At 35.0% G+C, this 72089-nt stretch overlaps 4 protein-coding genes across 7 annotated transcripts in view; 3 read left to right on the top strand and 1 right to left on the bottom strand.

The window, feature by feature from the left end:
* Positions 1-316, bottom strand: part of LOC110788775 (sterol 3-beta-glucosyltransferase UGT80A2) — a 20777-nt gene extending 20461 nt beyond the window's left edge. Inside the window, exon 1 of the mRNA XM_021993414.2 lies at positions 1-316. This exon is cut by the window's left edge and continues 250 nt beyond it. The gene's annotated coding sequence lies outside the window, so the exon portion shown is untranslated.
* Positions 317-38958: 38642 nt separating this feature from the next.
* Positions 38959-42839, top strand: LOC110788777 (probable pectate lyase 4). The gene is made up of 5 exons (XM_021993415.2): positions 38959-39366; positions 39901-40252; positions 40636-40846; positions 40936-41004; positions 42414-42839. The coding sequence occupies exons 1-5, from the start codon at positions 39066-39068 to the stop codon at positions 42648-42650; spliced, it is 1170 nt and encodes a 389-aa protein (XP_021849107.1). The 5' UTR covers positions 38959-39065; the 3' UTR covers positions 42651-42839.
* A 10497-nt stretch (positions 42840-53336) lies between these two features.
* On the top strand, positions 53337-61634 carry LOC110788778 (uncharacterized). 4 transcript variants are annotated; one of them, XR_008922663.1, is made up of 10 exons: positions 53337-53496; positions 53620-56807; positions 56889-56975; positions 57345-57497; positions 57655-57818; positions 57934-58081; positions 59144-59266; positions 59356-59443; positions 60667-60860; positions 61101-61240. XR_008922663.1 is itself a non-coding variant. In XM_021993416.2 (10 exons), the coding sequence occupies exons 2-10, from the start codon at positions 54105-54107 to the stop codon at positions 61391-61393; spliced, it is 3663 nt and encodes a 1220-aa protein (XP_021849108.2). In that variant the 5' UTR covers positions 53337-53496; positions 53620-54104; the 3' UTR covers positions 61394-61634. The 4 variants fall into 4 exon arrangements, 2 of the variants coding, with proteins under 2 accessions (XP_021849108.2, XP_021849109.2); XR_002533446.2 differs by having other exon boundaries at positions 60633-60860; XM_021993416.2 differs by lacking the exon at positions 60667-60860 and adding an exon at positions 61372-61634 and having other exon boundaries at positions 61101-61275.
* Positions 61635-64517: 2883 nt separating this feature from the next.
* On the top strand, positions 64518-69590 carry LOC110788779 (3-ketoacyl CoA thiolase 1, peroxisomal). Its single transcript, XM_021993419.2, has 14 exons — positions 64518-65021; positions 65659-65735; positions 65992-66076; positions 66167-66293; positions 66454-66552; positions 66651-66718; positions 66816-66923; positions 67004-67081; positions 67162-67294; positions 67386-67482; positions 68527-68650; positions 68730-68838; positions 69089-69172; positions 69343-69590. The coding sequence occupies exons 1-14, from the start codon at positions 64938-64940 to the stop codon at positions 69405-69407; spliced, it is 1338 nt and encodes a 445-aa protein (XP_021849111.2). The 5' UTR covers positions 64518-64937; the 3' UTR covers positions 69408-69590.
* Positions 69591-72089: the final 2499 nt, after the last annotated feature.

Below are 72089 nucleotides of genomic sequence, written 5' to 3'. Positions count from 1 at the left end.
CAATAAACTCCATTGTTGCTACCTTGCTATTGAGGAGAGAGAAGTGGACCCGCATTCCGAAAGTGGAGAGATGTAAGTGTGCAGGGTCGTGACTCGTGAGACTCGTGACTCGTGAGGCAGGAGAATCTGGGAGGGGTAAAATGGGAAAATGAAGAGTATGAGGAGAGAGGATCAAGTGCGGGACTGTTCGGTGCACCCCGGAGATGACGAAGGTGGGTTGGTACTTGAATGGTTGTAAACAGCGGTTTCCGCTTGTCCAAATCATATGATAGGGGTTAGCGAGTGAGTTATTGAATATTCAACTAATCCGAGTGTGACTTGAGTAGTTGTGTGTATGGTCTTTCTCTTTATTGCATGATAATAATCGGTTCTTGTGCCCGTTCAAAATTAACTGACAGTTATATAGTGGTTGTTTAGCCGTTTTTTAAAGTTATAATTTTCGGTAAATTTGCTTAAAATAACTTTTTATAACCCAAAATTTACGAGAAACAACCTTTTAAAAAAAATTGCAAAGAAAGACCTTAACCTAAAAATAATTTGCAAAAAACAACCAAAACCTATTTTCAGGCGTTGACTATAAAAATCCGGCCATTGACTTACATGTGCAGGGCACATGTTGTTCATTTTGCCTATTTGCACCCAATTTCCCTTCAAATTCCCATATATAAGCCAATTATAACCTAATTTCGAATTATATTTCTTCCTTTTCTCTTTCCTCCACCGCAATCCCCGCCTCCTCCACCGCCGAAAATCAGAGTAAACAGGCGGTGCCGCCATGAAAAGAAACCCCACCCACCACTCAATTTCAAAGTTTCAATGGATTTCACAACCTTAGCAGTTCAATCAACAACTACGGGTAATTTCATTATTCACTCTCTCTTTCCCCCTTTTCAATTTGATGTTGTGTTTTTTAATTATAACTACTCAATTTACTAAGTTAGTGCTTTGTTTCTATAATTGCACCTATTTTATGTCGTATTTGTTTTGGAAACTTTCTAATTAGGTACACGAACATCTGTGAGAGCTTGGGAATTTCAAAGTGAAAACGGCAAAGTGGGAGATATTATTTATGGAATTAGAATATTTCTAGGAAATAAAGTAATTTGATAAAAAAATTGTATAATTGATTTCTGGGACGAAAGATAAGGAGATGAGTTCGCGTTGAGGTGGCTTGAGATTAGAGAGAAAGATGTCAATAAGCAATGTCAGTCGGTGGAAAAGAAGGAGAAGCAATTGAGTGAGCAGAGTAAGGTGTTAGAATTAAAAGAAAAAGAAGTTAATGAACGTTTTCAAGCAGTGACATACTGACATTGAAGGAGAAACAAGTGAATGAGGGTCGCGAAGCTCTGGATTTGCAACAGAAGCAAACAGAAGAAGAACAGGACAGAGCAAATCGATTTTGTATGAGCAGGCCGCAGGGAGGTAGCTAGAGATTATTACTTGGTATTTTTATTTTTTTTGGTGGTTATTTTTGTTAAGGATTGACTCTTAAGAGGGAAAAGTGGAGGGAAAATGGGGGTGTTTAGTAAAATCGAAGAGTCAATGGTCGGATTTTCGTAGTCAATGCCTGGAAATAGGTTCTGGTTGTTTCTTGCAAAAAAAATTTAGTTTAAGGTCTTTCTTTGCAAAAAAAAATTGAAAGGTTGTTTCTCGCAAATTTTGGGTTATAAAAGGTTGTTTTTAGCAAATTTGTCATTTTATTGACAACTTGTGATTTTAGTGAGAATATATGTGATTTAAATAGATGTGAAATTTGAAGGCTAAAAGAATATATTGGACTATTGGTGAACTGATGTTGAATGAAGTAGAAGAGTCATTGGAGCTGTAAAATATACGGAGTAGCCAACAACAAAAAGAAAAATTGAAAATTATACCAATATATTAAACATCTATGGTTTCTCTTTTTAGACTAGCTATAGATATCTAGGTTTACACGTGCCAATATATTAAACGGTAGAAGGTTGAATTGAGTACAGACTAGTTTGTATCCGTGCTAATGCACGTGTTTCTATAAAATTAGAAATGTGATACGGAATTAAGGGTTATTTGGTTGACAACTAAAAATGGGGGACATGGAAATACATGAGAATTTATAAATAAGGTACTTTCTTGGTTGACATAAAAAAGTAAAAACATAGGAAATTATAAATCATGGGAAGTCGAAATTCCTACAAACACATGAGAAGGAAATTACCTAGCCCCCTTTCTCAACCAAACAACTCAATAAGGAAATTCCCATGACTTTAATAAGGGAATTAATTTCCCTTGAATTACAACTTCCTATGGAAATTAAATTCCATGTCAACCAAACAAGCCGTTAGATCGTGTAAAAACTATTGGAGTACACAACAAAAACAAGTGTTATCGCCTTACGATTCATATGTTTTCTGCTGACTTCACTTGTCCTTGTTGCTCATCCAAAATCATTGATCGCTTCGAGGATCATGATGTGCATTGTGGCAATGATATGGACCTTAAGTTCCGCCATAACTTAATTAAGGATGTGTTGGGTTATATTTGTACTCAGGTTGAGGTTGTTGTGCAAAAGGAGGTGTCTTTAGGATTTTCGTCCGATGAAGGGAAGGATCTCCGACCCGTGGACCTTCTTGTCTATTCTTGGAAAAAATGTACAATTGGTCTTGCGCGCAACAGGTGTATGTTAATATTAACGTACACTAAAGTTCACACGTGCATCAACAATTTCGTTCATGTTAAACCCAAAATCATTTTGTCTCCTCTCTGCTATCTCGCTTCTCTCATAGCCTCCTCAACCTGGGCAAACCTCTCTGCTATCTCCTTTCTCTCCTCTCGCTTGTCTCCTTGACATGGGCAAAGAAAATGGCGATATCCAATTCCACCATAAATCACAAGAAATTTGTTATAATCTTTATTAATGTGCAATTGATTATCTGCTGATCAAAGTTAGAACCCTAATTTTCTTAATTTTCTCAAATGACAATTTTTGTGGTGGTTATTTTGGTGTTTTCTTTCTTGAGTTCGTTGAGGTTATGAGCAGCAAACTTGTGTATGCAATTGGTTAAGGTACTCTTTGTTTTCATTGCAATTGTTCATATTTCTTCTCTTAAAAGTTTTGGTGCATATATCAGTGCGAATTATGCAAACTTTGGTTCGTATTGTTGCGATTTGGTTGCGCATCATATGATTTAGTTAATAATCCTATTTAATTATAAGCTTCTATGACTCTGGGACTTCATCACTGCAATATATTATAAAAGAGGTTGCAACAACTTGTTGCTGTAAATTTGTTTTCTTTCGTGATTTATTAAGAAAGCATTGTCCTGTGACAATATACTGTAATATGAATCTGCCCCATTAGTTTAGAGCATCATTTCCTTGACAAGAAGTATATTATTTGAGACTTGTTGCTTGTCAGCTACAGAGCTTGTGTCTTTAGTCGTTTTTGTGCATTTATTATAAGTTGTTGAAGCACCAAGAACTGACGCATAGTTACCAGATATTTTATGTCTGAAGAACTGGAAATGTCCTTCACCTTGTCCGAGTTGTACAAATGATCAACAGGAACTCCATTCAACAATTCTGATAAAGTTGAAGCACAATGACACATCTTCAACACGTCCAAGTTAACAGAAAAAAATGTATTTGGTATCATGATTTGGAGTTTGTTGATTTTAAATGCCATGCTTTTTTTCTCAACTCACCAGGGCTTTGGACTCGTTGGAACTTAATATAGTCTGAAATGTGTGGCAATACATTTTTTTTTTTTGTAAACCTATTAGCTCAATTGGTCGAGCACCGTGCAACTTGAGCGGAGATGTAGGTTCAAATCCTATATAGGCTATTGGTTTAATTATGAAACTTCAGAAGTTAAAGTTAGCATTTTTGAGTTTAAAAAAAAAAAATTTAGCTTTGCATTAAAAGTTAGCCTTCATGTAGTAAAAGTTAGGTAAACTGATATGAGATTTTTCTTAACTTTTACTACACCAGAGCTAACTTTTACATTGATATTCTTAACTTTTATAGAGTATATTGATATTCCTAATTGAAGTTAGCCTTTTTGACTAAAAAAAGTAAAAGTTAGCTTTTTGCATTAAAAGTTAGCGTTCATGTAGTAAAAGTTAGCCTGTTTTTTTTTACTTCAATTTCTTTGGTGAATTGTCACTTATGCCGTCATGTTACCCTTTTCTTTTACTTAAATTTCTTTGGTGAATTTTCATTTATACAGGGATTGGTAGGTCTGGTTGTTGTGAGGTGAGTGTAGAGGGTTTTGATTGAAAGCAGGGGTTGTTGGCACTTTGTCTAGCAGTGTTGTGTGCTTGAAGGTCTGTGCTACTAAGGTATTTTATCTATCGAATCTCATTGGTTGCTCTACATTGCATTTTTTGAGATGCAATTGCAAGTTTTCCTACTAAATATTATGATGTCAATCTGACAACACTGACACCTATATCTTCCCTTTTGTTACTTCTATGAAGCCCTGAGGAAGATGTTGTGAATTCATTTAAAGGGATATTGTTGTGTTGATCCCATTAGTGGATCATACTCTTTAGGTTTGTAGTAAGGCATTGAGCATCAACTGTTCGACATCACTAGTTATCGTGAAGACGAGACAGAAGATAAAGAAGATTATGGCCAATATTGCGTGTTCTTCTCCAAGCTTGACATTGAGAGAAATAGGGTTATACATAATCCTCGCTGCACTTGTCATGGCACAACATCCTTTTCGTCATCTTATTCAATATCTTCATCGCAGTAAGCTTTCAAAAAACTTTCCAATTTTGTACATAAAAAAAAAAAAAAGATACAACATTAATATTTCTATGGTATTGTGATGAGGGTTCAAGACTTTTGTTTCAGTTACTTTCAGAAGCATGATTCTATGTGTAACACCCCGACCTCTAAATCACTTATTAAAGCATAATTAGCAGCGGAATTAACCTAATTTGGTCGGGACATTACCTGCCGTAATTCCCTCTTGGAAGTTACAAGGCAACTATCATAACATAAGCTATCAAAACCCAAATTAATATAACAATCCTTTATATTCCCAAAATAAAAGTACATAACTTACTAAGAGTCTTTAATTAAACTATTAAAACATTAACCATAAGCTAGGTGATTAATACTAAGGTGAAATTCCTCGCCACTACTCGTTTCCATCGTTCCCCGCAGTACCTAAAACAGAAAACAAAACGGTGAGCCGAAGACTCAGTAACGAATACCCTAGCAACGTAAATTCATTTCAATTCATTTTATTTAATAACACAGGGAGAAAAGAATAAGTAAAACATTTAATAAAACATCCTATTAAATTCATTCATAAACTTTTAATGAAAAACGTCATTATATGCATAAACTTTTAATTAACATGCTAGTTGTCGGCAAGTACGAACCGTGAAGGAATTCTCCACTGGGCCTGGGCCCATAAGAGCTTGGGCTCATCATCGTAACATGGGCCTGGGCCCTAAGCATGGGCTCATAAACCATGGGAGCCTGGGCTCGTGATCCATGGGTGGACAGGTGTCCGTGGTGCATGCATGACCGGTAGATAGGAAGATGGTAGTTTATATACCGCCAGACAAACCAGGTCTTTCACTTTCATTTATCATGTTTTATGTATTTTTACTAAGCCTTGGCTTGTATTTCAGTTGAAACAACATAACTCTTTTTAGATCATAAAACATCATTTAGATCCTGGGATCCATAAAACACCAATTCTTTCATAGCATTGCATAAACGTCATTTTATGAGAAAACTCAATCAAATCATATTATAGGAAACAATTCAATCAAATCATATTTCATCCCACAATCCATAAAACGCATCAAAACATTTAATTCATAAATTCAATCATAACGTCATAATTTCATAAATCATATTTATAAGGGGATTGCGGGTACTAGCAATAGCCGTTACCTCAACGTAGTTTTATATTTCCCGTCTGATGGATCGTTCTTCCTGAGCTCCAAGTCCGGTTTCTTTCAGAATATTAATTTATTGAGCTAGCACTAAAACGATAAATAATCTAAAATCGATATTTTGTAAATAATAAATTTTATAAGTAGTGAGTTTATAAATAACGAATTTTAATAAAAGTAAAATTTCGAAATTTAATGAAAACATTATTATTAAACGAAATTTTAATCGAAATACATTTATATATTTCATAAAATCGATTTACATGAAAATATGATATAAATTCGATTTTAATAAATACTACTAGTAACATTATATTAGTAAAATTGATAATTTAAACCTGAAAAATAATAAACAATTTTATTAGTAAATAATTATATAAATATATATTAAAATACTTTATCAAATTTATTTAGAAAAACATGGAAGGTAAATTCATAAATCTGAAAATAACAATAGGAAATGAGCTTACCAAAACCCAAATATTAAAATTGGGCCCAACCCTTTTTGTTTTGGATTTGCTAAAACAAAAACGTATTTTTGGTTTCTGGTTCCTGGAAGTCGACCAAATAGGGGAGGGAGTGCGAAACAGGGGAGCACGAAGGAGAGGAGGAGGAGGAGAGGAGAGGACGGCGGCTGAGATGGGCGGCTTTATGCCGTCGGGCTACGCCGGTAAAGGCGAAGGTGGTAGTGGGGGGGCTTCGCGGCGGCGCGTCGCGAAGGAGAGGGAGGCGAAAAGGGTCGGAAAAGCAGGGGAGTTTGGGGTGTCTGCGGTCAGTTTTGGGCGGCGCAATAACAGCTCGCCGGGAATTATGGGCGGCGGAGGTCAATGAATAAGGTGGTGAGGGTGGACAGTGGTGGTGGTGTGTGTGGCGTTGGTGTGCAGCGGGGTAAAGAGAGGGAGAGGCAGGGGAGTTCGAAGGAGGGGAGGCAGGGGCTACGGTGGGTGTGCGGTGGTTCTGGGTGGTCGGGTGATTGAGTGGTGGTTGTAGCGAGGTGAGGAGATGGTGGTAGTGGTGGCTGCAGGTGGTGGTGTTGCGTTGGTGGGTGCGGGTGTAGTGTAGTGAAGCAGGGGAAGGAAGAGGGAGGAGGGAGGCAGGGGATGCGCGAAGAGCAAGGGAGGCAAGGGTGGTGCGTGCGGTTGTGGAAGGTGGTCAGGGTGGTTGCAGGCGGCGCTTGATGGGTGGTGAACGGCGGTGATACAGTGGTCGTTGGTGGTGGTTGCTCGAACAGAGAAGATGAAAATGAGAGAAATTGGTTTTTGGTTTTGGTTTTTGATCTTGAGTTTCCTGAAATGGAAATGAAATTTGTATATAGGAAGATTGAAGAACCATGGGAGGTGCTTGGGGTCCAAGTATCTGAATTTGGACTGAATTGAGGGAAGGAAGGAAATTCTTGATTTCCTGCTTTGTACGTGGAGAGCAAGGGAAGAGAGCAAAATGGAATTTTGGTTCATGGAGGGCATTTTCGTAATTTCACTAAGTTAGGCATAATTTCTGAAATTGTTGCTATTTTAGGAAACTACTAAAAATAGAAATGTTTAGCTAAATTAATTCTTTATATAAAAAAAATATCGTTAACGAAAAATAAATTTAGTTTCCGAATAAAAAATAAGAACGTTAAATAATTAATTTAGTTTCCGAATAAAATAAATTTAGAAATCCGAAAATAATTAAAATTTAAAAAGGTCGTTAAGCTCGTAAATATGAAATTAAATTATAAACTGAAAAATAAATCGTGTAGCAATATTAAAAATTCAAGCGAAATAAAACTTCGTTAATTAAAATAAAGTTCAAATTTAGGGTTTAAAACGATTTTAAGCTAAATAAAAATAATTAAGCATAATTAATCGAGTTTTAAAAATTCGGGGTATTACACTATGTGACTGAAATACAACTGCTCATCTCCATGTTGGGTGCATTTTGATGGTAGGTTGATAAGGGAATAAATTCAGAAGTAGTCCGATCTGTTCTCTTAGAGCGTGCAAATTGGCCAGGTCGATCTGGCAGCAAATTCGTTAGTAAAGGTGTGTTTTCTCTGAGATATCATTGTGATGTTTGAATAGTATTGTTTCAAAAATTTGCTATCCTTGTGCTCAATGTTATTGGAACCAAATTATTTCAATTTTTTCGACAATAATTTGAGTTTAGCTTTGGCCTTCTTTTTACTACTAAGATATTTTCAAGTAAGACCTTCATATTTTGCTATTATTGAAGTGCAATTAAGTTGATTTATGCTGGGTTCAAAATCTGTGATATGAATGAGGAGTCTGAAATTATTATGATATACGGGTCTTGGAGGTTGTAGAGTGCTTTGGCCCGCATACAATGCCCCCAACACCTTACCCTGCCTTTTCTTTTTCTTCATTTCGTATGACTTAAAGATCACTTTCTTTAAAAGAAAGCCAACTACTCATTTTGGAAATTTCCAATGATCAACAACAGGTCTTTTGATTGTAATAAAAATCTTTTTTTATGGAACTGCATAATAGGGTTAGACGTTTGTATATTTGATGATCTAAATGAAAACTTTCCAGTCTCAAGACACCATCTGTGCTAAGAAGTCTCAAACAGATCTTTGTAAAAAAAAATAGCCTAAGGGGGAGACGTGGTGTAGGCAATATAATCAGTTGTTAGAATTAGCTTGAATAAGAAGTAAGTTAGATGCATGTAGAAATACTATATAAAGAGATCAGTGAGAGAGAAATCAAGCAGAAATTGGCTTTTATTGTTTTAGCTTTTATTGGGAGTGTCCAGCCACTCGAAGGTCTGGGATTCTAACACCTTTGTTGATAATCTAATTGAATCTACATACAATCATTCAAACAACTATCATTTTCTAGTTTATAGTCACAACACTTCATCTTCTTCCATCGTGTACGTATTCCTTCTTTAATTTCTGTCAGTCTATAACAACCTTCTTGTAGAATATTCACTAAATGTTTCCATGATCTTTACCTTCCTGATCACATGTAGCTTGAACGTCTGATATAGTAGGATAAAGTCTAGGTGGTGGCTGTTATTTTGCTGTAATTTCTTCAATTGTAAATGGTTTCGGTATTGAAAGATGAAAGCCTTGTATTTCAGATGGAAGCCTTGTTCAAAGATGATCTCCTTCCAAAGGTTGTTGAATCGTATCGTGTGGTGCTATGGTCTGGTAGAAGCGATGGGCTGATGATACTGTGGAAATACAGAAGGTTACTTCAGATCACGTCTAGTTAATAATTTAGGATAATTGAGTTTATCGTATCTAAATTTTGTTGGAACCATATGATAATTTTTCTAAATTTGTGAGATGTACCTCCTTAGCTTTGATATAGTTCATTGAACCTGTGTTTTGGAAAAAATGTTGTTAGACTTTAAAAACGTGAATCCCTTGACAAATAAAAACAACACTTTTTGTTATCTCTTCGTCTCTTATTAAAAAAAATGTAGCTTGGTGTTCATCTGTATTTGCGTAATAAGTTTCTTTCTCACTTAGAAAGTACTTTTTTGTGCTTAAAATAGTACCAGGTAAATGAAATTATTTTTGAGACAAAGGAAGAGAGAGCATTGTAGACTGCTTTCTTGACAGTGAACAAACAAGTTCATCAAGGTACTTGCCATTTCTGTTTACACTTGATAGTTTCTTAAGATCGACTTGTTGTTTAGTGAAAATATATGCTTACGAGTTTCTATTTGTTTTTGTCCCTTGAACAGGTATTGAAATACCCTTGTATCAATGCTGCAAAGAGGAAGGACCAAGCCGTATGAGCCTGTAGATAATGGAGTTTTCTTGAGTGTTCCGAAGGGAACTCAAGGTTCAACTACTCTTTGTTCTCAAGCAAATTTCAGATTTTTTATGTTTTATGTTAATTTAATTAGGAAATTTTTCTAGAAGCATCTATACTAATATATTAAAAGGCGTTTAAAAGAACGTATATGTGCCACTTAGATCCCTCCTTATTACGCCACATCACCAAGCATGTAGTAAGGATTGAACACTAGACCTCTTGAATTAAGAGTTACCATTCTTACCATCTTAGCTAGCCACAATGATGTTATATTTTTCTATTTAAATAATAAATACAACCTTTTAAAAATGAATAATAATAAATTAAAGGGAAAAAAAACAAAAGGGAATTAATTACTTAACTTATAAATGTACAATTCTTCTCTTATCAACTTAAACTTGAAAAATAAAAAAAAAACTTAGGGTAATCGAGTGTAATTATGACTGCGGAAGAGGGAAACATTGACAAGAGTATAATAATCAACTAATCATGAAGAAGAGAACTCGACTTTGTTTTGATTTTCGGATATGGGAAAGAAGTTTGTTGAACGGCCACTGATCTTGCATGGAAATCAGATAATAGCACCATTTACGCACATATTTAAAATAAGTAAATCCCACTAAAAGTAAAACCCGGAGCAACGCCCGGGCCACAAACTAGTTATACTTCAAATACAGTAATTGTAAGGTCACGAAGTTGGTGTTGGGAGGCTTCCTTGAGTGTATTGTTATTCAGACAACATATTTTTGTTCGTTTTACATTATTATTAATATACTCTGATTTTAATTTTTGTAAACATTTTTTAATTTATTATGGACTAACATATTAGGGAGAGCCAGATGCAATAAAATTTAGAGTTTCACATTTTGTTTATTTAATTTGCACTATACGTATGTAGTGTAGATTGAATAAATAAAACGTGGAGCTCATTTTTTTATATAAAAAATCAAAGTCATTTACGTCGCACTTTAACAAAAGTGCGACGTAAATGATACTTTCAGTTTTTTTTAGAAAAAGTCATTTGCGTCGCACATTATAAAAATAAATGACTTTTTTTGCACCATGATGAAAAGTCATTTGCGTCCCACATTAGCTTAAACTACGACGCAAATGACTTTTTAGAATGGTGTGAAAAAAGTCATTTGCGTCGCAGTTTTACCTAATGTGCGACGCAAATGACTGTTATTTGCGTCGCATGTACGACGCAAATGGGCTTAAAAGACCAGATGCAAATGAACATTTTCCACTAGTGAACATTGAATTAAACACATAGTTCATAATCTTTGCCTATCACATTTGTGGGTTTCCCGAGTGCACAAAACCTTAGAGAATATTCTAGTTGATCTAAGGCGGATCCGGACGTACTGTGGACTTTCTACGGAGGGGAGACACTTGGAATCCTTTACTTGTTTTTGTTCGGTTCGGGAGCAGGCAGGGAAGGCACGCATCACATAGTATGCATACTAAATTATGCTAATTTATGCTAATTGACTATGTGACAATTAATTTGGATTCCTGGCTTTATGGTTTTATCGTATATTAATGTTTTCCGAACTAAATTTCCGATTAGACATTAAATGAATTTCCGGTTCATTTAATCTGGTGATCTATTATATGTCATTGGTGTGACCTTGCAGGTTCAGTCAAGAGTAAGTTGTGAGCCTAAGAAGGATTAGAACTCATTGATTGGAAGCATTGCCCCAACTAGCTGTTCTGATCATTTGATCTTACTGAATTAATTATTCATGCATGTAATTAATCTGAATATTGGTATTAGACCAATGCACCTTGGGTGAAGGGTTCATTTGATCAGGTCAAAGTACGGACACAATTCTTTCAAAATGGACATGGTCCATAGTAAATTTAGTGTACACCATGCCTAAAAAAGTCATCAACTTCATTCAAATTTATTATGGAAGTGTTTATTAGAATTATTATGAAAAAAAATATCAAATTGGTGTCATTAGTACATGTTGTGCTTTAATAATGTGATTTTACGTCTTGTTTCTCTTTTAAAAATATAGGGTTAATTTAATTAAAAAATGGTTACTATATCTAAGAAAACTAGTCGTCTGACCCATGCGAGGCACGAGTTAGTCTTAGGATATAGGATATCTTTATATGTGTGTTATTTTTTTAATATTTGGGTGGTTGGTGAGTGTTCATATTTAGTTTTTATATTTTAACGTTATACGTAGTAAGAGTAGTTATTATGTAATTTAGCCAAAATAGGTGACAACTACATTAAAACAGTTAACCTATGAATCAAACCTAAAACATCTGTATTTTATGGATAAATTAGTGATGTTAAAGGTATTACATGCCTTGTTATTTATACAAGACTTACACGAAAAATATTTTATTGGAGTCATTGTATAGCATTCGTAAGGATAATTCAGATAATTCTCCTAGTTTTTATTTCCTCATAAAAAAATTAAATAAAAAATACAAGAGTTGTGTGTATTTCTACTATCCATCTCCGATGTATACATGATGTGATTTGGTGTAATACTATCTAGTAATACTACTACGACCATTAAACTCAAGTAATTTCACTTATAATTTACCTGCGAAACATTATTGAGTATGGTTCATGATATGTTCATGTTTTATAGTGTTTTTACTCCCGTCCCTTAGTACTTTTCGATCTCAAATGAGCTCTTCGAAGCCATTTTTAGTACTAATGTTCTCTTTGTAGTGTGTTTGTAGTTTCAGGTTTATCATTGTAGGAATTAGCATATTTGAATGCATTTCCTACTCATTGGAACCACTGCAAGAGGTGATGTACTTTAGAGAGCACTGTAGGGTTATGAATAATATAAACAATATAATTCATGCGGAAAAACCATAAAGTCATGAATCCAAATTAATTGCCACATAGTCAATTAGCATAATTAGTATACATACAATATGATGCGTGCCTTCCCTAGCTGCTCCCGAACCGAACAAGAACAAGTATAGGACTCCAAATGTCGCCCCTCCGTAGATAGTCCACAGCACGTTCGGATCCGCCTTAGATTCAACCAACTAGAATATTCTCTAAGGTTTTATGTGCACTTGGGAAACTCACAATAGTGATAGGTGATAAAGGATAAAACTAGGTCGTTACTAGTCTCTCCTAATCAAACAAATTACATATACTAACCACTAAACACAAGTAAAGCGGTAAGCAAGGGTCGGAATCCACAAGGACTAAGGTGCGCTAATCTATGCTAATCAAATGATAAGCTAGGTCGGAACGGGATTTTGGAAAATCACTAATCAAATAAAACTAAATAAACTAAACTAACTACCACCAAAGATAAACGAGTTAGGGAATGAGGATCAAACGCCAACCAATCATGATACAAGCATAAGAGGATCAAAACTAGGGACGATAATGCATAAACACTACATGAGAGAGATATTGGTTCAATTATGGATTCCAATCATCTCCCGATGTGAATCCTTTCTTAAAATGACAAAATACGGACTCCCATCCTACACTCTATCACTCTTAGGTAAATTAAACATCAACCAACAAATAGTCAACACAAAGTCACAATCCCTTGATTTTCCAAGGTCAACTACCTCAAGTTACAATGCTACACATAAGTGATCAATTCACATGCAACAAAGCTTAAGTATACTCAATCATGGAATAATTTAATCATGCAAAATCTCTAATTTCGAACTCAAATCCCCAAATCAATCATGGTTGAGTTTTCACCCAAACCCTAACCAATAAGCTACTCTATCAACATAAAAATATAAATTTATAGAAATTAACAACTAGAAACATGAAACTAAACATTAATCTAAAGAAAAAAGTAACTAATTAAATCATGAACATGAAATTAAGAAAAAACAACTAAACTAATCAAAATAATAAATGAAGCAATAAATAAGGAGAGAGAGTAAGAAATTGCTCATTGATTAATTGGTTGATCATCAAAAACAAGTTGTAATCCCTTGAATTTGAAAAGCCCCAAATTTGCATTGATTTTTCCTCACTTTCTCTCTCTTAGAAAACTAAGCATAAAGCCTAAACCCTAAGAAAAAGACTAATTATGTACATTCCCCTACCAAATTAGAACAAGGAGTATTTATACTACTCTAATTAAAAGAAAGAAATAAAGAAAAAGAAATTCTAAAACTAAAAAGGGAATTAAAAGAAAAGAGAAAATAAAAAAAGGGCAATGAAGATGAAAAGGAAATAAAAGAAAAGAGAAAAAGAATTAAAGAGAAAAGAACTAAAGGAGAAAAGCAAAAGAAAAGGTAAAACTAATTTTTCCTTTTTTGAAGAAAAGAGAAACTGAAATAAGGGGATCAAACCCCCGTGATTTCCATCTCCCCAAAACCCCTCCTTTTTCAAAATATCAAAACCACCTCCTTCGTCCTTTTTAGCTGCTACTCTCAATGGGTTTTTGCCCCTCTTTCGCAGCCCACCATACATCACCTTCAATCATCATTCATCATCACCAAGCATCACCGTCGATCATCATCATTTATCATCACCGATCAACGTATCGCATCCCTCAATCGAAAGACCAAATCGCAGCCGCTAGATCTTCATTAATCCGTACTGAAATTTCGCGCTCAAATGTTCGACCAAACTCAATGGAGGTTCGGTCGGACTTCGTTCTGGTTTGGGCGAACTCATGGTGGGTTCGGCCGAACCCGGCTGTCAGGAACTCTAAATTTTCGGTTCGGTCGCCGTTGCCGGGGACTACGGTTTGCATTAGTTTGTGTTAGTTAGATGAGTCTAGGTCTTTGTGCATAGTTATTTGTTTTGTTCGTTTTATTTTGAAAATTCCTAAAAAAATGGCAACTATCCCTATCCCTCAAAATGATGAATTCTGTACACTTGATGATTTCACGTCTCTCCACCATGAACTTCTCCATAATGAGTTCCTTAATGATTTGCAATCCGAGTCGGTCATTTTATTGTCCGAGTTTCGTATTTTTATAACTCATTTGGATTGTCTAAGAAAATCTTAAAAGGGATTCGTTTATTAAGGAATTTGAGATTGCTTCCCAAACTTTTACAAAAGGCATGAGGGAAGTTTCTAACCTTCTAAATGAATCTATTAGGGATGCCTCATGTAGAAGTGATGAATTTGAGGCTAATTTGTGATATGTGTGTTTTATATAGAGTTTTTACCCCCGTCCCTTAGTACTTTTTGATCTCAAATGAGCTCTTCGGAGCAATTTTTAGTACTAATGTGCTCCTTGTAGTGTGTTTGTAGTTTCAGGTTCATCGTTGTAGGAATTAGAATATTTTTGTGCATTTCCTACTCATTTGAATCAATACAAGAGATTATGTACTTTCGAGAGCACAAACATTAAGTTTGAAGAGTTTTGAAGCAAAGCGAATAACGAAGGAAGTACAAAAATGACTATAGTCCACTATTTTAAGAATAACTCAAGTTCTACAACTCCAAATGATGTAATTCTAATTGAGTTGGATTCTAGACTTCAATAGCTTTCCAAAAAGTGGTCACTCGCCTAATTCCGACGAATAACGAAAGAGATATGACGTTTTGAAGATAGAGGATCGTGCAGTTTCAACACGCGCCCGATCGGGCGGGCTTCGCCCGATCCGGATCGGGCGGTCATTCTGGGCGCTAGTCTGGGCATTTTGCAACCGCCCGATCGGGCGGAATTTCGCCCGATCGGGCCGACTATCGAGCACATCGTCCGATCGGGCGACGCCAACCTCCAGTGTATTTTGCGAGTTTTTATTTCCGATTTTGGGCTCTATTTTGGGCAAACTACAAATACTAGCCCCTTATATTTTTAGTGACATCCATTATTCTAGTTTCCAATATTTAGTTTTATTTTGAGTTCTCTTTATTTCTCCAAGTACTTAGTTTTTAATTTTAATCAAAGATTCAAGCTTTATTATTTCATTGTTCTTCAATTCGGTATTGCTTCTTACTTTAATTCGTTTTATTGCTTTAATCATGTTTTCCATTATGTTAATTGAGTTGTTATTTATCATCATGAGTGAGTAGTTTAATTTCTAGGGTTTAGGGGATCCATGAATGCATGATTGGGATTATATGTGGACATGATATTTGGTTGATTGATTATACTTTCTATAGCTTATTATTATTGCTCGTCAATCTGTTCGGCCGGACTATTTTGATTTGAGTTTGATTAATCTTAGATTATGCGCCGAGAGGTATAAATCTGATGTTTTTGGTCTGTGGCTATTAGATAGGAATTATTTCTAGTACGTAGCGAGAGCCCGCTAGTTGTTCTATCCTAAGGAATTCATAAGATTCGAGAGATGCATGTTATCCTAGTTATGATTGTTAATTGATTGTTATTGTCCGTTGTCCAATCCCGGTCTGCATTTATGGTGAACCGCTGCCCTAGATTCCTTTAATATTGTTATTTTCCGATTTGCTTATTTGCTTTAGTTTAATATACAAACCAAACCAACTCTCGTTACCAGTAGTCTAGTTAGTCCATTAATAGTAGAAGAACGCTGTTTCCCTGTGGATACGATCCCTGCTTCCCTTGCTTTATTTTTAGTTGGTGAACGTTAGGTTTATCTTTGATAGGAGTACGATTTAGCCTGTCAATTTGCCACCTATGACGCATGACATTGAGGAATTGAGTATTGGGGATTATATTCCTACTCATTCCTCCTTGAATGAGTGCCTCGATGATGCTGATGAAGAGCTATTTGCTCCATTTTGTTCTCAAGTGCTCAATTCGATTCTAATTGAGGGTGAAAGTAATATTGCCAACCAAAAAGTGTTTCTTGAAGAGAGTTTGCCTATTTCTTTTTCACTTCCTTATTTTGATTCTTCTTTTTCTTATTTTCTTGTTTTTTCTTTTGATCCCTCTTCTTTTAGGCATCCTTCTCCTCATTGGCATAGAGTTGTAATGTACTTTATGCACATGTTGCATCTTATCATTGCATACTTAATAACTTGTGAAATGTGTTCTAGTGTGTTTGACAAGTTAATGCGATCTTTGAATTGTTATTTATTAGAAAGGTCATGCTTGGGACCTTAAACATGCCTTTCTCGGGAAGTAACCCGTGTTTTATTGCTTTTATTTTCTTTCTTTTCATTTTTACTTATGTTCCCTTTTATTTTTGTTCTTGTTTTAGGTACTTTTTTTGAATAATCATACACTCTCGGTAGCATATGGGAAGTAAAACACAATTTTGGAGAAAGTTGATTTCAAATGGAGATATCGGATCATTTGCGGGTATTTACACCCAACCTACTATCCGGTAGTGTCCTTCCTCTTCCTCTTTTCGTTACTCCATGGGTTTATTGGGCGTATGACTTGTTGGGGGCATGGGTTTGGATGGTTGAAATTGTTGATTTGGTTGCTTCCATTTCTCTTTTTCTAATGTTTTGTGATTGTGGAACTATGCATATTGGTTGGATGTATGATTCCCCCCCCCCCTTCCTTCCCTTGAGTTTTTGTTTTAAGCATTGAGGACAATGCTTAATTCTAGCTTGGAGGGCAGCTTGGGGGAGGTTTTACTTCATTTCTTTATTTTTCCTTTTCAAAAATTCAAAATCCAAAAATATTTTCTTTATTTATTTATTTTTCTTTATTTTATTTCAAATTTTGAATAAAAAGTAAAAAAATCCAAAAATTGAAAAAAGTTTAGAAAATCCAAAAAAAGTCCCAAGTGATTGAATAAAAGCACTAAAAAGGATTTGCTTGTCCAAAGAAAGAATCTCGGTGATTTGTAATGTGGATTCCCTTGCTTGTCATTTGGATAATTGAGTAGATGTATTTCCGTTGGATATTTGCATGTGTGAGTTAGGGCGATTAGGGATAGCTTAATCTTTGTTGCTTGAGTCTCTACTTGAAAAAGTTTTCGATGATTATAAATGATAAGCTTTGGTTTGAAAAGAGTTAATTTTGTTCTCTTTTGGATGTTCTTTGCTACCTTAAATTAATTCCCTTTGGTGCACTTCATTCCCCCGAGTAAGCTATGCTAAGAGTTAATGGATTGTAGAAAAAAATATTGTGATTAATGTTTCGAGTCCAATAAGTGGAGCCAATGAGCTCACAAGGCGAAAGCCAAAGTGTCAAGTCCGAGTCAATAAGTGGCGCCAATGAGCCCACAAGGCATAATAAGCCTATTAAAGTTTACAAAAAGAAAAAAAAAGAGTCAATAAGTGGTAAATACCACAAGTCCTTGAGAAAATGGGTTAGTTTAGATGATTGAGTGGGAGCTTGAAGATTTATTAAGTAAAGTTTTCCCTAGTGATGATGAATGTCATCGCGGCTCAAGAATCGAGACTCTAGACGCATTACTCAAATTTCTTAATCTTACAATCCAAGAATCTTCGCAAAAGTCAAGTTTGGGGAGTAAATGTGCATTTTAGGTGATCGAGATCATATTTATCCATTTGAGAACAATTTTTGACTTTTCGATGCCTTAGTGAACCTAATTGATGATTCGATGCTTTGATTGTGATTCTCTTGCACCTTAGATTAGTCTATCCCCTATATTCCTAATTCATGGATGCATCTTGATGATGGTTATGCTTTGAAAGCTTGTTTGAATCGACCATGTTTGGCGAACCATGCTTGATGAGATGACTTTGTGTAATACCCCGAAATTCCAAAGCTCGATTAAATAAGTTTAATTTTTTATTATTATTATTATTCGCTTAAAATTCGTTTTAAATCATACTTTCATATTTTATTAACGAAATTTTTATTCATAACTTTTATTACTACTTTACGATTTATTTTTAGATTATAAAATTTAATCTCGTATTTTCGAGCATAGTTATATTTTAAAAATTTCATAACTTATAAAAGATTTTAAAATAACGTTTTCGTTAACGGAAAATTTAATTGGGAAACTAAATTTAATAAATATTGTTTTCAGAAATTAATTTAGTCAATTCATTATTTTAATTTTTGTTAATAGTAATTAAATTCTGAAAATTAGTCGAAATTACTAAAATACCCTTATTTCACAAAGTCAGTTTTCCCCCCTTTCTCTTCTCCTTCTTCACAGCATTTTGGCTATGGAGTCAAATTGCTTTCTTACTTGTCATCAATACAATTCACCTCAAGATGATTCAGCACCTATATGACACTAATCCAATTGCAAGCCCTTAATCATCAAAGCTACTTGCAAATCTGTAAACCTAAAACTAGAATAGCCAATATGAATCACCAAATTCCTTGCTCAACCTCTCACACTTGGCACTTCAAACAAACTGATTTCTGGAATCAATGGAGCATCCAAGCTTCTATAAATAGCTGATCGTTCATCCCCAAATACAACCCAAATCAGATTAACCACCAATTCTTAGTTCACCATTAAAATTCCTTTCAAAATAAATTCAAAGAATTACCACCACCACCACCGTCTACTGCCGCCACCACCACCTTCTTATCTCTCCGAAAACTGAAAAAAACCACCACACCACTCTTCGCCGTCCCTTTTCCCGCGCCCAGCCACCCCCTCACCGTCCCTCCTCCGCACCCATCCTCCGATCCCCTGCCTCCCTTCCCTTCGCGCAAGCCGCGCGCAGCCACCCACGTAACGCCGGCGTAACCCCCCCTGCCTGCGTGCCGTCGCGCTGCCCAGGTCAAGCCGCCATCTCCTCCTCCTCCTCCCTTCGTTCCTTTCGCACTGCAACTGCTTGGTTGCTCTCCCCTTCTCTCCTCTCTGTTTTTCTACGTGATATTGGAAACCAAATTCCAACTTTGGAACTTTTGTTTTCTTATAACCCCAAAGTAAGCCCAACTTCTCTTGGCCCAAATTTCTGTTTTAAAATGGATGTTTACTTATTTAATGTTGTTGTTTTATGCAAATAAAATTGATATTTATGCTAGATTGAAATTATAAAAATGTATTCACTTGAAACTTAAATTTAATTATACGTTTTAATTATTTCATATTTAATTATAAATTATAAACTAAAAATATTATATAGAGAATAATAATTTTAAAGTATTTTCAAATACTAATTCAAAAATTTTAAAAATAAAATAAAATAGTGATTTAAAAATATTTATTGCTTTAATACTAATTCCATAACTTAATTTTTGAAAGAATTCGGACTCGGAGCTCAGAAAAAGACGAACCAAGGACAAAGCTTAGCATAACGCGGAATTGAGGTAACGGCTATTGCTAGTACCCGCAATCCCCTTATAAATATGATTTATAAAAATATGACGTTATGATTTAATTTATGAATTAAATGTTTTGACATGTTTTATGGATTGTGGGAATGAATTGTGATTTGTTTTAATTATTCTTTATAATATGATTTGATTGAGTTTTCTCATGAAATGATATTTTATTGATCTCAGGATCAAAATGATGTTTTATGAGTTAAATGAGTTATGTTATTTCAACTGAAATACAAGCCAAGGCTTAGTAAAAATACATAAAACATGATAAATGAAAGTGAAAGACATAGTTTGCCTGGCGGTATATAAACTACCATCTTCCTATCTATCGGTCATGCATGCACCACGGACACCTGTCCACCCATGGATCACGAGCCCAGACTCCCATGGTTTATGAGCCCAGGCTCAGGGCCTAGGCCCATGTTACGATGATGAGCCCAGGCTCTTATGGGCCCAGGCCCAGTGAAGAATTCCTTCACGGTTCGTACTTGCCGACAACTAGCATGTTAAATTGCAAAGTTTACGAATGAATTAAATATGATGTTTTATTAAATGTTTTACCCATTCTATTCTCCCTGTGTTATTAAATAAAATGAATTGAAATGAATTTATGCTGCTAGAATAGTTCGTTACTGAGTCTTCGGCTCACCGTTTTGTTTTCTGTTTTAGGTACTGATGGGGACGATGGACACGTGTAGTGGCGAGGAAATTTTCACTTTAATAATATTCACCTAGTTTATGCTTAAAGTTTTAATAGTTTAATTACAGACTTTTAGTAAGTTATGTACTTTTATTTTGGTAATATAAATGATTATTATATATATTTTGGAGTATTTAATAGCTTATGATCGATGTTTGCCTTGTAATTTCCAAAAGGAAGTTACGGCAGGTAATGTCCCAACCAATTAGGTTAATTCCGCTGCTAAGTATGCTTTAATACTCGATTTAGAGGTCGGGGCGTTACACTTTGGGTGAAATGTCTTGATTGTGCTTAATAAGAGTTATGGGTTAATATTGTTGGAAACCCTTGCGAGATCTCACTCGCCCTCTAGAGCGATTTAGGGGTTTAAAGAGTTTATTGCATGTGCTTAAATGCAATCGTGATTCCTACGACAATGAGTTAGTGTATATTCTCATCCTTGATTTTCTTTATTTTTCGTTTTGTTTAAATAAATATCATTCTCTCCCCGTTTTTCATCTTGTTTTTCTTGAGGACAAGCAAAATCTTAGCTTGGGGGAGTTTGATGAGTGACATTTTTGTCACTCCTAGGGGTAGTTTTAACCTATTTTCTACTTTATTTTCCTATATTTTTTTATCTAATTTTGTCATTTTTAACCTTAATTTATTTAATTTTATATTTTGTAGTTAAATTTATCTAATTAGTTATTTTTCTTTGTTTTAAAGTCTTAATTTCGTAGTATTTGCTTTCTTTTATTTTAATATTTTTATGGTCGAATTAGTTTATTTTTCATTATTAATTTCTATTCATAGTTACTATTATTATTATTTAACTTTTTATTATTATTATTTTTGTTTTATTATTATTTGGTGATTCTTCCCTCGTGTTTTATTGTAATTGTGTAGGTGAGTGTGTTTTATGTCTTGGGATATAAGGTCGAGCCAGTCACATTATACACGGTCAACGTCAACTTCGGCCTTGTAAACAACCAAACATCTACAACACCAAAGCACCCTATCCTACACTACACTTCTACTTAACCCACACCACCATCTGCCCAACAAGATCAGCAACCAGCAACAGCAAAGCAGCTCCGCGGCACCAACATTGAGCAACACCAAATACATCATCATCCTCTCCACTACCACCATACTCCCTCTGCTCTCCACACCGCCTTTCTCCACCATGGTTACCAACAGTAGCATCCCGTCTCCGTGGTTAATCGAGCAAGTTAATTGCAATAAACACTAAATAGCAACAACAACATCAGGCACAACAACATGACCCAAATCAGCCCAAAATTTTCAAGCACAAAACAGAGCAAAAACAGAGTAAACGGGTTCGACCGAACCCGTAACGGAGTTCGACTCGCAAGCTCGTTCGTCGAGCGTTCGCACGCTTTCGATTTGTTTTCCGATTCCGGAATTCATTTGCGATTCGAACAAATATTTAATATTTTCGATTCCGGGATTTATTTCCGATTCGAACAAATATTTAATATTTCCGTTTCCGGAATTTATTTCCGATTCCGACAATATTTCCGATTCCGCCAATATTTATGTTTCCGGCAATATTTCCGATTCCGGCAATATTTCTATTTCCGATAATATTTTCTGATATGATCCATGTTTCCGTTTCCGGCAATATCATCATTTCCGGAGCATTCTATGTTTTGCCTTTTGACGATTTCAGCTCCCACTGGAACCGAGATCCGTCGTTTCCGAATGTTCATAAATAGAGTACTTAATGAATAATATATTCATTTAAATACTTGATCCGTTCACGTATTATTTGTGTGACTCTACGGGTTCAGTCAAGAGTAAGTTGTGGATTAATATTATTAATTCCACTTGAACTGAAGCGGCCTCTAGCTAGGCATTCAGCTCACTTGATCTCACCGAATTATTAACTTGTTTAATTAATACTGAACCGCATTTATTAGACTTAGAATTGAATGCATACTTGGACCAAGGGCATTATTTCCTTCAAGCACGAACATTGAGTTGGAAGAGTTTTGAAGCAAAGCGAATAACGAAAGAAGTAGAAAAATTACTATAGTCCACTATTTTAATCATAACTAAAGTTCTACCAATTCAAATGCAGTGATTCTAATTGGGTTGGATTCTATACTTCAAGATCTTTCTAATGAGTGGTAACTCGTCTGATTCCGACTTATAACAAAGGAGATATGGCATTTTTAAGATAGGAGATTATTCAGTTTGTACGCGCCTGATCGGGCGAATGGCAGCCCGTTGGGCGATGGGAGCCCGATCGGGCGGTTGGATGCCCGTTGGGCGGGTTACGAGTTGTTCTCCCGATCGGGCGACGACAACCTTGGGCGCAGATTCTTAAGTTTATTTCCGGTTTTTTATTTTGTATTTGGGAAAGACTATAAATATAAGCCCTGAGTTTTTGTAATCTTATTATCTAATTTTCAGCACTTAGTTTATTTTTGCACTTAGTTATTCTCTCAAACTTATTCCAAACACTTTTATTATTTCAATCAAAGTTCGAAACTTTCATTTATTCTTCCATTCTTCAATTAGGTATTAATTCATTCCTTTGCTTTATTATTCTAGATTAATTATGTTTTCATTTAATATTATTATTTTGTTTATTTCAATTATGTTTGAGTAGTTGATAGGTTGTCGTACACCTGTCAAAAATAAAATCCTAACGAATCATCCTAACAATGTAGTAGGGTAAGTAGGGTCGAATCCACAGAGAGATGGCTATTTAAATCTAGCTTTCAAAGTACGGTGAAACTAACGATGTCACGAAATTTAGGATTGAAGGTTTAAACTAAAATAAAAAAGGAAAACAAATTAAAAGATCTAGGGCAATGGTTCACCATGTTTATAGTTCAAAATCAATCAAAACATCATCAACAATTCAAGTATTCAGAGTATCTAGAGCACGAGTTAATCCTACGGTCGGGTCTTAACGCTCTCAATTCAACATATGCAGTACGGTCTCTAACATAATCAGAATTGCTAGTTGTAGGTAAGCTTCTAAAATTCGATCTTTCGATTCTAAATCCTATTAGCATGATTTAATCAAACAATTGATCAGATTGCAAAGATTAACAATATAAACCTAATCAACTAGAAATATCAATGAATAATAACACCATCAACAATAATAATAAGGATTCATAATATAAACATGGATTCCCAAACCCTAGAAAGCGAACTACTCAATCATGAAACAAACAATGAAAACCAAATCTAAGAATGAAAACATAATTAAAAGCAATAAATAAAATAAAGAGAAAATTCGATAATACCTCAAAGAGTTACATTAATGGAGTTTGAAGAAAATCTAGGGTTCATGGAGGAGAAGACAAAAAGAACGTGAAAGAGGAGTTCTAAGGGAATTGAAAACATAAAGGAAAATAAAAATCATGAGGGAAAAATAATTCCCTTCAAGTATTTATAGTTTTCTATTTTCTAAAATAAAAAGTAAATATAAGAAAATAAGAAAATAAAGTAGAAGTCGTAAATGATTGGTCGATGGCGTGATGACGTGGCGATGAAAAACCCGACGGCGAGAGAGACGTACGCAATGTGGTATTCGTCGACTTGGGCGCACTGTGGGCGCAGCCTTGCGCTGTGAGCAGGCCAGCAACCGCTTAGTGAAGCGTGAGTGAGATGTGGGCGCAGCGATGTTGCTGTGGGCGCAACACTTGGGCTGTGGGCGCATCGAAGAAGAAAATGTGCGCTGTGGGCGCAGCACATCGCTGTGAGCAGGTCAGGCGCTTGGCAATGCTAGCGAGGGAGTGATGTGGGCGCAGCGCGCTCAGGTACCTCGCAGGTAGGAGGATGTGGGCGCATCGTTGTGAGATGAGGGCGCAACTTTGTGGGCTGTGGGCGCATCTCACATTCGTGTCACCTTTGTTTATGTCATAACTCTCGTTCTACAATGCCCCTAGGGACGTGTGACCTATCGTTGGAAAGCTCTTTAAGTCTACTTTCTAGCCCAATCAAAATCGTCTCATTTCGATATGTAGAACTTGAGATATCATCAAAAGAGTGAACGCTTGTCCGATTTGATGCTTAGAAAAATAACATTTAGCTTCATTGTTGACTCAAGATTATTTCTAGAGACATGTAGTGATCCTCAAGTCAACATCCCATCCGTTCATCATCCAAATCAACTATGAACACTCCGAAAGCATCCAAATGATCATAAAATCACCTGAAATATTAAAGAAAACACAAACGGGGCGTAATAGAGTACAATAACGACAACTTATGCAAATGTGACTCTAAATGCAACTAAAATGAGACGAATGCCTAGAAATGCAACCTAAAAGCGCCTAAAATACCCTATACAAATAAGATTCATCAGTAGTCTTATTCTAGTGTTTTGGAAATCCATGAACTAATATGAAGGGATGATTGAATGTTGTTGATTGTTGGTATTGTTGGTTAATTCCTATTGATTGTTTTCATTTACTGTGCGATTAGATTTGCGCAGGTTTAATTTGTATTAGTCTAGCAATATCAAATTAAGATTCGAGAGATGCAATTTGATATTTAGGCTTGTTTCAATAGGTAGAATTGATATTAATACATAGCGAGAGCCTGTTAATTTTAAGTCTATGATTAATATCGATTCGAGAGAGCATGCTAATCTGATTAACTGCTTTATTGATTATTAGTATTGTTTATCATCCTGGATTGTTGTTCATTGGTGAACCTATTCCCTAGACCTTTTATTATCTGATTTATCCCTTTTAATTATCGTTGTAGTTTTATTATTCAAACCAAACAATCTCTTGTTTCCCGATAGTCTAGACCTTAGTTTTAATAGTAGAAAGAACGTATGTTTCTCTGTGGATACGATCCCTACTTCCCTTACTATATTTTTGTTAGTGAACGTTAGGTTTATATTTGATAGGAGTGCGATTTAGCCTGTCAGTTCAATAAATTAGACGTCAACAAAAGTATAATTGTAAACCGAAACAACCTAAAATTGTTTTGAATATGTATGTAAATCGTTTTATTCAAATGTTGAAGCTTCACTTCTTATAAAGAAAATTCCAGAAGGTGAATCACTTGCATCAATGTTAATCTCGCTGAACTTTCCTTGCCTTCTTCATCTGTTAATTGATTCATGTTTCCGTTGATATCTGTCTCGACAAAGCCAAGCAAGATGAAGATCGACTCGTATGTTTTACCAATTAGTAGTCTTGTACTCCTGTATAAACATTTAAAGCCGCCTTTGACACTGGAGAAGACCAATCTTTTTCTTTGAATGAACCATGCATGCTAAAGTTTCAATGGTAAAAGAAAAAATTGCAACAAAGTACAACAGAGAGAGAAAATTAAAATTTGTACCCAAATTTCTAAATGAACAATGACGGTACTTTTCTAAAACTCGGTGATTCAACAAAAAAAAACAATCAAACTAAATAAAACATAAATAAAATCAGGGGAAACGTTTCAATTTTAGGTAATACCAAAGACAAAGCTACAAAAAAGTACTACGTACATATGAATTCTTTGCACAACGGTTATGTAATACCCCGAATTTTTAAAACTTAATTAATTACGCTTAATTGTTTTTATTTAGCTTAAAATCGTTTTAAATTCTAATTTCGAACTCATTTTCAATTAACGAAGTTTTATTCCACTTGAATTGTTAAACCGATTTATTATTATTTTTCAGATTTTATAATTTAATTTCGAATTTACGAGCTTAAGCTACTTTTTAAATCATTTCGTAATTTATTTCGAATTTTTTTTATAATTTCGGAACGTTCTTATTCGAAAACTGAATTTATTTTTCGTTAACGATATTTTTCTAAAGAATTATTTAAAAACTTGTTCTTAATTAAGGATTTCTATTTTCTGTCGATTTCTAATTATAACAACATATTTTCAGAAATTTTCCTAGTGAAGTGAAATTACGAAAATGCCCCTACAAAGCCAAAATTCCTTTTTTCTTCTCTCTTTGCTCTCCACGTACAAAGCAGGAATGGAAGAAAATTCTTCATTCCTCTCCTTCCCTCAATTCAGTCTTGATTCATACCTTGGTCCCCAAGAATTTGAGCTTCTTCTTCACTCTACTGAACACTATAAAAGTCTGCTACAATTATTCACACAAATCAGACACAATTTCGCATTGAATTTCAATTTCAATTAACACCCATAACCACCACCATTGCCACCCTCTTTCTCCCCTTCGTTGCACCCTTCACTGCAACCACCGTCATCCACCAGCGCCTCCCACCTTTAACACCACCCAGAACCACCGCAACCCCCCACTGAGCAGCCCCAAGTCACCACCACAAATTCCCCTGTTTCCTCTTCTGTTTCGCACTCCTCCCCTGCCCTTTTCTCCGGCGCACCCAGCTACCAGCACCACCGTGCTCCCACTCTCCACCCTCCATCTCCTCCGCGCAAGCTGCGCACAGCCACTCAGCCACCCCTACCTTCGCGGACCACCGCGCCCTGCCTCCCTCTTCACTCGACTCCCCTGTTTTCTCTCTGAATCGCGCAACCACTGCGCCGCCGTGCTGCGATTACCGCCGGCTTCTGCCTACACCCAGGCCGCTCAGAACCGCCGCCTAGACTCCGGCCACCATCACCCCTCTCCTCCCATTCGCTGCCTCCCCTGTTCCTTCGAGACTCCACCGCTTCGTGCCTTTGCTTCCCAGAGAACGAGTTCCAATATTGGAACTTTGTTCTTTTATTACTCAAAGTAAGCCCAAATGTCCCTTGGCCCAAATTACTAAGTGAGTTTTGTTATTTTGCCCATATTATTTACCAATCTAAATATTTTGAAAACGTTTACTTGATAATTTCAATTAAATAAATTCTTAATGATGATATTATAATATATTTCGATAGAAATATTGGTTTAAATTAATATTCGTATAAAATCGATTTATAAAATAAGAATTTAGTTTTTTTTATTGAAATTTTGATTAATAATAATATTAACGATAAAACTATGAAATTATAATTTTTTTTATTACAATTCGTTATTTATAATTATTTATAAACTTACTATAAAGTATTAATATTAATCGTTAATAACTAATTGAATGATTTAATATTGTGAAAGAAATCGAACTCGGAGCTCAGGAAGAACGGTCCATCGAACAGGGAATATTAACTACGGTTGAGGTAACATCTATTGCTAACACCCACAATCCCCTTATGAAATGTGTTTTATGAGATTATGAAATATGTTTATAATGATATGTTTTTATAGGATTGTGGGATATGAAATATGTTTATAAGTGTGTTTTATGAATGATGATATTTAAATGTGTTTGTGAATGATTTTATAAGAATGATGTTTATGAGTTACGAATAAGATACGAAACATGATAAATAAAAGTGTAACCGGTTCTGGCAGTTAGTGGGGTTACTATTTCTAGGTCGTGCACGTACCGCCGTACCGCGGGACACCCAACAAGGGAGAGTGCTCCTTGAGGGTTACCGCAAGCTAAAAGAGAAACTATTTAGGTACGGGCGTATGTCCAACAAGGGAGAGTGCTCCTTGAGGACTATCGCAAGGTGGGAGACGTCCCGCAAGGCTAACTTGTCAGTTACCAAGTAAAATGAATGTTTTATGAAAGATAATGGGAACTATTAAAGTTTCAAGTTATAAATGATGTTTTATTATAATGCATTTATGAAAGTGTTTTACTATGTTCTATTCTCCCTGATTGCAAAGTAAATAAAATGAATTGAAATGAGTTTACGCTGTTAGGGTAGTATGTTACTGGGCCTCGGCTCACGATGTTGCTTTTGTTTTAGGTACGAAGAAGATCAGGGGATGCCTTAGAGTGAGGATGCAACCATCAAATTCACGATCGATGCTTAATAAAGATAATCATGTGTCATTAGTAATAAAGGGATGTATTAATTAAACTCTAAGTTTGATTTCATGATTTGAGTTAGATTTTAATATTAATATTTAATCAAGGTTAGGAATATTTATTAAATTTCATTTAGATTTCGACGTAAATATTAAAGAATTAATTGAAGTGAAGTATAATTACTGTTACTCATCAGTAGTCAGTAAATGTAAAAAGGTTATGTCGCCTTGTATTTCCCGCGAGGGAGGTACGGCATGTGACGCTCCGACTAAATTAGGATTTCCGCTGCTAATTAAAGATAATTAACCTAATTAATGGTGTTTAGAAATCGGGACGTTACAGTTTGGTATCAGAGCCAAGGTTCTGCGACCATAAGTGCTAAACTTTACGGGTTTTGCACGAAATAAAATTTATTAGGTCTTAAGCAAGAATTTTAAGGAATGAGTAAAAAGAATGAGTTAAAATCATGCTAAGTTAAAATGAAATGAGTGTGAGTGATAGGACGGGGAACGCAACGGGAATGTTTTCTTTATTATGATTTGCAGAATTTCTTAGTCTAATTTCAAGAAGAAAAGATTATCTGAAGTGTTGTATCCTTGCGATCAGATCGGCGATGACTTCAAGCGGAAATATTCCTATTGACGGCACTAGAAACGATAACGACGTTAACGATGGCAATGGTAATCACAAATCTGCATTAGCGCTGGGAGGAATGCAAGAAAGAATTGAAGAATTGCGCAAGGATCCCATTTTCGGGGACACTCCAGGAGAAACAAGCGATAATCGAATGGATTTAATGAGATTGATAATGTCGGAACTTCTGCAAGGAAATCGTCAAAAGCCAAGGTCAGAGCAAGAAGAATGCTCCAACATGTTCAAGAAGTTCGCTTCTCATAAACCCCCTACCTATGATGGCAAGCCAGACCCTAATGAATTTGAGGAATGGATTAGCGATATGGAGAAATTATTTGATGCAACTCAATGCCCCGAGAAATGGAAGGTCAACTATGCTGTCTTTTACTTGAAAGGACAAGCCAACCTGTGGTGGAAAAGTGTTAAAGGAATCCAAAATGAGCCTGGTTTTGGTTGGGAAAAACTGACGGAAGCTATGCGGGAACAATTTTATCCCTATTCTCTGCAACTGCAAATGGAATCGGAATTTATCAAATTGAGTCAAGGAAAGAAGAATGTTCTAGAATATGCAGTGAAATTCAATGAGCTTGCTCGATTTGCCCCTGACCTGGTGACTACTGATAGGCAAAGGATGAATCGATTTGAAGGAGGATTAAGCATTGAGATCCGTGATCGTCTTTCGAGTTCTAGAATTTCCACTTTCCAAGAGTTGTACGATCGAGCAATTAACGTCGAAAGAATTATCAAGCTTCGAGAAGAAACATATGGAAAACGAAAAGGGAGCTTCGAAGAAAATCAACCGAACAATAAGAAACAAAATGTCAATGTCAGCTATCAAGGAGGGAATAATGGAAACCAAAACTTCAACAAGAATCGTGGATGCGCCAAGTGTGGAAGATGGAACCATACTGAGAAAGAATGTCGAATTGGTACGCGAGATTGTTTCAAATGTGGTAGCAAAGATCACCAAATCAGAGATTGTCCGCAAATACATCGAGAGCAAGGTGATAGGAGAAACGATGAAAACAAAGGAAATGGTGGCACTACAAATTTCAACCGTAATCCCCCACGTGGAGCAACTTCGAATGGAAGAGTGTTTTTAATGCAAGGAAAAGACGATGATGCAAATGACAACGACGACTTCGCTAGTATGGAGTGAAGAATGAAGCAGAATGATCTGTTGAAAACGCGTGATCAAACATCTAGAGGAAATAGTCTAAACTAAATGATGGAAATTTTGAAAGTAATATGCGCTAATCAAGTATCAAACTAAGATGTATTACCATCATTAGTTATATGAATGTTATGTTTATGTTAAATGTGAAATTTTTCAAATCAAGAATTATGTGTAAGATATGCTTTATGGATTATGTTTATGCTGACATGATTGTATTGAAAATAACTAATCATTACACATGGAAAGTCGTCTTCGATGGAAGTTCTCCTGAGCTCAGAGTACGAGATTATTATAACAAATGACTTTTACAAATTATTTGACTATTATAATTGTTAGGTAAATATTTATTTTCATTATATCTATCTTCAGAATTATAATTTTGTATTAAAAACATTACTATTTTTGGAAGAAAATATTTTCAAACGAGATCTCACAAAGAAAAATGGGAGCCTAGTCTACGCTAACAAGTTTGCCTTTTTTTTTATGTTCTTTGCTCCTCGATCCTATGAAGTAAAGTAGAGATACAAAAGACGGTGGCGGAATATAATTGACCTTAATGACGATTAAGATCAACATATAATTTTGCCCCTTTTGTATTCTTTACTCTTCGATTCTAGGTCTCGAGTTGAAGCGGAGTCATTAAAGAAGATGGCGGAATGAAGGCTAGACAATGTCGGAATTGGAATGAAATTGTGAGATCTTGGTTTTAAAATAAAATATCGTACTTTTATTCAAATATTTTCGACTTTCAAAAATCAATTCAAGTTTCGAGGACGAAACTTTTTCTAAGGGGGTAAGAATGTAATACCCCGAATTTTTAAAACTTAATTAATTACGCTTAATTGTTTTTATTTAGCTTAAAATCGTTTTAAATTCTAATTTCGAACTCATTTTCAATTAACGAAGTTTTATTCCACTTGAATTGTTAAACCGATTTATTATTATTTTTCAGATTTTATAATTTAATTTCGAATTTACGAGCTTAAGCTACTTTTTAAATCATTTCGTAATTTATTTCGAATTTTTTTTATAATTTCGGAACGTTCTTATTCGAAAACTGAATTTATTTTTCGTTAACGATATTTTTCTAAAGAATTATTTAAAAACTTGTTCTTAATTAAGGATTTCTATTTTCTGTCGATTTCTAATTATAACAACATATTTTCAGAAATTTTCCTAGTGAAGTGAAATTACGAAAATGCCCCTACAAAGCCAAAATTCCTTTTTTCTTCTCTCTTTGCTCTCCACGTACAAAGCAGGAATGGAAGAAAATTCTTCATTCCTCTCCTTCCCTCAATTCAGTCTTGATTCATACCTTGGTCCCCAAGAATTTGAGCTTCTTCTTCACTCTACTGAACACTATAAAAGTCTGCTACAATTATTCACACAAATCAGACACAATTTCGCATTGAATTTCAATTTCAATTAACACCCATAACCACCACCATTGCCACCCTCTTTCTCCCCTTCGTTGCACCCTTCACTGCAACCACCGTCATCCACCAGCGCCTCCCACCTTTAACACCACCCAGAACCACCGCAACCCCCCACTGAGCAGCCCCAAGTCACCACCACAAATTCCCCTGTTTCCTCTTCTGTTTCGCACTCCTCCCCTGCCCTTTTCTCCGGCGCACCCAGCTACCAGCACCACCGTGCTCCCACTCTCCACCCTCCATCTCCTCCGCGCAAGCTGCGCACAGCCACTCAGCCACCCCTACCTTCGCGGACCACCGCGCCCTGCCTCCCTCTTCACTCGACTCCCCTGTTTTCTCTCTGAATCGCGCAACCACTGCGCCGCCGTGCTGCGATTACCGCCGGCTTCTGCCTACACCCAGGCCGCTCAGAACCGCCGCCTAGACTCCGGCCACCATCACCCCTCTCCTCCCATTCGCTGCCTCCCCTGTTCCTTCGAGACTCCACCGCTTCGTGCCTTTGCTTCCCAGAGAACGAGTTCCAATATTGGAACTTTGTTCTTTTATTACTCAAAGTAAGCCCAAATGTCCCTTGGCCCAAATTACTAAGTGAGTTTTGTTATTTTGCCCATATTATTTACCAATCTAAATATTTTGAAAACGTTTACTTGATAATTTCAATTAAATAAATTCTTAATGATGATATTATAATATATTTCGATAGAAATATTGGTTTAAATTAATATTCGTATAAAATCGATTTATAAAATAAGAATTTAGTTTTTTTTATTGAAATTTTGATTAATAATAATATTAACGATAAAACTATGAAATTATAATTTTTTTTTATTACAATTCGTTATTTATAATTATTTATAAACTTACTATAAAGTATTAATATTAATCGTTAATAACTAATTGAATGATTTAATATTGTGAAAGAAATCGAACTCGGAGCTCAGGAAGAACGGTCCATCGAACAGGGAATATTAACTACGGTTGAGGTAACATCTATTGCTAACACCCACAATCCCCTTATGAAATGTGTTTTATGAGATTATGAAATATGTTTATAATGATATGTTTTTATAGGATTGTGGGATATGAAATATGTTTATAAGTGTGTTTTATGAATGATGATATTTAAATGTGTTTGTGAATGATTTTATAAGAATGATGTTTATGAGTTACGAATAAGATACGAAACATGATAAATAAAAGTGTAACCGGTTCTGGCAGTTAGTGGGGTTACTATTTCTAGGTCGTGCACGTACCGCCGTACCGCGGGACACCCAACAAGGGAGAGTGCTCCTTGAGGGTTACCGCAAGCTAAAAGAGAAACTATTTAGGTACGGGCGTATGTCCAACAAGGGAGAGTGCTCCTTGAGGACTATCGCAAGGTGGGAGACGTCCCGCAAGGCTAACTTGTCAGTTACCAAGTAAAATGAATGTTTTATGAAAGATAATGGGAACTATTAAAGTTTCAAGTTATAAATGATGTTTTATTATAATGCATTTATGAAAGTGTTTTACTATGTTCTATTCTCCCTGATTGCAAAGTAAATAAAATGAATTGAAATGAGTTTACGCTGTTAGGGTAGTATGTTACTGGGCCTCGGCTCACGATGTTGCTTTTGTTTTAGGTACGAAGAAGATCAGGGGATGCCTTAGAGTGAGGATGCAACCATCAAATTCACGATCGATGCTTAATAAAGATAATCATGTGTCATTAGTAATAAAGGGATGTATTAATTAAACTCTAAGTTTGATTTCATGATTTGAGTTAGATTTTAATATTAATATTTAATCAAGGTTAGGAATATTTATTAAATTTCATTTAGATTTCGACGTAAATATTAAAGAATTAATTGAAGTGAAGTATAATTACTGTTACTCATCAGTAGTCAGTAAATGTAAAAAGGTTATGTCGCCTTGTATTTCCCGCGAGGGAGGTACGGCATGTGACGCTCCGACTAAATTAGGATTTCCGCTGCTAATTAAAGATAATTAACCTAATTAATGGTGTTTAGAAATCGGGACGTTACAGTTTGGTATCAGAGCCAAGGTTCTGCGACCATAAGTGCTAAACTTTACGGGTTTTGCACGAAATAAAATTTATTAGGTCTTAAGCAAGAATTTTAAGGAATGAGTAAAAAGAATGAGTTAAAATCATGCTAAGTTAAAATGAAATGAGTGTGAGTGATAGGACGGGGAACGCAACGGGAATGTTTTCTTTATTATGATTTGCAGAATTTCTTAGTCTAATTTCAAGAAGAAAAGATTATCTGAAGTGTTGTATCCTTGCGATCAGATCGGCGATGACTTCAAGCGGAAATATTCCTATTGACGGCACTAGAAACGATAACGACGTTAACGATGGCAATGGTAATCACAAATCTGCATTAGCGCTGGGAGGAATGCAAGAAATAATTTGATAAACAAATAATTTTTCCATATGGAGGAACTAATTAATTGTCAATTTAAACAAAAATAAATAAAAACATAATATATTTTTTAAAACAAAAAGGAGAGTAATGACACATGTCTTTCTAGGTAAAAATTTTGTTGAGACACATGTCCTCTTACAAAATTTGGGTTTCTTTTTTATAGACTAGGTATAGATAGATTGGTGTTTCATATTATTATGATCACTAGTTAGCTAGGGCTCGTGCAACGCACGGTTACAACGCACGGGAGAGTAGGGGTTAGATTTTTAATTATTTTTTGTATGGAGTAGGGGTAGGTGGGTTAATAGGGTGGAGTGAGAAATAATATAATATTGTTAGAATATTTCCATTTTTAGAAACAGGTCAAGTATTAAGGGACGACCCGATAAGGAAAACAGGTCAAGTATTCCGGGACGGAGGGAGTAGAAAAGATTCGAGCATATCTGAGTCGGTCAAATGCAACATAATTTGAATTGAGTACAATTTCGATAAATGAACTTCTAATGTTAGTCTACTTACCATGTAACACCCCGACAATTCTCTCTTTTCTGAAATAACCTTTTATTATAAAACGTAGAGAATTATCAAGGCATTATCGCCCGTGTGAAAACGTAACGGCTTATTCAGAATTTTGCAGCGGAAAACATAAAACTAACTTTAGGTTTATAAATAATCGATTACAGGTTTAGTCCCAAAAATCGACCAACGAAAATAAGGAAATATAAATAGTATGACAAGTTTAAAGTCCAATTAAACAAACCAAAGTCAATTTAGCAAATCAAAACTAAATACAAGCTCTCTATTCCCGATCCCAATGATGCAACATCTTCAAACCTGCAGATGGACAATGCTTATTGATCCTTAGAGACTGCTCACCAAAGATTGGGTCATCACAGGATCAATAAGGCATAGCCATGATCAGCATGCACAAGCAAAAGCACGTAATCAGCAAAGCTGAGTACTACATACTAAATCAATAATCCTAACATGATTCTATTAAACGAACAACCCTAACATGATACTAATGAACACAAACAAGGGCAGACAAAACATGATAGTTTGACGACCATACTTGACCAGACTAGACTAGGCTAGACTTTTAGCAATAATATTATTTTAGTTGAAATAGACAATGGACCGAGTTGTCCGTCCGGCAGTCTTCACTAAGGAAGACGAGGTACGGGCGCGACTCCGTAACCTCAGAGACCTGCGATATCGAGGAACATTTGAATAAAAATAGAACACGGTGATCAATCCGGTCCCAGAAAAGGCCATGGGCTACCACCATGAACCCCAACTCCTGTTTGTCCGTCACTTTAGACGTGCACAGTCTAAAGCTATTGCTACTCAGTTTCACTTTACATGATTTACAAATTGAGACTCTGTTATGACTCAACAATCACATAAGGCATACAATCCACATTTATTCACAACTGTTTTTATCTTGGAATTAAGTAAGTGATCATAAAGGCATCAATCAAGACTCATTCCAATTTATCCAACCTTTCCTTTAACCATGATCAACCCCTGTATATGGGTGTAAAGTTTCAACTTACTAAACAAGGTCCACCGCCCTCATAAAGTAGTGAAAAGTTAAAAAGGAACAACGATCGATCGATCCAAACCAACATATATAGAATAATCTAGTGTTCCCAACCAACATGTTTGTATCAATCATCCATACTAACATGTTATAATTCTCATTATGCAATCTAGGTTCAATATGTCCATCCAACAGTATTAAACATGCAATTTCAACCTGGCTAAGTTCATCAATAATATCAACATAACCAAGTTCATCAACAATCTCAACATAACCAAGTTCATCAACAATTTCAACATGGTTTCAACAAATAGCACGCATTCCAAGCACACAGGTATGTACGTACCTTGTGTAAACAAACTGATATGCCACTTTAACACTTTCAAAAGTCGCCTAAAGAGAATTCTCCGCCTAAAACAACCAACAAATAATCCCAATCAATTTCTAATCATTGGCAACCATCATAAAAAATTCTAATTGCATCCTAAACATATTTAGAACTTTCCTCAATAGTCAATACCAAAACTTGAACATTTGATTTCCTAGCATCATAATTAGTGAACTAGTGATTGAAATTCGTTGAAAACTTTTTTGCAAACATCGTACTTTAAGTTTTCAGCAATATAAACTCATTTAAAAACTTCACCAAGGTCAATCTACGTTCCTAGTACATCAAAACAATAAATTTAATAATCCATACTCAACCTACCATGATTTAAAATCATAAAAACCTTGAATTTCATACTTTAAACAATCAAAAATCAATATTTCAATGTAATTAGATAATCTGAAAATTAATAACTTTATTATATAATTCGCATAATTTGAAATTTATAATTTAAATCACAAAAACCATAACTTTAATTCAAGAAAACATAATTCGAATTAATAAAACATGATTAAGCCCTAACTTATATTTTAATTAACCAAAACTGAAAATAATTGGTTTATAATAACAACACCCAAATCTGAAAATCATATTTAACAATAAAAATTATAAATTTAATTCAAGAACATCATTTAAGTTAACAAACTTTAATTAAAATAATTAGTTACTTAGGGTTTAAGAAATAACCAAGAATTAAAGAGGAGAGAGGAGTTTGGCCGGCGGACAGGTGGTGGCTCGCGGCAAGGCTTGACCGGCGGACGGTGGTGGCTGGCCTGGGTCGCGGTGCGGCTGCGCGAAACGAGAAAAGCTAAGAGGAAAGACGAAAACAGAGAGGGAAAAAGGATGACGAAGGAGAACTCGAAGGAGACTTACCGGCGGCGACTGGTTGGACGGTGGCCGAGGCAAAGGGCGGGGCTTGCGGCGGCTGCCGGTTCAACACAACCAAATAGTGAGAACAAAACCAAGGAATAAAGAAAACGGGGAACGAAGGAAGAGAACGACAACGAAACAGGAGGAGGAGACTCACCGGCGGCGAGGAGACCGACGTGAAGGAGGAGAGGAACGGCGAGGAGAGAGAGTGGAGTTGCTGGTGCTGCTTGTCGTGCGTGAGATTGGAGGAAGGGGAGTAGGGGTTTGATTCTTTTACGTGAATTAGAAAAGAGAAGGGAGTATTGTTTTGTGGTTTTACTGGTTTGGGCTTTGCCTAATTGGACTAGGAATAGAATTTAGGTTGTTGAATCCGAAATGGTTAGGATTTGCTTTCTAATTTCAATAGAACGTGATTTCGAAATTCGAATTCGTTTTGACGTAAAATTCAAACATACATTTTGATTTCGTAAATCATTAAAAGTATTCAAAATGAAATAAAATAATTATATTTTAATTACATATTCATTTCTAAAATCCGTAAATTATATTTAAATATATTAATATACGTTAAAATATATAAACAAAATGTATAAAATTACGGGGGATTACATACCATGTATTATCATTTCAATTAATATTCGTACTTACCATGTACGGAGTATTATATTATTAACAATAGACTAACATTAGAATTCCATTCATCAATTTTATTTAAATTTGTTATCAGATTAAACATTATATTGTTACAGAAATAAAATCATTTCATAAAAGGGAAAAAATAATGTTGATTCATGTTTCCTGCAATAATATATTCCATCCGTATTTATTTAAGAGATACACTTGGCCAGACACGGGTATTAAGAAAAAGAATTGAATGAAATAAAGTAATAAAACAAGTGGGGTTGGGTAGATATTTTAATAAGTAAAACAAGTGGGGATCATGTCATTTTAGGGAGTGGGTGATGGGGATGAGATGTAGATAGATTATTTAATTAGATGGTGGAGTTGATAAGTTACTAAAAATGGCAAGTGTATCTCTTAAATAAATATGGTCGAAAAAGGCAAGTGTATCCCTTAAATAAATACACATGGAGTAATATGTACTCCCTCCGTCCCTTAATACTCGCACCGGTTTGACCGGTGCGGAGTTTAAGACATTTAAATTGACTTATTAATTTAATGGGTGTTAGTTGATAGTGGGGTATTTTTTTAATATAGTTAGTAGAAAATGGGTAAGAGGTGGAGAATGGTGAGTGGGGGTGTGAATTTTTAAATGATTTTTTGTGGGGAATAGGGTGTAGGTGGGGTTAGTAAGTAAGTGTGAGAAATAATAAAATATTGGTATAAATTTCCATTTATAGAAGCGGTGCAAGTATTAAGGGACGGCCCGAAAAGGAAAGCGGTGCGAGTATTAAGGGACGGAGGGAGTAGTAACTTTTATGGTAACTGAATGATATTTTTATTTTATTTCTATCTTAGTGTCCTATAAAAGGTAACATCACTTTTTTTTAAAGGAAAATAATAAAAAAAAGTTTTGGCGGGAAAAAACTACACCGGGAAATGACACGTGTCATTTCCGGTGTCTGTTTTAGTATAATGATAGATAGCTTATGTAAACAATAAATGTTACTATGTACTCCCTCCGTCCCTTAATACTCGCACCGCTTTCCTTATAAAGTCGTCCCTTAATATTCTTCTCGTTTCTATAAATGACATACTTCTACTAATATTATATCATTTATCTTACTTACTATGGACCCACATATATTCCTACTTCCTAAAGAAAACATTAAAAAATTTCATCCACCCCCACTCCACCCTTTTATTTGACAAATTTTTCACTAACTATATTTAAAAAATATATCACTATTAACTACCACCTAATAAATTAAGAAGACAATTAAATTGCATAAAACTCTGTACCGATCAAACCGGAAAGAATATTAAAAGACGGAGGGAGTATGCAAAAGGAGTGTTTTTGTTTTTGGACGGCAAAAGGAGCGTTATAGTAAATTGTTGACTATCCACAATAATACTATTGTGAATCAGGTCCATACAAGAATAATCCTGAGTGGAAACAAAAAAGAAAAAAAATATCTACAATATTCTCTGCCGACAATAAGACAACCCCATCCCCCAAAATGTAAAATTCCCCATTCCATTGACTTCCATTAAAGTTTGATACTCTTACAAAACAGTGTTTTCCGTTATAAATTCCCCATTAGCAGAGTTTTAGAAGTAACAGGTGGAAACCGCAAAACCAACATTAAAACCCCCCAATAAATTTAAATGGGAAACTCCAATCGCAAAAACCGGCAACATAATCCACAACAACAACAGCAGCAACAGGTGGAAGGTTCATCAATTCCTCTCCCTTCAAATCCTAACTATTTATACCAACCTCATCATCCTCCTCCTCCTCCCTTCATTCCTCAACCTCAATCTTCTTCTTCTTCATCAATGGCGCTGACGTTGCCCTACTCCCATGTCGACTCTTGTTTACGCTCTCTCTCCGGCCAAGCTCAGGGCTTTGGCCGCCACTCCGTTGGTGGTCTTCACGGCCCCCTTTTTCACGTCACCACCCTCTCTGGTCAGTCTTCGCTTCTTACCTTCTTTTTCGTTTTTTTAATTGATCATTTGTGGAAATTATTGGGTTCTTTAAATTGATTTTTTATTACATTGCTTTCAATTTGGATTATTTTATGTTTAGAATCTCTTTTTCAGTATGGCAGTAACCCAATTATGCTATTTAGAGAGCTACGTAAATCATTTTCCTTTCGAAATTGAGGAGGAAGGGAAATAAGTTAAAATTACCCCCTATTTTGCGAGAAAGTCAATATGAACATCACTAAAAGCAATGAATTGTGAATTTGAATTGCAATACAAAGTAGTTAGAAAAGGTTGAATTACGGGTATCAATTTAGTTTGCTACAAATGTGAAATTCATTAATATTTCCTCTAAATAAACTTAATTAATCTTTTATGTTAGGTTTGATGAGGGCATTTGAGTGTTTAAGTGGTTTATGTGGATCATTTTTGTTTCTATGAGATTGATAATTGCTATGACAAATTGTTAATAATTTGATATGATAGTATTGTAGTTTCTGGGTGTTGCTTGAATTAGATGATGGACCTGGATCGCTAAGAGAAGCGTGTCGGAGAAAAGAACCACTCTGGATTGTCTTCGAAATTTCAGGTACAATTGAACTGAGGTCGTACTTGAATGTGTCATCTTATAAGACGATTGATGGTCGTGGGCAAAGAATTAAGTTCACTGGGAAAGGGCTAAGGCTGAAGGAATGTGAGCATGTGATAATATGCAATCTAGAGTTTGAAGGTGGCAGGGGGCATGATGTTGATGGGATTCAGATCAAACCTAATTCTAAGCATATATGGATTGATCGCTGCACTTTGCGTGATTATGATGACGGCCTCATAGACATCACCAGACAAAGTACTGATATCACTATTTCTAGGTCAGTCAGTGTATCTTGGAACTTATTCTACTTGCAATATCATTTATTCCTTTCATCCGATTATTACTTCTTAAGGCAATGTTTTATACTGAACTTACACTCATCATATTCATAACCAATGTTTATACTTGTTAGACTAATCTTGGTTAAGATTCTGTAAGACCCTCTAACCAAACATAGCCTAAGATAACATTAATTGCACTATTTGAACTGCGAGGTATGACTTTTAAGTGAAGTTTTTGGAAATTTACTTGCTTTATTTGCGTTGAATTCCTGACGAAGTTACATTTTTGTTGATCAAAAGCATCTGGTCGTTATTTTTGGACAGAGGAAGTAATATAGTAGCATAGTTAATTGGTTCAATATCTTTCTTATGCTCACAGGTGTCATTTCTCTCAGCATGACAAAACAATGCTCATTGGAGCAGATCCTTCTCATGTTGACGATAGATGCATTCGGGTGACTATTCACCATTGCTTTTTTGATGGAACTCGGCAGAGACATCCTCGCTTGAGATTTGGAAAAGTTCATCTTTACAATAATTACACCAGGGGTTGGGGTATATATGCTGTCTGTGCCAGTGTAGAATCTCAGGTTCTGTGCTATAACCTCAATAATAGCATCTCTCTTCAAGAAGTTAGCCTCCCTATTAGCTTGACTGTGATGTTCTCCTCTGTGCTCAGGTATATTCTCAGTGCAACATTTATGAAGCTGATAAGAAGAAATCAGTGTTTCTGTACTACACAGAGAAGGTGAATGTTTTATTTCTACCCTTCTCTTTCCTTGTGATGCAGATGGTAGTTATATAATTATCCTATGTGAGAAAGGTGACAATGCTCTAGAGTGTTTTTGTTTTGCTTTCTGAGATCACGCTGGTTTAGACTAAATATTATTGCCAATTGCAATAGCCATCTGCAATGAACTAAAACTATAAAGGAAACCTAATGAAGCAGATGTGCTATTATGCATAACTGTCACGATAACTTCCTTTCCACTTAATTTAAGCCGGATTGTGTAGCTTGTATGTTTCTAATAGTATAGTGCGAACTACAATCTTTTCCTGAGGGTATGAACTTTTCTTGTTAATGAATCATGTACCAGATTCCTTGTCTTCCTGCTTCACTTTATCTGCATAATTTATTAATTTGTATTGTACATAACTAGTAGTTTCTGTATCTGTTGGGGCTTCATTAGTTTGCTGTATCTGTTCGTGCTTATTGATGTTGGGTCCCCTCATAACCATCTCTGTAATGCTCTATTCGCCATTGTACCGGAGCTTAAAATTGCTATCATAAACAGAAGTCTCATCAGTATTATGTTACATGGTATGCATGAGAGGTCTTTTTCAGTAATAAGGCTACGTGATAAGCATGAATGCTGTTTTTCGTTTGTCCTGGTTCTGTCTATAAAAAGTTGTTTCAATCAAGACGGGAAGTGTTAAGTTAACAAGAAAATGTCATCAGTAAAACCTAAGGTCTGTGCAAAGGTTTTAGTAATCCATATCTTCGTTGATATTGGCCTTCATAAAAAAAAAGAAAAAGAAAAGAAAATAGGAGTTACTATTATTGACAGTAAGTTAACAAAAATCATGGTCATTATGCAAGTTTGATGTTTCACTTAATTGTCAACTTTTGGGTGGATTGTGTCTGGGTGAAGGAGTATTTACTTGGGCAAGGCTAGGGACTGTGGTGGCTCTCTGAATTTTACCTGACCTGTATTCTTGGAAACTTTCCAGATCCACCAGTAAATTTCTTAACTTTGACAGCTTTACCTGGATTAACCCTCGTGTAGTTAACTTACTGCTGCGTTTTAGGGGATGAAGAATCTGAATTTGCACTCCATCCATCCATCCATCCATCCATCCATCAATTATTTTGTGCATGGATGTCAATGTAAACAATAAAATTAGAAATGGCAGGATAGTAGTTGTTTTACACCTGGGGATCTGAGTGTGTCCTTTGAGATGCTGGTTGTCATTGTGGAAGATGTCCTATATGCACCATTATGTCGCTGAACAATTTGGGCTGCTTAAGCTTAACACTATACTAATGGGATCTATATATAAACACTATACAATTGTATATTTCTGGGATTAGTACTAGGAAGTAGTAAACTAATAATGATCATGATTGTCAATTTATCAATCTGCCATCTAATGCAGGCCGCCGATAAAGAAGAAGAAGCTACTGGGAGCATAATATCAGAAGGAGACCTATTTTTAAATGGAGCTGTATCTGGTGTAACGGCTTTGGAGGATGAAGAGACCGTGTTTCATCCTAGTGAGTTTTACAGTGAGTGGACATTGGAACCACCTACTGAGTCCCTCAAACATATTCTACAGCACTGTACAGGATGGCAGAACGTTCCTCGCATGCCTGAAAAACTCTCTGATGCTTAGTCACACTATGGAGCAACAACAACAACTACCAACTTTACACATACATAGGGGGATCGGAGTAGCCATTGCTTGGCGTTTATGAAGTAGATAGATATACAGTCCAGTATTATTTTTCGATTCTACGATATGATTCTGATAATGTCTGAAAACTAGAAATATTGATAAATAAAAATAAACTCGTTCTTGCCATCGCTGCTGCTATCCCGCTGTTTAACGCGTGCTTTGTATCTCAGCTAACCTGTATGCAAATATCCTGTGTGGCTGTGGCTGTGGCTGTGGCTGTGTCTGTCTCCCTTTTATACTTATGCTCTCCTTTTCCTTTTCAGGACTAAAAATGATAATTAAATTACTAAGTAAGATGCTAATGTTTGATTCTTTGTTTATCGGACGATTTGCTTTGCTGTAGCATCTCACTATTCATTCATTTAATCTGGAAGCATAAAGAGGAAAACGAATCTACTACTACTATGTCTTCAAGATTGATTTGGAGAAGAAAATTCCTCCTCAAATAGTGAGATGATTCGAGGTGGGATGCCTAAAGCCTAAAGTTATAGAGAAGCATATTATCAAATATAACGAGTTTTAAAGATTTGGCTTTTAGAAATAAAAACTGTTGTTGTAGAGTTGAACATTCGAAGATGGTATATTTTGGTTTCGAAACTAAACATAAAACTATTTTTTTTAGTTTTTATATTTTGATTTTTAGTTGTGTAAAAACAGAAAATTAAAGATAGTGAACGGATCAGAGTTGAGAGTGGTTTTTCACAAATTCTTATTTACAAGGGTTGTACAATAAATATTGTACACTTGTACACTGGAGTAAAAGTTAACTCAAAATGCTTAAAAGTCAAGCTTATATATGTAAAAGTTATCTATTTTTTAGTGAATTTTTTTTTCATTTTAATAAAACTTATTTCTTCAAAATCACTAATAATGTATAAAATTAATCATATAACCCTTTAAAATGTTTATCTATCAACTTTTTTTTACTAATATAAAAGTTAATCAAAACTAAGTTAAAGTTACAAGAAAATGAGTAAAAGTTATATTGGTGTACAATAAATTTATTGTGCACCTTGTGCGCGCAAGACCTTTTGTTTTTTTTTGTTCCAAATTGACTAATCACTTATGACATAATACTTTGTTTGAGAGATCAACAAGTATGGCTAGTTTTTCAAATCCCTGTCATCAATTCTTAAATGGATTTGGTCCACAAATTTATTGTGGACCATGTGTAAAAGAAGGTCAACAACTTGTTTCTAATTTATTTTGGCATATTTATTAGGATTATTATGAGAAAAAATATCAAATTTGTGTCGTCGATAAATGTTGTGCTTGAATAATTAATGTTCATTTTAAGTCACAATCACTTTTAAAAAATAGGGTTACCATTATTCAAAAAATGGGTATTTATCTAAGAAATTTGGTGTATAATCACTATATGAACAATAAAGGTCTTTATATACATTAAGAGGGTGCTGGAGAAAATTAATGATTTTGGGTTTACACTAATATTATCGTGGACTAGGACCACGCAAGAGTAATCTTATAAGGTGCATTTCGAAATCATATTTGTAGGATTATCATTTTATGTTCTTATTACATGATCCTATCACTCGAGTATGGTTGATAGGTGTCTTGATATTATATGATAGATCTTGATCAAATGATGTTTGCGATGGAATGATTGAGATGGAACCTCACGATCATAAACTCGAACATTAAAAAGTAGCAAAAGTTCTTCAGAACCAAAATATCTCCCGAAAAGAAGACTCCAAAATATACAAGTTCAATTAGATTGTATTTAATATACCCCATAATCTTTTTCAAAAATAACTTTTTTTTAGGCAACTGATACTATTACGCAATTCCAATTCATAAGTTAATCAATTGTACATTAATTCATGATGTCGACAACTAACATTAACAAATAGACGATAGTTTGATACATGTCTTGCAATCATATCATCACATGTGAGTGGCATGATTATTTGAACAAAAGCAACTAAATTTTTAGTACTTGTATCATCTAAAGTCGGAATTTTTTTTCCCCATAGAAAAAATAAACTTTATAATACTAAAAAAATAATAACATTAGGCTAGCATATAACACAAATAATTGTAAAAGATCAGCTGATACTTATTTAATTGTAAGACTACATGTAACTCACTTATTATATATACGAAAATGATAAAGGTCGTAACATGCGACCTTTAAGCCGTGTCACAATGATGACATGGCATGTTTATGTGTCATGATTTAAACTGGAAATTAAAATATTTAATTTATATATTCTATTTAAAATGTTTCAAAAAAAGCTAGGAAAATCTTAATATTCTAATTTGTTTCCTTATTTATACCGACTACCTTATTTACATATTTTCATAGTAAAAATATTGCATTGATAGTAAAAATATCATGATGACTCTTAGCCTACGTGTCGCCTATATATACCAATTAAACTGCGACACGTAAGATTGTGACAACTAAATGTTGTCGCAACTTGCGACCATTATCATCATCCATATATATATATGTACATGACATATTATCAGGCATTGTCTGACAGTTAAATAAGTATCTGATGATATATAAAAAAACCAGCTAAGCATATAAATAATGAATTTATATCATTGAGATGTGAACTTATTTCTCTAGAATGCAAGCTAAAAAAAGGAGTGGAGGAAATAATTGATGGGGTTCATTGAATTATGTATGGGAGTAGCACAAGTCACAAGTCACAACGCATGTCATGTTGTGTTTTGGCACTCCCCATAAATTTGACACCCCAACTTTGGTTGGGGCTACTTCTTCTTCTGCTATACAAAATTCATGTATAGATATGGCAATGAGTCAATGACTAATAAGATGGGCCACCCAACATACTAGGATTTGGGTGGTTTCACCAGGACGTGCGTTTAAGTCGGCGCCCACACACTGCCGACATGTACACGGTACATATATCTACTTACGGTAATCAATGTGTTAGACGGTAAAACTAAACGTATTTGGTCATATAGCTTTAAAAACAGATGAATAATAAAGCAATCATGGGCTTTTTAGGTCATCCGAGTTCGTTAAAGGCTCGAAAACTGCTTTTTAATTATTTCTGACTTTTGTTTTTAATTCCGTTTCGTATTAGGGTTTTGTGTTAACTATTTAAACACTTTATATTCGTCATTAGTAGGGGTGTCAAATCGGATCAACGGATCGGGTTTGGGTCGGACTCATCGGAATCGGGTTGAAACGGATCGGATTGGAACGGATTAATTTGGCTAACGGGTCGGATCGGATCGGATTGAAAACTTAACGGACCGGATCGGGTCGGATTTTTTATTCACGGATTCATATCGGATCGGGTTGTAAACGGGTCGGATTGTAGTCGGTTTGGGTCGGATCGGATCGGATTGGAATACGACGGATTGTTAACGGGTTTAGTCGGACTATAACGGGTTCGGGTTCATGTCGGTCGGATTAATATCGGATCGGATTCATATCGGGTCGGATTCATATCGGATCGGATTCATTTCGGATCGGATTCATATCGGATCGGATTAATCGGTAACAGACTAAAACGGGTTGGATTGAAACTAATTTAGCCTGGTTACATTGGATTCAGTTTTATATTGGTTCGGGTAATTATCGGATCGGGTTATTTGGTAGCGGGTTGGAATTTGGGGCAGTTCGTTTCCAAATTATATATTCTCATATCGATGACTTAATTAGGTCGGGGACGAAAATAATAACTAACTTTTAAAAGTAATAAGAATTTAAGATTAGTAATATAAGTTATTGAATATATTATTATATCGATGGGTTGGAATTAGTTCGGATTAAACAGGTCACGGATTAAAAACGGATCGGATCTAACGGGTCACGGGTTGAAACGGGTCGGATTAAACGGGTCACAGGTTAAAAACGGATCGGATTAAACGGATATTCCTCGGGTTGGAACGGATTCGGATTGAAACGGATCGGATCATAAACGGGTTTCGGATCGCTTCGGATCGGATTAAATGGATCCGGATTGTCACGGATCGGTCTGTTAACGGATTCGGATCTTAATCGGATCAATACTAACGGGTTGGGTCGGATTCGGGTTGAATATAATCGGATCGGATCGGATTTCGGATTTTAACTCGCGGGTTCTAAACGGTTCGGATTCTAAACGGTCGGACAAACTCATCGGGTTCACTGGGTCGGATTGAGAATTGACACCCCTAGTCATTAGAAATCAACTATTCTTTTGATAATAAAATTATGAGAGTTTATCTCTTTTCTGGTCGATTCCGGAGTTTTACATATTTATCGCTCGTAAATCTGTTCATTCGTTCTAAAGATTAGCGCTTACTTTTCTTTGATCATTCTGATTGCGCTAGGGATGGTCACCTTGCCTTTCCTTCTTACTCCAAATTGATTTGTTATTAATATTATTAATACTGGCCAAGAAATCGTGAAGGTTGAGATTTGTTTATACTCCATAATTATGTTTTTCAACGACAATATTGATAAGTCATTGGTCATAAGAATTGTGATACACATACACATACACATACACATACACATACACATACACATATGTAAACCTACATTCTAAAAGATGTAATTATTAATTATTCGTACACATATTTGATAAAAAGAAATTGTACGTTCTTCTTCTAGACATATCAAAATTCAAAAGGGTAGACTAACATCCAAAAAAATAGTCACAAAAATAAAAATATGAACCTACAAACAAACCTCTATTGGAATAGAGTATGACGTACACAACAAATACAAGTTTATATAACACTATTTCTAACTTAAAATCATTTGATAATGAATGAAGTAACATAATATTGGGAAGTGGTAGTAATTCTCTATCTTCCTTAATAAGGAGTCTCAGTCTCCCACTCACTAACTGATTTTGTTAACAAATTAAGATGGATAAAAAGGAAAACTGAAACGTCCCTCTTTGTTTTTTTAGTTGTATTCCAATTGTGTAGAACAACGAGGTCAAGAGAGAAATTAGAAACTATAGCATTCAAGGGAAGTCAAAAAAGGCCAAATCCCACATAATCCTATATTGTCCAAAGAGATGTACTTATATATACGTGCACATTGATGAAAAATTATTAATCTTTATAATATCCGACGCCTATACTAACGTTTAAAAGAAACATAACCACAAAAAGTAAGTTACACGCAAGTTTTTGTAGGAAAAGTGTCTGATCACATACAACTAATACGTACAATTTCATCATGGTTATATTTTAGAATAATTTGATAATGTGCGCTGTCAATTCTCAACCCAAATCGTTGAACTCGTTGGGTTAATCCGATTGTTAAGAATTCGAACCGTTAATAACCCGTGAGCTGGAACTCAGAATCCAATCCGATCCGATCCGACCCGATAATACTCAACCAGAATCCGAACTGTCTCGAAAATATTAACCCGATTAAGATCCGAAACCCGATAACAAACCGTCATGCGACAACCCGACCGTTTCTACCCGAACCGAATGGACCAGAAAATCGTTAATTACCCGATTTGTTTCAATCCGAACCGTTTCAATCCGAACCGTTTCAACCAAGGAAAAACCCGTTTAATCTAGACCGTTTGCAACCGGCCGTTTATAACCCGAACTGTTTCAACACAAACCGTTTATTACCCGAACTGTTTCTACACGAACCGCTTACAAACCGTAACCCGTTTACAACTCGTTTAATCCAAACCGTTTATAACCCGTCTTCTCTGAACTATTTACAACTGTAACACGTTTTATTTGATCCAAATTAAAAGTTGTACTAGGTACTAGAACGCTTTTATAAATTAATGATTTTTTTTAGAAATACGACATACTTTTTAATAATTTTACCTTTACTACCCAATTACTTTTATTGGGCTTAAGTGACTGGTAACCGGTAAAAAAGTCAACGAGATGGTGATGAATTGATGATGACGACTGAATATATCGAGGGAGAAGACAGAGAGAGTATTGCCACATAGGGACATATTAACGCCTACAATAGGTTTATGACTTGTTGGGCCCAATAAAGGTCGTTGGGTAGTAAATGTGAGATCATTAAAAAATATGTCGTAGGTGGGCTTAATAAAAGAAAATTGGCCAAAGATTGGATTAATATTACCAAATTTTCCTATATATTTACATAGTTATATAGTTGTAAACTTATAATCTCATAAAATTATATAGAATTAGATAGTTGTAATCTAATAATCTCACAAAGTTACATACTTATATAATTACACAATCATATCGTTATAGATTTATATCCTTATATATTTATATTTTTGTAGGATTTTAGTTTAATCTAGTTATTATCATCAATTCTTCAGTTATTAGCTTATTAGAGTAATCAAATGTACAATCTTATATTCCTTAATTCTTAATAATGTTATAAAACTTATGAAGTTGTACTGTTTTATTAGTCCTGCACTCTTTTATTGACTCATATTCAACTTTTTGTCGATTACTAAACTAAATTGATCTAATTCAATGCGTTATAAGCTTGTTATAAGTTATAACTAACGACTAATAAAAAAAACTATGTTGTTTTAACTGAATCGACTTAATTCATTAACAATTGAACTTTTTTGTCTCGTTTCGTTCGTTGAACATGTTAGTCTCATTGTTGTTTAAACCATTATGAATATATGATTAACTTGTATTTACAAAATTTACAAATTCATTACGTATTAGTTCATCATTATCGATTATTAATTACTACGTTATTAGTTATAATTCATCAATAAATGTTTCATGAATACAAAGTGATAAATTCTATTAGTCATTAGTTCATCTTTATGATTAGAGTAAGTCATACTCCGTATACTATATACTCACTAACTCTATTGGTCTTAAATTTTTAACACTTTTGAAATTTAGTTACCGCTTTTGTGTCCTAATTAAGACATCCATATTATAATTTATAAACGACGAAAATGTGATTTAGTATTGTTTATAATTTGTATCTGATTGACCAAACCCGACATGAACCCGACCCGATATGATAAGAACCTGTTACAACTCGCCTAAATCTGTTTACAACCCGACGTGTCCTAACCCGACCCGATCGACTATAACCCGACCATATACAATCTGACTAAACCCGCTTACAACCCGACCCAATCTAAACCGACCACGTACAATCCGACCCGATATTAACCCATGTCAACCAACTTGAACCGTTAATAATAAGGTGGAGACACATATCTTTATTATATAAGTGAAGAATTGAGGTTATTTTAGTAAATCCACTGTTGGTGTCCCCCTTGGATTACTAAAATACCCTCGGCACTTATAAAATAGAGAATATAATGTCAACCTAACCAATAGGGAAGCCTAAATAAGTAGGGGTGTCAAATCGGGTCATCGGTTCGGTTTCGGTTCAGGTTGAAACCAGTTCATTTTGCTATCGGTTGGTTCTGATCGGGTTGAAAAATTAACGGTTCGGTTCGGGTTTGGGTTATGTGGTACGGGTTCATATCGGTTCGGGTTCATAACTCGTCGGGTTCATAACTGGTGGGATTCATATCGAGTCGGGTCATATTTGGTCGGGTCATAAACGGGTTAAGCTGGGTTCATATCGGTTCAGGTTCATATCGGTTAGGGTTATAATCGGGTCGGGTTCATATCGGGTTGGGTTCAAAATCAGGTGGGGTCAGGTCAGGTTGGGTCGTATTGTAGTCGGGTCGGGTCAATTCGGTTCGGTTTGTTAACGGGTTTAGCCGGATTGTAATCGGGTCGGGTTGTAATCGGGTCGGATTCATATCATGTCAGATTCATGTTTAGTCAGATCAATTCGGATACAAATTACAAACAATGTCAGGTTATTACTAAAATCACAATTTTCAATATGTTTATATTGTAATATAAGCAAAAGAGGCCAATTGATCTAATTCAATACCTTAAACAATGCCGGGTTATTGCTTTAAGGTATTGAATTAGATCAATTTAGTTTAATGATTGATTAGACGATTAGTCAGTTGAATACGAGTCAATAAAAGAGTGCAAGGCTAATAAAACAGTACAAATTCATGAGTTTATACTTTTATAGCATTTTCAAGAATTAAGGAATATAACATTCTATATTTTATTAATCTAATAAGCTAATAACTGATGAATTGATGATCATGATTAGTTAATTTAAAATAAAAGTCCACATAACTATAACTATGTAAGGATATAAATCTATAACGATATAATTGTGTAATTATATAATTATATCAATTTAGTTTAATGATCGATTAGACGATTAGTCAGTTAAATACGAGTCAATAAAAGAGTGCAAGGCTAATAAAACAATACAAATTCATGAGTTCTATACTTTTATAACATTGTCAAGAATTAAGGAATATAACATTCTACATTTTATTACTCTAATAAGCTAATAAGCCATTTCCTGTAAGTAATCAGGAAGGGGTGAATAACCCTAATGTTTTTTTAATGGAGCACCTGCAAAGTCAAACCTCGAAACACTCATGTTAGTATCATATTTGATATTGCGGGTTATAAACGGTTTGAATTAAACGGGTTGTAAACGGGTTACGGGTTGTAAACGTTCCGGGTTGAAACAGTTCGGATTGTTAACGGTTCGGGTTGTGAACGGATTTTTCCCGGGTTGAAATAAATCGGGCCATTAACGGTTTTCGGGTCCATTCGGTTCGGGTAGAAACGGTTCGGGTTGACGCATGGCGGTTTGTTATCGGGTATCGGGTCTTAATCGGTTTAATATTTTCGAGACGGTTCGGGTTCGGGTTGAATGTTATCGGTCCGGTTAATTTTCAGGTTCCAATTAACGGGTTATTAACGATTCGGGTTCTTAACGATTCGGATTAACCAAGCGGGTTCAGCGGTTCTGGTTGAGATTTGACAGCCCTACAAATAAGCATTTTAATCAATCTAGCCTCTTAAATAAATTCTTACTATTTTAATTAATTTGTTTATATGAGTTAGACTCTATCTAACTTATCTGTTTCTTATATTTACACGCATCGCATTTATATTATATATTTTACATGTTATTTCAGATTTAAATATTGTAACACAAATCTGTTTTTATATTCGCACGCATCGCGTGCATATAAAACTAGTACTCTGTATATAATAACTAACTAAGCTAGTTATTCTTTAATAAGGGACAATTCTACCTTATTTTGTTAACCACCTTCTAACAGAAAATAAACATTTTTATGCACGGAAGATCAAAATATCCCCTTTTTTAAAATGTTACCAATTATGGGAATTAATAAATAAAAAAAATAGAGAAAGTATCAAACTACTATTACTCGCTCTATTAAAATAACTCGACAAGATTTAGTACGCCACCAAATCTAACACATGCATCTTCCCCTCCCTAGCTATTTGGTAACTAAATAAATGTAACTGATTAATCTTTAATGAAAGGCACACAAAAATATTCAAGAAATCGAAAAGAGTTTGTCTTAAAAAGAAGTGGTAATGGCGGCAAAAGTCATATCCCCTTCTTACAAAGTATATTACCCCGTACTTTTTATTTTTTCCTGAGGTAATTAGATTAAATCAAATAAAAGTCAGGGAAGTTTATCCTATACAAGTACATACTTCGTACATAATAAAAAAAAGAAGCTTATTCAAGAACTAGTCTATTAAAAATTACAATCTGGATGGATGCTCAATAGAAGTACTTCGTATGAGACACATGCATGTACAATAAATTTTGTTATGTGGATGTAAAGTTATCTCAAAATGTGTAAAAGTAACTCAGTTATATTATAAACGTCATTATTTTTTAATGCTAAAATTTTCTGTTTAACAAAAATTACCCCTTCAAAAATAAGACGGATTACAATATAAATATTATCAGAATATATATATTAAAAGTTATTACGAAGTATAAAACTGATTAAAAATAGGCAAATATGCCAAAACAACCTTTTATAACTCCTTTTTTGCGAGAAACAACATTTTTTTAAAAAAATTGCGAAAAAGATCCTTAAACTAAAAAAAACTTGCGAGAGACAACCATATTGGGTTTTCTGGCGTTGACCACTAATTTCCGGCCTTGAGGTTAGCAAAACCGGCGAAGTCAAGGCCGGAAATTAGTGGTCAACGCCAGAAAACCCAAAATGGTTGTCTCTCGCAAGTTTTTTTTAGTTTAAAGTCCTTTTTTCGCAAAAAAATAAATTTAAAAAGTTGTTTCTCGCAAAAAAAAATCGATTATAAAAGGTTGTTTTTGGCAAATTTGCCTTTTGGTTTTAACGGAAAAAAGATGAGGTTAGCAAAACCGGCGAAGTCAATGCCGGAAATGAGTAGTCAACTCCGGAAAAGACAAACATGTTGTTTCTCGCAAGTTTTTTTTAGTATAAAGTCCTTTTGCAATTTTTTTTAAAAGGTGGTTTCTCGCAACAAATGAGTTATAAAAAGTTGTTTTTGGCAAATTTAGCTTAAAAATATTATCAAAAACTGATTAAAAGTTAACCTTACATGCATAATGCATAAGAAAATTTTGTCCATTTATGATTTTGTTTTTTTCTCTTGAGTCCAGCTCACTCGTCACTCTCGCCGCGTTTGAATTTCAATTTTTCTCATTCACCAAAATATTTATATTTTTGTTGGCAAATAATTTTCTCTTCCTTTTAAATTATTTTCCTCCAAAATCCTTCAATTTCTGATTATTTCTATTTTCATTATTATTAAATACTTAGAAAAAAACAATAAATAGAAAAACAACAACACAAAAAAAGCCTTTCTCCTTCCCTCCTCTTTCTCTCTCCTCTCTCTCTCTCTCTCTCTGCTCCGGTGTTGATGCCGCCAAAATCTCGACAATGTCGCCGGCCGACGCCTCCAATTGAACATTTCAATCGTAAGCCACGCTTTTGTCCTTTTTCTCTCTCTTTTCTAATTGAATTTTCATGTTTTTTTTAATAAAATTCCCCTCAATTTTTAATGATCTAATTCAAATTTCAAATAATTTCTAAAATTGCAGGTATAAAAATTAAACATATGATCGGGAAATTCAATTTCTCTAATAAATTAGTGAGAGAGAGGGGTAGTATGTTTTGTGATCTCCTTCTTTTTTGCTGATTATTCCGTTTCGGTTGATCAAAATTGATCGAATTTTGGGTGTTTGATATGAAAATAGGAGGAATTGGGTATATTTTGTAGCTAGGTATTGATTATTATATCTGATTATATTTTTGTATATAGATATTAAAGTTGTTTAGTATACTTTTGTGACTAGGTAAATCATTGGTGGGTTGATTTCTGGGGTAGCATATCATAACTGGAGTGGTTGTTTATCGTATATTTATAAATATATACATACTAGTATATAAATTTTGTTTCGGTCGGAGAAAGAAGAAGAGAAGGTTGGATTTGAGTATATGAGGGTTTTGTTGATGGAATTTGGTTGGTGTTGTGGATTGTGAAGGGAGGAGAAGTTATTAAGTTGGTTAAAATTTGTGCGTAGATATGAGGGGAAATGTGCATGTACCCTTGGATCAAGGGTTTCAAAATGAGTCGGCTATAGGTGTTGAGAATAGCAGATTACAAGGGGGAAATACTGTAAATAGTAATTATGTGTCTGTACAGACAGGGGAGGAATTCTCTTCTGAGTTTATTCGTGACCGTCTTACTCCTAAGTTGTGTCCTCCTGGGTTACCTATGGTTCAGAATAAAGAGATAAAAGGCGGATTTAACAACGAGAAAGACCGTCAGATGGGTTATGAAGATCTTACTAGAATCCTTGGAATCCGTAGAGTGGATTCTGAATGTAGTTCTGAGGTATCCGAGTTTTCTTCAGCACAAGGTTGTCCTCCAGAAAATGACCATTGGACTCGTTTTGACAAAAGATGTCACCTAGATGATAGCGCTAATGGCCGGGGAGCAGTGGAAGCTAATGGTGTACAGAACATTGACCAGGGTAACCTTGGAGCAAGATTACCACCCATTACTATTCCTCATTCTCCTCATTTGTACAACCCTCTTGATTTAGGGTCTTCTGATGGCTCTCAACCTGGCAAGTTGAGGATTCTCTGCAGCTTTGGTGGTAAAATTTTGCCCAGGCCAATTGATGGGAAACTTAGATATGCCGGGGGAGAGACACGCATGATTTCTATCAGAAAGAATATCTCATGGGAAGAACTTATTTGTAAGACTTCTGGCATATGCAATCAACCACACAGTATTAAATACCAGTTACCAGGTGAAGATCTTGATGCACTCATATCAGTGTCTTCCAATGAGGATCTCCAAAATATGATGGAGGAATATCACGGGATTCAAAAGTCTACTGGGTCTCAAAGACTTCGAATTTTTCTGATCCCTGTTAGTGAAACTGAAAATCGCAGTCCAGGCACTTTTCAGCAGGCCAGTCCTAACTATGAATATGTTGTTGCTGTTAATGGGATATCAGAACCTAGCCCTCGAAGAGCCTCTGGGGACCAACTAATCACCGAATTAACTAAATCAGGGCCTATATTTGACCGTATTCCGAGCTTTCATGGTGATTCACCTTCGTCTCATCGTGTGGAAATCAAGGATGGCTCTAGCTCTTCACATGGAGGGCATGTAGCTAAGGATTTCTTTAACAAAACCAGGTCACCTGCTCAATCTCCTTTGTGCGCTACTAAACCAGCTCAGCTCAGCAATGCAAAGAGTGGTGGTGTGCAATGGCACGAGGATAGCTTATGGAAACACAGTGGCGAAAGCAATAGTTCCTTTGTTAAGTCCCAACTAACATTTGATAGTGTCTGTGGCAAGTCAAGTGTACCTGGGCAGGAATCCCTCTCAGAAGCGCAACAAGGAAATGGGGATTTTATCACTCCTCTGACTGATGATAACCAGAATCAAAATGGCAGTCAACCGTCTCAACATTCGGGCAGGGTAGCTCATCATGAGAGGTACATGTCACAGGTTGATTCTCGAGCTTTCATGATGGAATCAGTTGACTCAATGGACTCTCTTCATGGTATGATTCATGCATATTCAGATTCACAACTGCAGCAGTATGGGGAGAAATTATCATATTGTTCACAGGAGGGATTAAGCCCACCTTCTTCTTTGCACTTTGCTAAGCTAACAACTTCCCAAGCATTTTCTGCCGCCCTGCGAGAAAAGGCCGCCCCATTGCAAGAGAATGTCCATGTTGTCAAGCCTGAAATATCGAAGCAGCTGATAGATATGGAGCCTACTGAGTGCCGCAAAAGAGATGAACTTCCTAGTCCACTTTATTCAGATTCTTTGGGCTGCAATCCATATCTCGAAGGCAGTAGTAAAACTGTAGATGATGAATACCAAACGGGTGCTGAAGACCTAGATAAACAGAATCCGCTGATGGAAAATCCTTATGATTCTGATTCTCTAGGTCTCCAAATGATGAACAGGGTTCTAAGCTCTGATTCCCAGTTGCACCAGAGAATAACTGATCAAAATGTGTTTCTTACTACTCCTGTAGAGAACAAGTTGGTGAATGGTAACTGCTACCATATTAATACTGATGCACAAGTGCCACAAGTACACCAGCAGGTGCCAATTACCACTTCTGATGCAACATCATCATCAGAGGGTATTCCTAAATGTAAGCTTGAGTATCAACTGGAAAGAAACTCATCTGTTATTGTCGAGATCCATGAAGATGGTGAGGCTCATCATCATAATTTCACTGGAGAAATTACTGATGAAGCTTTAGGTAGATTTCCGAGCACTATATTGCAGTTTCATGGCAATAATCGAGAGATTGATCTTCTTTCTGGTATGACAGACGATTCTTTTCTGTCTCTGAAGGCCGTTGCTTCCCCATCTGTAGTTGATAGTATTGACTATCAATTCCACAAGCATTCAACAAACACTGCTGCTTATGGAGGGGAAATTTTTTTTGGGTCTGACAACAGTTTTGATCTTCCAAGTGAGAAGATCGAGAAGCTGGAACACAGAGATGGGAATGGCGTTTTGACAGTGGCTAATGAAATTGGTCGATCGGAACCCTTGAACATGCACAATCAAAACTACCACGAGCCCCTGCTTGTTATTGAAGATATGTACAATTTTAGGCCCGAAACAGTTGCTTTTCCCACTGCAGTTACTCCTCGTGTAGTGGATATTTTCTCTGATGTTTGTTCTGAACATCCAAGTGAGGCTGATGGAGACGGCATTGGCTCAGAAATTGACGCCGAGGTAACAAAATGTCGTACAGTTGGTCGTTTCTAGTTATCCTATTTGTCTGTCTGGAGTTGACTGGATTATTTGTCTGCATAGGATTCTAAAGCTGCTGGCTTACATAAGGATGACTCTGTCATCGATGCTGTGATGGCTGAAATAGAAGCTGGCATCTATGGATTACAGGTGCTCCACATTTTTGCCTTCTCTCAACTTGTTATTTTCTTGTTGAAGTTTATATTTTCAACAAGATATCGTTTGGAAGCCATTTTACCCTTGGTACTTATGGGACTTTTCATCATGGGAAATCAAACCTCAACAGGAAATGAGATCTTGTTGAAAAATGGTTTCTCTTGGTTTCTGTGCAATGGTGCTATGCTGCTTTATTTCCTTTTAAAATACATATAAAACAGGGAACATGCATGCATGTGTTTCTGCCTCTTCCAATGTTACCTGCCCACCTATATTTATTGTCAGGAAACTGAATATATAGAATTTTCTTAAGCTGGTTTACTTCTGTAACTGTTTAATTGAAAGATTATAGCTGATACACAGATCATCAAGAATGCGGATCTTGAAGAGTTGAGAGAATTAGGATCTGGTACCTATGGGACTGTTTATCATGGGAAATGGCGAGGATCAGATGTTGCTATCAAGAGAATTAAAAAGAGTTGCTTTTCAGGAAGATCATCAGAGCAAGAGCGGTTGGTAAGACTTTCTGATGAACCTAACTTTTCTTAACCCCAAGAACAAGATGGGGGAAACGAAAGAGAATGCAAGGGTTTATGCTAGTACAAATGTATATGTTATAGTATTTTGTCACTATGATTTTTACGTATAAACCTGTAATTTTCACTCTTATCAGACCAGAGACTTTTGGAGAGAGGCACAGATACTCTCAAAACTTCATCATCCAAATGTAGTTGCATTCTATGGGGTAGTTCCAGATGGAGCTGGAGGGACCTTGGCTACTGTGGCTGAGTTCATGGTGAATGGGTCACTCAGGAACGTCCTAGTCAAGAAGGACCGGTAAATCCTTCCTTCAATTACTGTGCTCCAATTATTCACGAGTAAATACAATTTTTTCATAGCAGTTGTCCTTCTTTCTAACTTTTTTTGTTGTTTATGGAAACCTGTTTAACAGATCACTTGATCGTCGGAGAAAACTCATTATTGCCATGGATGCAGCTTTTGGGATGGAATATCTGCACTCAAAAAATATTGTTCATTTTGATCTAAAATGTGACAATTTGCTTGTTAACATGCGGGACCCACAAAGACCAATTTGTAAGGTACAAACTGAGTTATTCATTTGAGTTATTACAGATGCGAATTAATCAATCAAATATAACTGTTTCAAGTATTCCTTTTAGCGGATTAGAAATTACAGCTGAGCATGGTTTCTGTATGTTTAGGGAAATTTATGAAAACTTGGAAGATATATGTTACTTCGAAACTAATCTTAGCAATTTAGCATACCTTGGAAATTGGTGAGGAGAGAACCTTTATCTGATGGGTTAAAAATTTGAGGAATTATTTTATTTGCGAAATATGACCCAGTCCACCCTTTGAAACCTGGAGATGGTATTAGTCTTTTAATTTTGCGTTAACACAATTCCTATTAGAAATTAAGTGCACTCTTTCTTGTAATTATTTTAGTTGGCCTGAGATTCCTCCTTTTTTTTTTACTTTCACCATTTGCAATTTTGTTCACTCTTTTATCAATTTTTTGTGATTTACATAATGAATTATAGTCATGTGGGATTTACACTATTCACACACTCTTTTCGTCTCGATATATATTTTCAAAATTTCAGGTTTCTAAAATTTTAGCTAGTGTATAATTAGAGATATTAAACTAAAGATTTACATTGACAAACGTGAAACATCAAATGCTGCAAGTAAAAAAGACGGAGGGAGTATAAAGTTTGATGGGTGGAATTGGATCCTCAGAATTGTATTTGTGGCCTAATATAATACCAAATCTGTTATTCAGTACCTTATTTAACAGAAATAAGCAATCAGCCGTTTGGTGTTCATTCTAGAACTGTTATTTCTTCACCGAACCCTGATTTAACAGTTGGCAGACATCAAGACACTACAAACAATTCCATGGAATCAACATTCTCTGATGTTGTGTGCATAAGGTCGTTAGTCGTTACTTCTCAGAATTTGTCCGGTTTTTTTTTTGTGTTGGGGGGGGGGGGGGGGGGGAGGTAATTTGTGCTCCATTGTTATTTATAACATGTACAATCTCGCTTATTCTATTTGTTGGGAATATTGGATAGTCCCTAAACTATGCTCCTACCTGTCATTGGAAATCCAACGATGTATGCTGATCAGTAAATCTATAGGTTGGAGATTTTGGATTATCGAGGATCAAGCGTAATACATTGGTTTCTGGTGGTGTTCGGGGAACACTTCCGTGGATGGCACCAGAATTGTTGAATGGCAGTAGCACCAGAGTTTCTGAAAAGGTGTGAGGACTGAAGAACACCTATTATCTCCTTCCAGCAATTTTTGCATATAAACCTATATTGATTATAATAATAACGGGCATTGGCAGGTTGATGTCTTCTCCTTTGGCATTGCGATGTGGGAGATCTTGACCGGTGAGGAGCCCTATGCGAACATGCACTGTGGTGCAATCATAGGTAAACAATTATGGCCTTGTAATAAGATTCATCCTTTTCTTTTTATTTCTTTGTGGTATCGGCTGGCCTCTTTGTTGTACATTAGCACATTTTCTCTACACAATTATTTTAGCATTTACTATACGAATTTCAAGTTATATTTTTTTATACTCTATTACATATGAAAAGAATTGGAATTTACCTAGGACTTTACCAGTTTTATTTTTTGTTGTATTTTAGTTATTGATATACAATTTACAATATTTGTCTAGATACGGGCATCAAATACACTGATTAGTTTGTCGATATCATGTTACTTCCATCCTCTATCAGCAAAAACCAAACCTTTTTTTTCTAACTTTCTTGGCCTCTTCTGGCGTCATTTGTTATACACGTTGTCCATAGCATAGTTAGTGCCACAGTCCCACTTTAGGAAAAATCTCTGTTAAGCACCATCATTTCCTATGCATGTATGATCATTTGCAGAGAACTGAAGGGGCTATACTTCAAAAGAAGGCAAGGTTGTATTGATTTATTTTTCCATATAGAATCATCTAATTGCTCAAGTCCATTATGATGCTCCAGGAGCCTAAGACCTGCATTTCTTAGAAGGCAACACGTTTTATTCAATAACAGTGGAACTAAATGATGGTGAACTTGTCACCTGCTGAAATTGGTTAATCTTGATTAAGAACAATTTTTGCGAACGTAGGAAGCTGAAATCAATAATTTGGGAGAGTAAATAGAAATTGCAGCACTGCTGGGTGGTTGGGGTAGGGGGTTTGGTGGAGAAAAGGGGAAACCTAAAGATGACAAATGGGATAGTTTCTATTGATGCTTGAGAGCTTATAAGTTCTCTTTACTAGTTGTTGGGTTTTTGTTAACTGTGAGGTTGATTTAGTGAAAGTAGGTTCTGTAATAGGGTTAACCAAACATATAAAATTCGACCTTATCCCCCGTTTCCCCCCTATTTCATAATTTGAGGTTGAACTTCAACTGTATTTCAATACTTCCTATCAGAAGGTTAATTATTGCTATGTTCTTCCATTTTTTAACTTTTTTTGCTCAGCATATTTAGAGAATTAATAGTCAAAATTTGACTTTAAAATTTCTGCGAAATATTACTAAATGAAGGTAGTATTAATATAACCTAGAAGCTACTTGTCCATTTCACTCCAAATGTGACTTTTCCAATCACTTCCTGTTTTAGAAAATAAGCGCCAAACTTTTTATGGAAGTGGTAGGTCTAAAGGGGACAAGCTACTGAGACTTGTAAAGTGAAGTAGGATTTCTGCTCTTTAAGTGTTGAATCATGCTGTTGTCCTACTGGAGAAGGTAGTGGACACCATTGAGAGTGCGCATGGTAATTTGTAAGCATATACCCCGCATAAAAAAGTGCAATTGTACAAATGGAGAATTACCTGAGATCCTGAAGCAGGTTTGTGAATCTTCTGTAAATGCTGTTTGACAAATATGTAAATATGGTTTATTTTCGCTCCCTTCTTTGTGTTTTCAGTTCAAGGGATACCAAGTGTCACCCAGTGTTTTTCTTGAGGTGGTTTAGTATATATCTTTATCGGTCTACCTTTATCACCTAAAGGCTGTGGGTTTAACACAAAATAGTTAAGTTTACTGTTGTTTCTTATTTGTGGACCTGTTTGGTGAAACATCAATGTAGGAGGTATTTTAAAGAACACTCTCAGACCACCAGTTCCAGACCGCTGTGACCCTGAGTGGAGGATTTTGATGGAACAATGTTGGTCAATTGAGCCAGAGGCACGACCCTCGTTCACAGAGGTGACAAATAGGCTCCGTTCCATGTCTGCTGCTTTACCATCAAAGGACTACAAAAGGTTAGAGGCAAAATATGCTTTTGCGTGAATTGAATGATGATCAGACCATGTTATCTTACTAACAAACTCTAACATTGCTTTTCGATGAATTTTCAGAACTCTCTCGGGTAAAGGATAGATCTGGTTAATCAAAGCAAGGAAAACTCTTGTCTTTTCACTTTTTGTTGATGCTGTAATTTTCCTACCAATTTTTCTTTTGTGCATAGTTTTGTGAGTTCTGTCCAGTCATATTTTTTCATTCTTTCGATATAAGATCACAATATATGGCCAGGCTTATGCTGTACAATGGTTGGTCTACCATCAAATTTTTGCTGAACAGATATTTGTATATACGAAAGTATAAACCTTTTACGGAGTAAGCTTTAATGAGTTCGTTGAGTCCATAATGTTCATTATTGGTAATACAGCAATTTGTATGTTCTTCATAACAAATTAACAATTGGTGTATAGTTATTAGTTGGCCCGATCATTTTCTAATGAAATCCCCATTTTGGGCTAGTTATTGTACTTCTTTTCTTAGCTTATTCAAATTTATTATTTGAGGTTGCGTCGTCTTTTTAAAAAAATGTTTTTACGTCCAATAAGTTAAAATAAGTATCAATTAGGTCCGATGAGTCCAAATGTGTTTCAATAAATTTATATGGGATATACTTGCTCATTTCTTTTTTGCTTGACCTGAGGTCCCATAGCATAGGGTTTAAGTAAAGATAAGCATAAAAAACTTCAACACTAACAATATGACGGGAAAATTGGGAGTTAAGCTCATGTTTAGGGCCTCACCTTTTGAGTTTTTCACCATTTGGGACCTGTACTTTTTTTTTTCACCCTTTAAGACTTCAACTTTATTTTCCGGTAAGTTAACTCACCTTTAAGTTTAACCACATCATAAATAAAATAAAATAAAAACAATTTCAAGCATTTAATAAAATCTAAAAGTTTACATTGAATTAATACTTCATAAATTTGTACTTTGTATTTATTTCGGAAGTATTATATTTTTAACAGAAGTACTACATATACAATATTATTAGAATTAATTAATAATAAAAAAAAAGGGCCGGAATATACTTTACGTGTCCTTAACGGTGAAAAAAAAAATACGGGTCCTTAACGGTGAAAAATTACAAAGGTGACACCACATTCTTTATCTTAACTCGGAAAATTGGGGATAGTATGATATTTTAATATGTCTACCTTTTCTCATCTCTGTAATACATTAAATTTCAATCAATTTCAAATATTTTACTCTATTTTGCGGAGTATTATAATTTTACTTTTTAAAATTATTGCAAGAAGTATTTCCTTGACTTTTTTATTTATCCAACTTAACGGTGTATGATTATGTTTAAAACCAATACCATATTGAAACAGAGCGATTTCCTTCAATATTGTTTAAAGAACGTCAAATTCCCAAAATGCGCCACTTTTTAACTTAATTCCCACCATACCGTCCACGTCAGCATTAAAACCGGTCTTTTTTTTTTAACGAAGCGACACTAAACCGCTATCTCAGGTAGCAGTTGACTTAAGTAAACCGCTATCTGAGATAGCGGTTTATAATCACGTACTATTTATAAATGGTAAAAAAAAAAAACCGCATTAGCTAGGGGTCGAACCCACGACCTTCTACTTAGGAAACAAATGCTCTATCCACTGAGCTACAAACACTAATGTTTGATAAGGTAAAATTGGAAATGTTTATAATTAATATTAATAAATGGTTAAAAAGAAATAAACACATTAAGGTAGGATTCGAACCCACGACCTCCTGCGTAGAAATAACCCACTCTGTCACAAAAGGTTACTTCTAAATTATATTTCTATTTAAACTGTAATTCATGTTAAAAATAATTTACAAGTAAGTAAACCGCCATCTGAGATAGCGGTTATGTTTTAATGCAAACCGCTATCTGAGATAGCGGTTTATAACATTGAACCGCCATCTGAGATGGCGGTTTGCTTTAAAACGAAACCGCTATCTCATATGGCGGTTCAATGCTGAACCGGGAAAAAAAAAATTACTTCTTTTTCTCACTTGCTTACGTGGACGGTATGGTCGGAAATAACTTAAAAAGTAACGTATTTAGGGAATTATTGGATCTTTAATCAATATTGAAGGAAATCGCTCTATTGAAACATTTCAATTGTATGGAGTAAACTTTTATTTTTTAAAAAGTTGTTAAAGTATTATTATTGGATGTGTTTCTTTTGAATGGTCAATCGTATGAATATTGATTCAAGCATGAAAAAAGAACCTGTGAACAAAAAGCTACTCCGTACTTCTTTGACGATGGATTGTCGGTTGTTTCACTTGGTTAGTTTGATCGGTTGTTTGTATAACTGTTTTTCATCTTATAAGCATTGTTTGTATTTACTTGGCTAGTTTAACTGACTGTTTGTTTATACTGATTATTTGCTTTTTATTTGTTTGAAAACGTATTTGGTAAAGTGGATCGTTACCGATTGGATGTAACTTTTGTACTCATAAGCCAAATTTACTTGAAACAACATTTTTATTATTACTAGATTTTAGCCCGTGCGATGCACGATTTCTATTAATTTGTTACGTTAAAATAAAACTCCTATACGGAGTATATATCAACTGTTATATTTTATATATTAGATTAGATTGATTTTTTTTATATTTTGGATTGAATTTCATTTTAGATTTATTTTTTAATTATTATAGTGTTTGATTTTGGATGAAATTGTATATAAAAAATACAATAATTAATTAATAAAATATCTACGTGGCACCTAATTATTTATCTACGTGGCATTCGACTTTTTAATTCAATAATAATTTTGAAGTCTTATTTTTCATTGGCCAAAACCATTAGATTTCCTACGTGGCGATCTAATATTGGATTAATGTTTGATTTTGGATTGAATTTTATGTTAGATTAGTGTTTGATTTTGGATGAATTTTATTTTAGATTTATCTTTTAATTATTAGAGCGTTTGATTTTGAATGTAATTGTATATATTAGTAATTTATTAATTAATTTAAATATCTACGTGGCACTCGGTTTTTTTAATTCAAAAATAAATTAGAAATCTTATTTTTCATTGGCCGAAACCATTAGTAAACCTAGGTGGCGCTCTAATATTTCAGCATATATGCCTCCTTTATATATGTATATTAGATTATTTTAGAATTATTAAGAAAAAATTCATTTACCAAATATTTTACGAGTTGTTGTTTAGCCAATTAATGACATTAATCCTCCTCCTCCCCACCTCACATTCAAGATTCAACCCTGATTAGTTACAGTGCGATTAATACGAAGTACTCCGTAGAGAAGACAAACATGAAACTATACGCCAATAGCAATAAGTCAACATCTTCCCTTGGTCAATCTTTACTTCAATTCTATTGCTCCACTTTTTCTGGGAAATCGATTTGTAATTTCATAACCAAACACTTTCGTCTCAAATTCTTAGTAATCTTCGCCTGATTTTCAATTCATGAAAAAAAACACAAGGAAAATGTGTCACAAATTACGATGGGTCCACTTGAATAACAACTGATTTTCCAGTCTTGGAATTTCTATACATAATGGACAATCCTAGATTCATACTTTACCAGAAATTATACACTTTTTAGAGTCTGAGAAAGAGAAAGAGAAAGAGAAAGAGAAAGAGGAGAGATATAGAGAGAGATGGAGAAGGCAATGAAAAGGCAGAAAGTGCTTCTACAACACCTTAATCCCACTGCTCTTCAACCCCTTGATTCTGCTATCTCTGTAAGTTCGTAATTTCGATCATATACCCTAGAGCATGACGTGGTCACATGCTCTTTTAGTTGTACTTATATACTTCGTAAAAGTTTGTGTTCTTTATTTTATCATACTTCCAGGTGTACAGACTATCTATCTGTAAATATAATAGTATAACTTCTAAATTCTAATGTTGAAACCAAATTGGTTGTGAGAGCATTTCCCTTGTGCCATTACTGATTTTTTTTAAGCTGACAATTTGTCCTGATGAACACGAGGCCATTATGAGGTTAAAGAGAAATTGATGTTATAATTAAATCTTTAAAACATTCTATTTGTCCAAAATTAGTTGTCATGTTATCCCAATCTCTCCTACTTAACTAAGCAAATGGCATGATTTTACAAATAGTTTAAACTATGTTCCAAATGTTTTATGTTGTTATGAAATTGCTAATGATAATTCACTTAGTTGATTTGGAAATGCTTTATCAACAAATCCATGCTTGTACATTGCCAAAAACTTGTGATTCTCTGAATCTATGTTTAAAACGAATTTGAACTTTTTTTGATAATTCGGCTTAGTTTGATGTGCTACATGTATTTGGATCAATCCCTTTTTTCAGAACTCGAAATAACTTGATTATGTTTTTCTTGGGTGGACTAGCCTTCAGTTTGCTCTTCTGGAGATGGTGGGATGTATCAAAGAAATGCTGCTTTCGGAGATGATGTTGTAATTGTTGCGTAAGTAACCTATCGTTGGTCTTGGTTGTTGGTGGGGAATGCATCATTTTTGTGGCCTGTTTGAATTGAATTACTTGAGGTTTTTCACTTACATGTGAATATTTCATATGGGACTTTAGAATGGTGTTAGAATTCATATTTTTTAGCTGTATGTGAAAGCACCAATAACAAAAAAAAAAAATGTCCTGGTCAGAATGTTGTCTATTTCTTACTTGTTTCGTTTAGGAAGAGACTTACACTAAATGTCACATTACAGTGCTTGCCGAACTGCAATTTGTAAGGCGAAACGTGGTGGTTTCAAGGACACCCCTGCAGATGATTTACTTGCTCCTGTTCTAAAGGTGGTATCACTTATACTGTTATACAACAACCTTGTTGAAATCAAATTTGTGAAGAAATTTTGAGCATAAGTTATCAATATTCAACCGCAGGCATTGATAGAGAAGACAAATGTAAACCCATGTGAGGTAGGAGATATTGTGGTGGGTACAGTTTTGGCCCCAGGTTCTGTAAGAGCAATGGAGTGTAGGATGGCAGCATTCTATGCTGGTTTTCCAGGTCAGTACATTAATTATCAATGCTCCTTGTGATTTACAGGTGGAAATATTGACTCTCTTAATATCTGTTGGATTTAAAAAAACCATAACTGAGTTCATGTGTTCAATGAAGAAATTATTTGTAGAATGACCTGATTTTGTTGATCTTCTTTTTGTTACAGACACAGTGCCCATCAGAACTGTTAACAGGCAGTGTTCATCTGGTCTTCAAGCAGTTGCTGATGTTGCTGCCTGCATTAAGGCAGGATTTTATGACATAGGTAAGAAATACGAAGTATATGTTCTATTATGTCTGTTAAAATACAATTAACCTCCAACTGTATAAACTATGAAACATCTTATTGTTGTGTTCCTACAGGAATAGGCGCTGGAGTAGAGTCAATGACGATTGATCGTGTTGATAGGCCTCGTCAAGTTAGCCCAAAGGTAATTTTCAATATTAATATTTTCAGCACGTTAGGTAATTATGAAGTAAGGAATTTGCTTTGCTAAGCATCAGAAAACTGTGAAATCTTTGTTACAGGTAGAAAACTTCCCGCAAGCAAGAGATTGTCTTCTTCCTATGGGAATAACCTCAGAGAATGTCGCACAAAATTATGGTGTGACACGGCAAGAACAAGACCAGGCGGCGGTAAGGTTCATTAATGATTTAAGCTTGTTGCATCTCCTATAAGCCACATTTATTAATGGAATTTATCTTATATATTACAGGTGGAATCTCATAGAAGAGCTGCAGCAGCCATGGCATCTGGAAAATTCATAGAAGAGATTGTTCCAGTTTCAACCAAGGTAGTAATGGGATGAAGCTTTTTTTCTCTTTCATTAAGGATGATATGCGTTTTTGCTTATTTGTTTATTTTGTTGCCTAGATTGTGGATCCAATATCCGGAGAGGAAAAATCTGTAACAATTTCTCTTGATGATGGTATTCGGCCAAGCTCTAACATGGTAGATTTGGCAAAGCTGAAGCCTGCTTTTAAAAAGGATGGCACCTCAACAGCTGGTATGTGAGATTGGACTTAGTGGTCAAGTGAATTATGGAAGAAACATTACGTGTTGTGTTTACACTTTAATATATTTTTTCCATTTCTTAGGTAATTCTAGCCAGGTGAGTGATGGGGCTGGAGCAGTTCTACTCATGAAGAGGAGTTTAGCAATGAAGAAAGGGCTTCCAATTCTTGGTGTATTTAGGTAAGGTTTTTTCTGGAAGCTATACGAATACACTGTGATTTGGGATGAGGGCAGCCTAATTGTATTAGATTTTGAAATTTCCTTACCATGCATACAGTTTTTATTATAACTTGTAAAGTTGTAATACGAGTCTTTGAATACCTGGTGGCTGATTATCCATGTAAAGTTGTTCTCTTTGCATCCTTCAAGCACCTCACCCATCTTTCTGGATTTCGTATTGCTAAAAGTTGAGCAAACGTACCTTGTGGACCTCTTGAAAGTTGTTTGTCCCTATATCTCTTTTTTTTGGTGTTTGTTATTGGGTTTCAAGTCTTTAATTGACGTCTGAGTGGTTGAATATCTATCTTTATACCCTCCATTCGTTGCATAACTAGCAGCTAACCTTTGATCATCCTTGGTTTCTTCTTTCATATTTCTTGATTTTTGTAGCATTATGAATCCTTTCTTTGGTACGCTTGGTCAAGTAATATTTTCCTAAAACAACAGGGTTTATAAAGACCTTTTCAAAGAAAATTCAGGATATAATTTTGATCATTAACTCATTTAAACCTTTGTTAATAAGCATCTTTTCCCCTTTTGAAAGGGTGTCAGCCATAAGCTTAAGTGCTTAAAGATGAGATAAAAGAGAAGCCTTGCTGTTTCTAACGGGGGAGACTGGGAACTGCCTCCTCACGTCCTGAAAGATGAGACTGAGGTGGGGGTGTCTTAGAATTCATAGATACATAAATTGTTTCGAAGAAGGCAAGAATAGAACAAGAGTCCTTTTTTATAAGTCTGTTGATGTTGATATGAATTCCTGCTCCAAGGATCAACTAAGCTTCTTATTGTGTTTGATTATTTTTTTTAAACTCGAAGCTGTTTCTTAATTGAGATCCATAGTCAGACATTCAAATAGTGATGCTGATCGAGCATGTAAATAAATTGTAAACATTTAGCTTGGTAAGAAACCAAAATAACAATGAGTTTTATTGGATTCATGCATATGCCATGTTTTCAGTTGTATTAGTTGCTGATTTTCAGTTGTATCATGTGTTTCTAATTTAGGAGCTTTGCTGCTGTTGGTGTGGATCCTGCTGTTATGGGGATTGGCCCAGCTTTTGCCATTCCTGCTGCTGTGAAATCTGCTGGGCTGAAGTTGGACAATATTGATCTGTTTGAAATAAATGAGGTTACCTCGCTAAACATGCATGCTACTTTATATTTTCGCTAACTCCATTTCTCAAATTTGTAAAAATCTATAAGTACAGGCCTTTGCATCGCAATATGTTTACTGTGGTAAAAAGCTGAACCTTGATCCAGCCAAAGTTAATGTTAATGGAGGAGCTATAGCCCTTGGACATCCTTTGGGAGCTACAGGTATGCTTTTTTGCTTTACTTGAGAAAACTCTTATCCTGTTCTCTTCTACTTAAAACAATAACACTCCCTAATTCAGTATAAAAGTCAGTTTTAATTAGTAAAATCTAGTTTTATTAATCATAAAAAATCACACAAAATTAGTTTTCTTTTTGAGTAAAAATAAGATAAACAATTAAGAACAAAGCCTTGATGTTGGTGGTTGTTTTGATTTGAATGGGTATCTGAGATCCTAGTGTACTCTTTTCTCAGGTGCCCGGTGTGTGGCTACGTTACTGAATGAAATGAAACGGCGAGGAAGAAATTGCCGATTTGGAGTCATTTCCATGTGTATAGGTAAGTCTCTTTCTATCATCTCAATGTGCAGTTAATGGAAATGTCAACCCTTAATTAAAGCTGTTAAAAGGAATTGTAAAGCTACTAAATTTCAAAATTTATCCTATAAAAATAACTGATATATTTTGTATTACATACAATATCTGATAAACTGTGTACTGAACTTACAGGCAGTGGCATGGGTGCTGCAGCTGTTTTTGAAAGAGGTGATCATGCAGACGGATTAACTAACTAATGTGTTTACTCAGATCAACAATTAGGAAATTGTTTAAGCAAACATAAAACCTTTTTCATTGTATCCACAAGTTCTAAACAATTGTTGTATCCAAGAGTAGTCTTATTTTTAAATGTACTAATGGGACGGAAAAGGTACTAGTCTTGAATTTAAATTTTAAGAAGAAAGACGAGTAGACACCAATAGTGTCTGGTAGCGATGAATTTTAAAATAGATAAATATTTTAAAAGGTTGCATAGTTACTTTTATAGTAGTACATTATTATTGATTTTGAAAGGATAAATTTTGTTAAAACGGAATTTTTTATCACTACACAATAGAAAACTTTTACCAGATAATTTTTAAAACATTTTGATTTAACTTTTGCCACAATAAACAATATTTATTGTATTACAATATATGACCATAGGTTTATAACATTTTCATTATCTTTCTGATCCCAACCCAGTGAAGCCACCCCGGGGAAATGACATTAGCGGACACATTTTCATGATTCATGAAAAAAGGTTGGGCATGCCGCATGCGCAATCACCGCGATGAAAATTTTGTCAATAGCGGTGGCATTTTCGTAATTGTTTGGACGACCTTCCATTTTCATGGGTCTGATCTTGTACGGAGTATAAAAATATCAAATATATACCTTAAAATCGTATGTATTATATGATAAAATTAGGTTAGATCCGTACAACACACGAATGTTAATAAATACTTTTTTTATTTTTTTATACGCTAATTTATTAAAAATAATATTTAAGTTTTGTCATGGATTATTGGAAAAATAAGAGAAAATTACTATTTATTTAAATTATAAAGTGACTGGTATTTTTAGAAAGTTATAATTTCGGTAAAAATATAAGTTAGAAAAAAAACTTATCTAGTCGTTATCAGGTACCCATTGCTTCAGAATTGAATGATTTCATAGCCGTTATCCAATTTTATTTAAAGCAAGAATGACATATATGACCGGTCCGATACAATATCAGTTAGAATATTCTATGTTCTAGGCCTAATATTTGATCGTATTTTGGGTTTTTAGGTAATTTTCTTAAACCCAGTTTTTCACACTTGTTTTACATAAAATGAAAGAAAATAAATAAATTATTGTTTAGGTATTGACGTATAGTAACACGTAATTTATTTAATCTATACTAATATATTAAAAGGCGTTTCTTACAAAGTATATGTGTCACGTGGAACCCCCTCTCACGGGAAGCATGACATGTCATCAACTTTGCAAAAAATATGCGTACAAAATTTCGCATACTAAGTCTCAAACATGAGACCAACTATATGTAAGGTAGAAGTCTTACCATTTTAACCAACTATTTGTTATAGTTTTTACTCAACGCAAATATAAAACTTGGAATAATGAATGTTTGTACTAACTCTTACAATTATTTTATACTCGCATTAGATGTTGATGGGCAGAATTAATATTTTAATTTGACACCAAATAGTTTTTAAGTAGATAAAGTAGTTCAAAGAAACAATTATGCATGCTAAAATCAAATTATATTATTCAAAGTAAAAACCGGAGCATCGCCCGAGCTACACACTAGTTATATTGTTTTACTTCGTACTCTGTAGTCATTTTATAAAGTTATTAAGTAGGCTAATTATATCGGGGGTGTTTGGTTAGGAGAGGTTTGAGAGAAAAAGAGTCTTTTGGGGTGAATTAGAGGTTTGACCTTTAGAAAAAGCTAAATGGAAGTGTTTAGTTAGGAGAGGTTTGGAAGAGAGTTTTGGGTGAAAAAACTAATTTTGAAAAAGCTCAATATAGGAACTTTTTGCAATTAGAGGTTTGAGAAAGTGGATGAAAATGACTATTTTGCCCTACTATTGCCTATACTTAAATTACAACCACTAGCTATCAACTTTGGTACCCTACGTTATTTTTCTCCTAAAAATATTACTCACACTTCCTTTTCATTTCACTCTATTTACTAGATTCGTTTTTTATTGTAGTAAATTTTATTAGTACTTTGAATCAATTGAAAGCTATTGCTATCATGCTTGAAATACCATTGGTAATATTTTTCTATTTGAAAAATATACGTTATTAAAAGTTTTAAATTAAGAATATTTTTTTAAAATTATAAATAAATTTAGTCGATGTTTATTAGAAGAAAAAAAATTAGACACAATAAATTATTTGTCTAATATTCATAAGAAACAAAGTATGTCAACGTCTTTAATGGTCATTTTACATATTAAACAGCTAACAACTACGGAGTATCATCTAATTTACCAAACACTTTTACACAAACAGCTAATTCAACCAGATAGTCAAATCAGCTAATACAAACAGCTAACCACTAACAGCTAGTCAAATCAGCTATCAACTAACAACTCCTAACCAAACAGTATTTATTTTTAAATGTCAAAATCATAATACTCCCTCCGTATTTTAAAAAGAGATACACTTTTACCGGCACGTAGTTTTAGAAGAATGAGTTGAATTTATTAAACTAAGATGAAAGTGGAGTTGTGGGTGAATTATTTATTATAGTAAAAAATTGAAGTGAGTAAGTGTGGGGACCACAAGAAAAGAGAAATATTAATAAAATGGGAAGTGGACCAAAACATGTCAAAAAAAGAGAAGTGTATATCTTTTTAAAATAAGATAATTTAAGGAAAGTGTATCTCTTTTTAAAATACAAAGGGAGTATATTATTTTTAATC

The sequence above is a fragment of the Spinacia oleracea genome, chromosome 6 (genome assembly GCF_020520425.1).
Source record: "Spinacia oleracea cultivar Varoflay chromosome 6, BTI_SOV_V1, whole genome shotgun sequence".
Lineage (NCBI taxonomy): Eukaryota > Viridiplantae > Streptophyta > Magnoliopsida > Caryophyllales > Amaranthaceae > Spinacia > Spinacia oleracea.
This window is presented reverse-complemented; position numbering and strand designations above follow the sequence as displayed.

What these genes read in the sequence shown, in the direction of transcription:
- LOC110788777 (XM_021993415.2), top strand. Translation starts at nt 39,066, where the DNA reads ATGGGAAACTCCAATCGCAAAAACCGGCAACATAATCCACAACAACAA. An exon ending in TCACGTCACCACCCTCTCTG is followed by an intron (nt 39,367 to 39,900) that starts GTCAGTCTTCGC and finishes TGCTTGAATTAG; the next exon opens with ATGATGGACCTGGATCGCTA. An exon ending in ACTGATATCACTATTTCTAG is followed by an intron (nt 40,253 to 40,635) that starts GTCAGTCAGTGT and finishes TTATGCTCACAG; the next exon opens with GTGTCATTTCTCTCAGCATG.
- LOC110788778 (XM_021993416.2), top strand. Translation starts at nt 54,105, where the DNA reads ATGAGGGGAAATGTGCATGTACCCTTGGATCAAGGGTTTCAAAATGAG. An exon ending in GCACCAGAGTTTCTGAAAAG is followed by an intron (nt 59,267 to 59,355) that starts GTGTGAGGACTG and finishes GGGCATTGGCAG; the next exon opens with GTTGATGTCTTCTCCTTTGG. An exon ending in GCACTGTGGTGCAATCATAG is followed by an intron (nt 59,444 to 61,100) that starts GTAAACAATTAT and finishes ACATCAATGTAG; the next exon opens with GAGGTATTTTAAAGAACACT.
- LOC110788779 (XM_021993419.2), top strand. Translation starts at nt 64,938, where the DNA reads ATGGAGAAGGCAATGAAAAGGCAGAAAGTGCTTCTACAACACCTTAAT. An exon ending in ATTCTATGCTGGTTTTCCAG is followed by an intron (nt 66,294 to 66,453) that starts GTCAGTACATTA and finishes TTTTTGTTACAG; the next exon opens with ACACAGTGCCCATCAGAACT. An exon ending in AGTCATTTCCATGTGTATAG is followed by an intron (nt 69,173 to 69,342) that starts GTAAGTCTCTTT and finishes CTGAACTTACAG; the next exon opens with GCAGTGGCATGGGTGCTGCA.